Source organism: Momordica charantia (assembly GCF_013281855.1).
Source record: "Momordica charantia cultivar OHB3-1 chromosome 6 unlocalized genomic scaffold, Mcharantia_2.0 BLBB01000006.1, whole genome shotgun sequence".
NCBI classification, from domain to species: domain Eukaryota; kingdom Viridiplantae; phylum Streptophyta; class Magnoliopsida; order Cucurbitales; family Cucurbitaceae; genus Momordica; species Momordica charantia.
This window is the reverse complement of record NW_028275164.1, coordinates 18,325,212-18,397,300: the sequence shown is the minus strand read 5'-3', so window position 1 is coordinate 18,397,300 and position 72,089 is coordinate 18,325,212. Positions and strand designations below refer to the sequence as shown.

The 72,089-nt window shown below is 38.9% G+C and overlaps 3 protein-coding genes, 1 long non-coding RNA gene and 1 pseudogene across 5 annotated transcripts; 1 reads left to right on the top strand and 4 right to left on the bottom strand.

The window, feature by feature from the left end:
* Positions 1 to 8,672: 8,672 nt before the first annotated feature.
* On the bottom strand, positions 8,673 to 10,636 carry LOC148210845 (uncharacterized). Its single transcript, XM_088125217.1, has 2 exons — positions 9,457 to 10,636; positions 8,673 to 9,367 (listed from the first exon to the last, which is right to left on the bottom strand). Exons 1-2 carry the CDS (start codon positions 10,634 to 10,636, stop codon positions 8,673 to 8,675), a joined length of 1,875 nt encoding a protein of 624 aa, XP_087981343.1.
* Positions 10,637 to 32,505: 21,869 nt separating this feature from the next.
* LOC111025594 (Pseudouridine synthase family protein) lies at positions 32,506 to 54,992 on the top strand. Its single transcript, XM_088124946.1, has 21 exons — positions 32,506 to 32,739; positions 33,318 to 33,396; positions 33,501 to 33,698; positions 34,012 to 34,223; positions 35,652 to 35,724; positions 36,108 to 36,164; positions 43,202 to 43,281; positions 43,367 to 43,429; positions 43,537 to 43,624; positions 45,044 to 45,147; positions 45,276 to 45,378; positions 45,483 to 45,556; positions 49,954 to 50,018; positions 50,137 to 50,318; positions 51,938 to 52,005; positions 52,102 to 52,162; positions 52,801 to 52,838; positions 52,941 to 53,009; positions 53,089 to 53,389; positions 53,544 to 53,621; positions 54,722 to 54,992. The coding sequence occupies exons 1-20, from the start codon at positions 32,534 to 32,536 to the stop codon at positions 53,571 to 53,573; spliced, it is 2,151 nt and encodes a 716-aa protein (XP_087981072.1). The 5' UTR covers positions 32,506 to 32,533; the 3' UTR covers positions 53,574 to 53,621; positions 54,722 to 54,992.
* A 1,337-nt stretch (positions 54,993 to 56,329) lies between these two features.
* On the bottom strand, positions 56,330 to 57,310 carry LOC148210844 (mitochondrial import inner membrane translocase subunit TIM23-2 pseudogene; annotated as a pseudogene).
* A 6,140-nt stretch (positions 57,311 to 63,450) lies between these two features.
* Positions 63,451 to 65,963, bottom strand: LOC148210843 (uncharacterized). Of its 2 annotated transcripts, XR_015791822.1 has the most exons (4): positions 65,345 to 65,963; positions 65,056 to 65,240; positions 64,929 to 64,963; positions 63,451 to 63,730 (listed from the first exon to the last, which is right to left on the bottom strand). It is a non-coding gene; the product is annotated as an uncharacterized LOC148210843 (long non-coding RNA). The 2 variants fall into 2 exon arrangements; XR_015791821.1 differs by having other exon boundaries at positions 63,451 to 64,963.
* A 203-nt stretch (positions 65,964 to 66,166) lies between these two features.
* Positions 66,167 to 69,008, bottom strand: LOC148210842 (uncharacterized). Its single transcript, XM_088125216.1, has 6 exons — positions 68,010 to 69,008; positions 67,373 to 67,855; positions 67,254 to 67,326; positions 66,986 to 67,171; positions 66,394 to 66,868; positions 66,167 to 66,275 (listed from the first exon to the last, which is right to left on the bottom strand). Exons 1-6 carry the CDS (start codon positions 69,006 to 69,008, stop codon positions 66,167 to 66,169), a joined length of 2,325 nt encoding a protein of 774 aa, XP_087981342.1.
* Between the last annotated feature and the right edge of the window lie 3,081 nt (positions 69,009 to 72,089).

Genomic DNA, 72,089 nt, shown 5'->3' with positions numbered 1-72,089 from the left:
TGATGACTTATCAGATTCGGGGACGAATCCTGTTGAAGAGGGGGAAGATGATAAGAATCATGGTGTTCTGCATGTCTCCACTGGACCTATTACACGAGCCAAGGCTAAGAAGCTTCAACAAGCATTCCTTATTCACGTACAAAATTGGATAGGCTCAATTCAACCTTTATTTCAGATGCTGCAAAATAATCCAAGAGAGGACGATGTTGTGAAGGTCAACGTTTGCAAGATTGACGTTGTGCCAACATTTTAAATATTCAATTGTTGTTTCTAAGTCATCAAATTTTGCTTGTAACTTTTGAGTTTTTGGTCTTCCAAATTATGGTTTCAACTTTAAAGTTCAATTCTGAGAGGTTATTAAGTAGACCAATTGTGGTCATTACTACTTATGGGTTTTATTTTGGGAAGTGAAGGGTTGGGGGTTTCAATCATATAATGGCTATAAAAAGCCCCATCCAAGCTATGTAAAAGGCAGATTTTAGCTGAATGAAATTTGATCTCTCAAGAGACATTTTCTTTAGAAATCCCATTGTCATTTCTAAGGTTTCTTGCAATTCTTGTGATAGATTGCATTTTGAGCCATTCAATCCAGCCTTGATCAAGTTTGATTGTGGAATGACTCATTCTAGAACAAGATCTCAATTCTTGCTTCTAGATCTTTGATCATAGAGGTAATCAATTTCTAGCATTTCTCTTGGTTGATTCTAACTTGTTTAAGGAGGTGTTAATTTCTTTGATTCAAGGGTTCTTGCTCAACAAAAGCTTGGATCATTGGGCTGAGAATTAGGATTGTCTTATCATATGACGAGCGGGGACCATAGGCTGCGTAGTTACTTTTGCTTAGCTTAAGTTTTAGATGGTTAAAACCTTATGTTTTGGTCAATAAACTATTTGTTCTTATTTGAATAATTGGGAGGTTCCCACTTGTTGTTTATTTTATTTCGGGATAGCTGTTTATTTTAGTTTTCTTCCATTCATTGAGTTTTGCCTAGTTGGAATAATAAAGTTGCCTCATGAGGTTGTCCACGAATGATGTTGATTGATATTCTATAGAGTTGATTCATTGTTAAATTGATGAGAGGTGAAGCTTGAGTTTATATAAATTTTTTTCACAGGGAGTTGACATCTCGTGTTTGGGGTTAAGTTTAGACATTTGGGTAGTTAACGTGACCTAGAAATGTGTGGGAAGTTCTGGGGCGTTACAGAAAACACATGCTAGTCGTTGGGTTACACAAGGCCTTGTAGTGGATGATTTGGGGGTTATGTGGTAAAGTTTTAGCGAATGACGATGTTTCGAATGCATGTTTTATCTTGTAATGAAAGTGGATGTACCGGTGTTGTGGCCTGATGGGCAATGGATGAGGCGGTTAAGTCCCTACTGGATGTCGAGGCTCCGGGGGTAGAAGGCCTTGGGGATAAATGACAAGGTCGGACACCAAGTTTTCTATAAAGGAGTATTGGGGTCATGGGGATAAATGTCAAGGACCAATATGCTGGTAGCCATCGGTACCTTGGGGATAAACAACAAGGCCGAACATCAAGTTTCTGTAGATGAGTATTGGGGTCTTGGGGATAAATGTCAAAAACCAATATGTCGAGTAGTCATCGGTACCTTGGGGATAAATGTCAAAGACTGGTGCGTAGTTCAAGGCCTTGGGGATAAATGGCAAGGTCAAACGCCAAGCTTTTGTAGAGGGAGGTCGGTATCTTAGGGATAAATGTCAAGAGCCGATACGCCTCGAAGAGTTAGACTTGGAGTACTAAGGTAAAAGGTAGAGCGAATTTTAGCTCGAGTGGGTCACAGGTTAGTGGGTCGTGTAGTCGAAATCCTGGGAGTCCTAGTGTTTGGATGCTTATATGGTAATGTTAATCTACTGTTATCATCTCTTGTTGCCTAGTTGTTTGTTTTGCTATTGTGTTTGATGTCGCTGTGATTACGAGCATGCTGTTGTGATTAGTTAGGGAGGGCTACTTACGGAGTATTTTATATACTCACCCCCCCTCTACCTTAATTGTTTCAGGTGCGAACAGGGCCCCCGACCGTGGTGATGACGTTGAGGAGGCTTGACCGAGGAGGGATCACTAGTTGTGTTGGTTAGGATGGCGGAAACTGTTGTTCATTGCGAGTAGCGTTAGAAACTTATAGTTAGAGGTGTACTAGACATTGGGTTGACTCACGGTACGTTTTCTTTTTCCTTATTCATTCTTAGTAGGCGAACTAATGTCTTCCGGTTATTGTTATTATTCGAGTCACTGATGCACTCTGGATTACTGGACTAAATGATTGTTTTTTTTATTTGGATTGCTAGCCACTGAGGCGGGCACGAACTTTTAGGAATTGATTGTGTTGTGAGTCTCTGATTATCTTTAAGGTAACTGTTTCACGTCTTTGTATTGAAGGGGGAAAGGATAGGGGAATGATCGCATTATTTCAATATTTCAAGATGTATTTTCGAGGGCATTACACTTTATGTTGCCTTTAATGGGAGGGGGGTGAATAGGTAATATAGTGACTTCATCTCGTTACGAAGTGAAATTTGGGGGCGTCACATTATTCTTCGATCCTCAAGAAAATAGAGTATTTGTATCGACAAACGCCACTTTCTTGGAAGAAAACCACGTTCGAGATCATAAACCATGGAGTAAGGTAGTGATTAATGAGATTTCCGAAGAGACTACAAATACGTCAACAAGAGTTGTTGATCAAACTGGAACTACAACAAGAGTTGTTGATGAAACCAATACATCACGTTAGTCACATCCACCTCAAGAATTGAGGGTGACCACTATGTGGGTTTAACTGAAACCCAAGTTATCATACCTAATGATGGAGTCGATGATCCATTGACCTACAAACAAGCAATGGAAGATGCTGACAAAGACAAATGGGTCAAAGTCATGAACTTGGAAATAAAGTCTATGTACTTCAATTCCGTTTGGTAACTTGTAGATCAACCTCATAGGGTAAAACTCATAGGGTGCTAATGGATCTATAAGCAAAAACGAGACACCGAAGGAAAGGTACAAACCTATAAAGCAAGACTTGTGGCGAAAGGCTACACACAAAGGGAAATGGTGGACTATGAAGAAACCTTTTCCCCTGTAGCTATGCTTAAGTCCATAAGAATACTTTTGTCCATTGCCACATATTATGACTATGAAATGTGGCAAATGGACATTAAGACTGTCTTTCTTAATGCAATCTTGAAGCAAGTATTTATATGTCTCAACCCGAAGGGTTCATAGCACAAGGTCAAGAGCAAAAGGTTTGCAAGCTTAAACGATCCATATATGGATTGAAACTGTAAAGACCCGAATTTCTGATACGTTTAACGAAGTAACGGCCCTATAACGCTTACTGAACCCTCCTATTTAAGGTAACGAAAATGTAATGTTCTCTTAAAGCAACATACAAAATGGAGGTACAAAACAATGGAATATCTAGAAAATAATACCCGCCTCAGTGGTCAGGAATCCAATCAAAAGGAACTAATCGTTGGTCTCGTAATCCAAAATACATCAGTAAATCGAATAGTAAAAATCCCCATAAAGCTATAAGAGAAGGTATCCTTTGAGTTAACCCAATGTTTAATTCCCCTTTTATTTCATAGCAATGAGATTTTAACGATGTCTGCAATGCACGACATTATTCCTTAGCCTAACCAACACCGCTAGTGATCCCTCCTCAGTCGGACCTCCTCCACGTCATCACCACGGTCGGCCATGTTCACACCTGAAACAATTAAGGTAAAAGGGGGGTGAGTACATAAAATAATCCGTAAGTAGCCCACCCTAACTAACACCACACATGCTCGTAATCACAACCACATCAAATGAAAACAATAGTAGAACAAACAGATAGGCAGCACGGAATAATAATAATAGATTAAGATTTCCATACAAGCAACCCAACGCCTAGACTCCCGGGACTCCAACCACACGACCCACTAGCTTGTGTCCCTACTTGAACTAACACTCACTCCCACCCTACGTTGGTACTCCAAGTCTAACTTTTCGAGGCGTAACGGCTCTTGACATTTATTCCCAAGATACCGACCTCCCTCTACGACGCTTGGTGTTCGACCTTACCATTTATTCCCAAGGTCTTGAACTGTTACTCATAAGCACCACTCCACGTTAGCCTTCGAGTCTAACTCTTCGAGTCGTATTGGCCCTTGACATTTATTCCCAAGGCCCCAATACTTCTCTACCGAAGCTTGATGTTCGACCTTTCCATTTATCCACAAGGCCTTGAACTGTGCACCAGTCCTTGACATTTATCCCCAAGGTACCGATGACTACCCGTCGTATTGGTTCTTGACATTTATTCCCAAGACCCCAATACTTCTCCATATAAACCTGATGTTCGGCCTTGCCATTTATTCCCAAGGCATCCACTCAAAGCTTTGAATACCCAAGCGACTAGTATGCATTTTCAATTCAGACAACCCACAGGTTAACGATCCACTAATCCGACCCATCACTCTTGACAATTCCCACTAATCCTCCAAAGACAACCTATAAGTAAGTCTTCCACATTTCAATTCACAGCACAATTTTACCAGCATGCTTTTCTTCGTACCGTACAATACACTAACCTAGCAGTTTTCAACAAAACAATATAAAACTGTATAACAGGCTATCAACACATGCATTTCGTCTCCGACATGTTTACAAACGTCATGGGTTAACTACCTCCCACCACAATAATCAGAACTGACCAATCACATCCAACAATAAGAAATCATGCATTCTCATAATGTCTAACAATGAAAACAGTAACACGTAACACAACGACAATCATTAAGAGTTCACAAAACCAAGACTAACAATTTTTCTAATGCATGAAATAAATTATTCTAACTAAAAATCAGCACCAAAACCATTCCGTTAACACCAAATAACGCACGCACTCGCCCCTGGTGCTACTTACACACTGCTATGCTCATATATCTTGCGTCAATTCACCACCTATCCAACAATAGACAAACGAAATAATTAATACAAATTTCCAGCCGTCTAAATTCATTCAAGAGATCTCGCAATGTCCATTACCGCAAAAATCGACTTCGTCTAGGTGCGGGTAACTCAGGCCTAACTCGAATAAATGTGGGTTGCGTATATCAAGCCTCTAATGGTTATGGGTAGGCACCGAAATCGGAAACTGCTGCTGTCCGGACTATTTTAGCAGTAAAAACCCTCCAAAAACGATACCCACGACGCTGTGTGCAGCAAGGACCCGCGCCACGACCCGCCGCTACTGGAATCCGCGCACCACCGTTGCTGCCCGATGCCCACGCACCACCGCTGCTGCCCGTCACCCGCGCGCCGTTGCTGCCCGACGCCCTCGCTCCGCTGCTGCCCGACACCCGCGCACACCCGCTGTTGCCGGAAAACAGTGCACCCGTTGCTGCCCGACGCCGCGCACCGCCGCTGCCCGGAGTCGCCCGCCGCCGCTGCCTGCCGCGCCGCCTGCTGCTGTCAACCGGAGAAGGTAAGCCGCTACGTCGGAGGTCGCCGTCCATCGAGTGCTTCGGGGTGGGTTGAGGCGCCTGTAGAAGAGAGAAAAAAGAAAACGAAAACTAAAACGGTGGGGGAAGAGGTTCACGAATGGGAGGGGTTTTGGGGACTAGGGTTTCTCCTTACCTTTCCTTTGTTTTTTTACAAGGAGGGACCCACTTGGACTAGGGTTTTTCTCTCTCCCTCTTGTTTTAAAACAAGGAAGGCCCACTTACCTAGATACTTAATTTGGGCCCAATGAATCAGAACAATTGTAGAGAAACAATTTCCTCGTTACACAATAATTAGATACGTAAGTACACGTCAACACTCATAACAATCACCACAGCAGCTCGAAATAAAATGAAATGAAACAATTAAATTGAATAAAAAGAAATTTCTAAGAAAGGAGGCCCGGAGGCTCGAGGGTAAACTAACCTGAGTAACGCGGGGCGTTACAGACTTCCCCCCTTTAGAAACTTTCGTCCTCGAAAGTTCGTCGTTCGAATAATTCAGGGTACCTGGCTCTAATCTCGTCTTTCCTTTCCCAGGTGGCTTCCTCCACTTGGTGATTCCTCCACAAGACCTTCACCAAGTCAATTGCCCGATTCCGTAGCACCTCGGTCTCTTTTGCTACGATTTCAACGGGTACCTCCTTATAACACAAGGTTTCATCTACCTGCAGCGGTTCATAATCCAAGACGTGTGAAGGGTCATGGACATACTTCCTCAGCATGGACACGTGGAACACGTTATGCACTACACTCAACGACGGTGGCAAGGCCAACCGGTAAGCGACTGGGCCAATGCGCTCCAAGATCTCAAAAGGACCAATAAATCTTGGACTGAGTTTTCCCTTCTTACCAAAACGTAGGACTCCCTTCACCGGTGCCACACGAAGGAAAACGTGGTCGCCGACGTCAAACTCCAATGCCCTTCGTCTAACATCAGCGTAACTCTTCTGTCTGCTCTGAGTCGTCTGCATTCTTGCCCTAATCCTTTGGATGGCACCATTAGTCTCCTGCACCAACTCTGGTCCCAACAGAGCCCTCTCACCGACCTCGTCCCAATGCACCGGCGACCTACACTTCCTCCCATACAAAGCTTCATGTAGGGTCATGGCAATGGTCGACTGATAACTGTTGTTGTAGGCAAACTCTGTTAAGAACAGGTATTTGTCCCAAGAACCACCGAAGTCCAGTATGCAAGCCCTCAACATATCCTCCAAAATCTGATTCAGACGCTCAGCCTGGCCATCGGTCTGGGGATGGAACGCCGTACTAAAATTGAGCTGCGTCCCAAGTGCTTTATGCAAACTTTGCCTAAAAGTTGACGTGAAGCGGGGGTCTCGATCTGACACGATGGACGCTGGTATGCCATGGAGTCTAACTATCTCTTGCATATACAATTTCGCCCACCTTTCTACTGAAAAAGTGGTCTTGCCTGGTATGAAATCGTAGACTTTGTTAAGCGATCCACAATCACCCAGATCACTGTGAAACCTTTAGCCGTCCTCGGCAGCCCTGTAATGAAGTCCATGACTACGTCATCCCATTTCCACACAGGTACACTCAGAGGTTGCAGTAACCCGGCAGGTCTCTGTCTTGAGGCTTTCACCTGTTGACACGTCAGACATTTACTAACAAACTGGGCAATTTCGCGCTTCATGTTGTGCCTCCAGTAGTGCTTCTTAAGGTCCCTGTACATTTTGGTGCTCCCAGGATGCACCGAAAACGGGGTACTATGAGCCTCGGTTAATAATTCCTTCCTTAAAGAGAAATCTCTTGGTACACACAGTCTCCCCTGATAAAGCAGGGCCGTATCTCTGGAAAGAGAAAAATCCCCTTGACCCACCGTACGGAAACCCTTGCTCAGGCTGGGATCTCCCTTCTGTGCAGCGATGACCCGCTGTCTTAAAGTGGGTTCAACCGAGAGTCGAGCTAACACTGCCGAGACATCTTCCACCACTAATTCCACCTCAGAACGATCCAACTCGTCTAGTACTGGTCTACGAGGCGCTGTCGGAGGTGCCATGCTTGTTGCCCTCCTACTGAGTGCATCGGCCACCACGTTCGCCTTACCCAGATGGTAGTTGATCTCACAGTCATAGTCCTTTAACAGTTCTAACCACCTCCTCTGCCTTAGGTTAAGTTCTTTCCGAGTGAACAAATATTTTAAACTTTGGTGGTCGGTGAAAATTTGAATCTTTTCCCCATAAAGGTAGTGTCTCCATAGCTTCAGGGCAAACACCACCGCAGCAAGCTCCAAATCATGGGTAGGATAATTAAGCTCATGTACCTTTAACTGCCGCGAGGCATAGGCTATTACTTTCCCATGTTGCATCAGAACGCAACCCAAACCTCTCCGCGAAGCGTCACTCTACACCACTAAACCTCCCGTCCCATCCGGTACCGTTAGTACCGGGGTCGTGACCAAACACTTCTTTAGTTCCTGAAAACTTTTCTCGCACCCATCGCTCCAAGTGAAAGTGGCATTCTTACCGGTCAACTGAGTCAAGGGCGCCGCCAACCGAGAGAAATCTTGGACGAACCTCCTGTAATAGCCAGCTAGCCCGAGGAAACTACGGATTTAGGTCACTGTGCGAGGCCTTGGCCAACCACTGACCGCCTCTACTTTTGCCGGGTCCACGGCAATACCTTCCCTGGTGACTATGTGGCCAAGGAAGGCCACCTTATCCAACCAAAACTCGCATTTTGAGAACTTCGCATACAAGCTATTCCCCCTCAAGGCGGTACGGTAAGGACCTGTCGCAGATGTTCTTTGTGTTGTTCTTCTGTCTTGGAGTAAATTAAAATGTCGTCGATAAATACGATCATAAACAGGTCCAAAAATTCCTTAAAAACTCAATTCATGAGATCCATGAATGCCGCAGGGGCATTAATGAGTCCGAAAGACATTACAGTAAACTCAAAATGCCCATACCTGGTCCTGAAGGCTGTCCTTGGTATGTCAGCATCCTTAATTCTCAATTGGTGGTACCCCGATCGTAGGTCTATCTTAGAGAACACCCTCGCTCCTTTTAGTTGGTCAAAGAGGTCGTCGATACGAGGAATGGGGTATCTATTCTTCGTTGTCACCTTGTTCAACTCTCGGTAATCGACGCAAAGTCGCATAGATCCGTCCTTCTTTTTCACAAAAAGCACTGGAGCACCCTAAGGAGACACGCTCGGGCGAATGAAGCCCTTGTCCAAGAGCTCTTCTAGCTGAGCCTTGAGCTCTTTAAGTTCCACTGGAGCCATACGATACGGTGCCTTAGAGATAGGGGCTGTCTCGGGTAATAAATCGATGCAAAAGTCCAATTCACGGACAGGAGGTAGCCCCGGGAGGTCTTCAGGGAACACATATGGAAACTCCTTAACCACGTGGACGGAGTCGATGCTGGGTGAAGTCACACTAATGTCGACGACACTGGCCAAATATCCCCAGGCACCATTCTGTAAAAGGCGCCTTGCCTTCAACGCTAAGACTGCCCTTGGAACTCCACCCGTAACCCCTTTAAACGTAAAGCTTCGACCCGAAGGTAGTTGGAAAGAGACTTCCCTCCTTGAGCAGTTAATGTTGGCTTGGTTGGTAGCTAGCCAATCCATGCCCAATATGACATCAAAATCCTGCATGTCCAGTTGGATCAATCTTGCCTTTAGGGTCTGGTCGTCAAAAGATGACTCACCTGCTCTCACCATTTGACTAGCAATCAAAACCGACCCTGAAGGTATAGAAACTGACAACAGAAACCCTAACGGCTCTAGTTCGAAGGTTGCCTGACGAACAAACGCAGTAGAGATGAAGGTGTGACTCGATCCCGAGTCAAACAATACATAAGCAGGCACATTATGGACTAAGACTGTACCTTGGAGATAATGCAAAGGTAAAGACATAAACCCCACACGCAACACCCCAAATAAAACAAAAAGAAAACCACAAGCGAGAAAGAAGTACCTGTGACAACGGTTTCGGCATCCGCCGCTTCCTTGCGAGTAAGTGCGAAGACACGAGCCCTCTGATTACCTCCCTGCGTCGAAACTGTTGGGGGAGCCCTCTGGCCTAGCCTCTGGGTATTCGCGGTCGTCATAGAACATTCCCTTGCAAAATGCCCCTCCCTTCCGCACCTGAAACAACCCCTAGTTCCCATCCAACACTGCCCTGCATGTCTTCTCTGGCATGAGGGGCACAGTAGTGGCAGGCCCTGCTGCTGAGCCGGGCGCTGGGGTGCTCTAAATGGCTGTTCGGCATAAGCCGGAGAGACCTTCCTTTTCACACCTGAAGATGGTCCGACTTCCACTAGAGGTTGGACCCTGTTGGAGACATCTTTATCCATAATTAAGGCACCCTTAACTGCTTCAGCGTAGGTGATGGGTCGCTGAAGGTCCACTGGTCCCCTTATTTCCTTGCGCAAGCCCTTAACAAACCTCTTGATCTTCAATGCTTCAGTGGGAATTAATTCCCGAGCAAAACGAGAGAGCTCCGTAAACTTCCTTTCATACTGTGCTACCGTTAAGGTTCCTTGGCTGAGATGGAGGAATTCTGCCTCTTTCATATCTTTCACAGTCTCCGGGTAATAGTAGTCGTACAACAAGTCCTTGAACCTTGCCCACGTAACTGGTACATTAGCATGATCTTCTGCCGCTGCTACTGAGTCCCACCAATTCAGAGCATTGCCCCTCAACATAAAAACCGCGCCCTTAACCTTGAATTGGTCCTCGCAACCTAGGTACACATAAAGGGCTTCCAACTCCCTGACCCACTCTTCTGCTGATGTCGCTTTCTCGCTTCCCCCATCAAAGGTAGGGGGCCCGTAATGCTTGAAATCCTTGATGAATTGATCCTCGCTCTGGGGAGTATGAAAGTGTCGAGGTGGCTGAGTTTGTGCACCGCCAACCCCCGCTGTGTTATTGACCAGTGCCTGCAATGCCTCCACAAGCAACGCCAACTGTGGGTTTCCCTGGGGAACTGTCGGGGGAACTGGGGGATTTACCCGCTCCTGAGCTGCTGCTGGAGGAATTGGAGGAACTACCCCTGCCTGATCACCAGTAGGAGGGGGTGGTGGGTCCGCCACATCCTCACCTCCGGGAGTTGGGTCAATGTCTGCACGCAGCCTCATACTACGACGGGGTGGCATTGTCTGGATGAAAGAGCACAACAATCAAGAACGACGTTAGCACGTTACTCTACCAAAAAACCAGCAGTAGTATGGCAGTCGAAACTCCCACATAAAAGCAAGGTCAACTACATTCTAGCTAGTATACTCAGTGACCGCCCTAGGCCTAATAAAACTGACGAGAAAAGAATTAATGCAAAGACAATTCATGGGGAAAGTATAAGTTCACAAGAGCAAGCATGAGGCGTACCTGGTGATGACAAGGAGGCCGATCGGGATCACTACTCCTAAGTACCCTAGTTACTAGGTCAGTCTACAGGAACGTTTCGGCTCTGATACCAACTGTAAATACCCGGATTTCTGATACGTTTAACGAAGTAACGGTCCTATAACTCTTACTGAACCCTCCTATTTAAGGTAACGAAAATGTAATGTTCTCTTAAAGCAACATACAAAATGGAGGTACACAACAATGGAATATCTAGAAAATAATACCCGCCTCAGTGGTCAGGAATCCAATCAAAAGGAACTAATCGTTGGTCTCGTAATCCAAAATACATCAGTAAATCGAATAGTTAAAATCCCCATAAAGCTATAAGAGAAGGTGTCCTTTGAGTTAACCCAATGTTTAATTCCCCTTTTATTTCATAGCAATGAGATTTTAACGATGTCTGCAATGCACGACATTATTCCCTAGCCTAACCTAACCAACACCGCTAGTGATCCCTCATCAGCCAGACCTCCTCCACGTCATAACCACAGTCGGCCCTGTTCACACCTGAAACAATTAAGGTAAAAGGGGGGGTGAGTACATAAAATACTCCGTAAGTAGCCCACCCTAACTAACACCACAACATGCTCATAATCACAACCACATCAAATGAAAACAATGGCAGAACAAACAGATAGGCAGCACGGAATAATAATAATAGATTAACATTTCCATACAAGCAACCCAACTCCTTGACTCCCGGGCCTCCAACCACACGACCCACTAGCCTGTTGTTAGGGTTGACTTTTTACTGCAGAAACATGTGTCGGTAGCCCTGTTTCACCACGTTTTTTACCCTTTTCCCATTATTATTTGCCAAAAATGACCACATATTCTTAAAGTAGAACATACATAGATTATTTATGCATAAAAGTCAAACTATGGTACTTTAGGAAAAATATGAGATAAATGCGGTCAAAGTTGGAAGAAAATAACAGAATTCTGTCTTTTGCAGAATTGCGCCTGGCGCATTTTTGGAGGGCAATTTGTCAAAACGCAAGTTTTGATTAATGAAGGACAAGGAGGACATTTCCCACATGTTCAAAACCGTGAGTCCAAGTCCAAGTGAGGTGGTTAGGTGAATCTCAATCCTTTTCCACCTAAAATGGAGGGGAGTTTCAACCAACCTATGGTGCTATAAAAGGAAGCCATCCATCCCTCAACAAATCATTCCTTCCAAGCTTCATTTCATCTTCTTTTAGATGCTCTGTAGTTGTAGAACACGCTTTTAGGGTTTATGTTCATGTTCTAGTTGTTCATTTCTTCATTTTTCACGCTTTTACCTTTCGTAGTGCTTTTAATTCGAGTTCTTACTTTCGTTCTTTGTTTATTCTGTTATTTTAAAGTTCTTTAGCGAGTTTCAACTCTCCTCACGCTCGAGAGAGAAGAGGGTCAAGCTAGAACTTCTTGTACAGCTTATTTATTCATTTAAATTCAATGAAAAATACTTTCTTTATGTTTTCATGCATTTACTTCCATTTAATTATGCTCTAAATTAGTTATCAATCTCCTTGTGGAATGCCTTAGTCAAATGATTTGATTTTCAACACGCTCGGAATTTTGGCCAGATTGCGCCAGACACTTTTTTGGGTTGGTTTCTAAAAACTTCTCTTTACATCTTTTTTCCATTTGGCCAGTGGGAACTTGATTTATACACTAAAGCCCAACCTTGGGAAATGTGAGTTAGGTAAAATAATAGGAAACCAATATGGGATGTGACTTAGGAATAAGTGCATAAAACATGGTCCTAGGCATAGGCCCTCTGACCCATAATGCAAATGAGTTGGTAGATATTCTCTAGGATTGTAATCACACATAGGAATATGATTGTAGGTTACCCTAGCCTCTGCAGCAACCAAAAGCGGTAGTGAAAGAGTAGAACTCAAATCCCAAGAAAAGTCAAGAATTGCACCTAGTGCATTTTCCCAACATAGTGTGTTTTCCATGTTTTGCATCAAAACTAAGGTAGGAGACAAGGAGGTTGAGTTTCATTAAATTTCTTGATAGTTAAAACCCCAAACAACAACATTTCACCATTATTTTCTTCCTAAATAACAATTGCATATTTGAACTATTTAACTGCATTACTTGATTTTGAAAAGCAACAAGTCCCTGAGGATTCGACCTTGGATTACTTCCAAGTATTACTTGTGACCATGTGCGCTTGCACGAGTCTCTAATCTTTTTAAAAGTAGAGAAAATCCCAACACCTGTGTCCCTACTTGAACTAACACTCACTCCCACCCTACGTTGGTACTCCAAGTCTAACTTTTCGAGGAGTAACGGCTCTTGACATTTATTCCCAAGATACCGACCTCCCTCTACAACGCTTGGTGTTCGACCTTGTCATTTATTCCCAAGGTCTTGAACTGTTACTCATAAGCACCACTCCACGTTAGCCTTCGAGTCTATCTCTTCGAGTCGTATTGGCCCTTGACATTTATTCTCAAGGCCCCAATACTTCTCTACCGAAGCTTGATGTTCGACCCTGCCATTTATCCCCAAGGCCTTGAACTGTGCACCAGTCCTTGACATTTATCCCCAAGGTAACGATGACTACCCGTCGTATTGGTTCTTGACATTTATTCCCAAGACCCCAATACTTCTCCATATAAACCTGATGTTCGGCCTTGCCATTTATTCCCAAGGCATCCACTCAAAGCTTTGAATACCAAAGCGACTAGTATGCATTTTCAATTCAGACAACCCACAGGTTAACGATCCACTAATCTGACTCATCACTCTTGACAATTCCCACTAATCCTCCAAAGACAACCTATAAGTAAGTCTTCCACATTTCAATTCACAGCACAATTTTACCAGCATGCTTTTCTTCGTACCGTACAATACACTAACCTAGCAGTTTTCAACAAAACAATATAAAACTGTATAACAGGCTATCAACACATGCATTTCGTCTCCGACATGTTTACAAATGCCATGGGTTAACTACCTCCCACCACAATAATCAGAACTGACCAATCACATCCAACAATAAGAAATCATGCATTTTCATAATGTCTAACAATGAGAACAATAACACGTAACACAACGACAATCATTAAGAGTTCACAAAACCAAGACTAACAATTTTTCTAATGCATGAAATGAATTATTCTAACTAAAAAACAGCACCAAAACCATTCCGTTAACACCAAATAACGCACGCACTCGCCCCCTGGTCCTACTTACACACTTCTATGCTCCTATATCTTGCGTCAATTCACCACCTATCCAACAATAGACAAACGAAATAATTAATACAAATTTCCAGCCGTCTAAATTCATTCAAGAGATCTCGCAATGTCCATTACCGCAAAAATCGACTTCGTCTAGGTGCGGGTAACTCAGGCCTAACTCGAATAAATGTGGTTTACGTATATCGAGCCTCTAATGGTTTTGGGTAGGTGCCGAGATCGGAAACTGCTGCTGTCCGGACTATTTTAGCAGTAAAAACCCTCCAAAAACGATACCCACGACGCTGTGTGCAGCAAGGACCCGCGCCACGACCCGCTGCTACCGGAATCCGAGCACCACCGTTGCTGCCCGACGCCCACGCACCACCGCTGCTGCCCGTCACCCGCGCGCTGCTGCTGCCCAACGCCCGCGCTCCGCTGCTGCCCAACACCCGTGCACACCCGCTGCTGCCGGAAAACAGTGCACCCGTTGCTTCCCGACGCCGCGCACCGCCGCTGCCCGGAGTCGCCCGCCGCCGCTGCCTATCGCGCCGCCTGCTGCTGTCAACCGGAAGAGGCAAGCCGCTACATCGGAGGTCGCCGTCCGTCGAGTGCTTCGGGGTGGGTTGACGCGCCGGTAGAAGAGAGAAAAAAGAAAACGAAAACTAAAACGGTGGGGTAAGAGGTTCACGAATGGGAGGGGTTTTGGGGGCTAGGGTTTCTCCTTACCTTTCCTTTGTTTTTTTACAAGAATGGACCCACTTGGACTAGGGTTTTTCTCTCTCCCTCTTGTTTTAAAACAAGGAAGGCCCACTTACCTAGATACTTAATTTGGGCCCAATGAATCAGAACAATTGTAGAGAAACAATTTCCTCGTTACACAATAATTAGATACGTAAGTACACGTCAACACTCATAACAATCACCACAGCAGCTCGAAATAAAATGAAATGAAACAATTAAATTGAATAAAAAGAAATTTCTAAGAAAGGAGGCCCGGAGGCTCGAGGGTAAACTAACCTGAGTAACGCGGTGCGTTACAGAAACAAACATCTCGATCTTGGAACATAAGGCTTGATACTGCGATCAAATCTTATGGTTTTGACCAAAACGTTGATGAGCTTTGTGTATACAAGAAGATCGTCAACAACAAAGTAGCCTTCTTCGTGTTTATGTGGATGATATCCTACTCATTGGGAATGATGTAGGATACCTCACTAACATAAATAAATGGTGAGCTACTGAGTTCCAAATGAAGGATTTAGGAGAAACTCGGTATGTTCTTGGCATCCAAATTCTAAGGGATCGCAATAACAAACGCTAGCCCTGACTCAAGCAACTTATATCGACAAGATGCTTGTTCGATATTCGATGCAGATGATTACGCTTGTTTACATGCGTAAAAAGAAGATTTTAGATGCTGTTTTTACTATGTTTCAGCTTTGTTTCAGATTTTTCTCGATCGTTTGAGTTCCAATTCATGCAAAATTCATATATTATGGTTTGTGGATGGCTTATGTTGTATTTATGACATTTTAGGACCATTTGGGAGTGCAAATTAATCAAAAGAAGCGAAAAGACGAAAAAACACCTCAGGAGGCGCCAGGCGCCTGGGAAGCCTGCAGAAAACAGTTTTTCTTCCAACTTTGCCCTTAATGAAACGCGTCTTCCAATGCGTTTTGGTGGTTCCAACCGATGCATACGTGTAGAAGAAGTGTTCCACTATCAGTTTGAGCACGATTTGGTCAGTCAAAAGAGTTGGAAATGGGTGATTCACCATCGTTTTAGGACCTACCTAACCAATTCTGCACAGCTATAAATTCCAGCAACTTCTCCACCAAAATCATCAAGCCTTGCTTCCTTCTCTTGATCATTTTTAGTGTTTCTTTGTTGCTTTCTAAGTACTTTTGAGTTGCTTTCATTAGTTACTTTTGGTTTTTAAATCCCGAGTACTTTACATTCTTTTATTGAGCTTTGTTTTGTTTCCATTTGTACTTAGTTATTTTCTACTTATTCAAGTATATAAAAATCTAAGCACTTTGCTTATCTTCTCTTTGCCTTTACTTTATTTTTAGTCAAGAGAGTTGTGTTTTTGGAGGAAAGAGCACGTGACACTCTCCCTTGCTTGAAAGAGAAGGGCGAAGCTCTCAATCCCGATAAAAACTCTCCATTAGTTAACTTTTGTTTTTTCACACATGCATTCCACATTCAACCATTTTACTTGCTGTATTTTCTTCAATATGTCTTTCTAAATTCCCGTCTCTAGCCCGGTTATGGATAGTTAGCCTTTTATGTCTAAAAAGGGTTGCTAAGAAGTAGTGTTTTTACTTTCCATTCATTGCTCAACATGTTTTCCCAAAAAGTTAGGATTTAGAGAAGGCCACTGTAAGTCTTAACAAGTCAATACTGAAAAGGTTGCTTATTTGCATTGTTGAGTGATTAAACCGAGGAGAGGAGCGCCTTAGACATAAGGGTTCCGCTTAAGTAGCCTAGACATAGGACCTTAACCCGAGGTTGCGACTATTTCCATCCTAAAACTAAGATATATCTCATAATAGACATATTAGGGAATGTCTTAGGACTTTGAACTTGCTTAGACATAAGTAAAGTGAAAAGCGTAGTCGTTAGTTTCTAAAGTAAAATGCATATTATCCTTAGCATGTCCTTGATTCTTTGTTGGCTAACTTGAAGTAATTCGGGCTAGGTTTTATTATTATAAGTCCAAATCCCAAATCCAAACCCATTATTTGTGACCACTTCCCATTTACAAGAATCACTCATTTCAACATTCACTATTCTTTAAAACTTCAGAGTTTGGAAATTGTTTAGAAGTCCTTGAGGATCGATACTTAGATACTCCATCCATTTTATATTACTCTGACAGGTGTGCGCTTGCATCTATATAATTGTTACCACGCTTAGTGCGTGCGTTCAGCATAACATCCCAGTCAGCAGAATTCCAAGAAAGGCTTATTGCCCTTCAGGCATGGAATTTATCTGTCTAAGGACCAATGTCCTAAGACACCTCAAGAAGTTGAGGATATGTGACGTATACTCTATGCTTCAGCAGTAGGCAGCCTGATGTACGCTATGCTGTACACTAAGGCTGACATTTGCTATTCAATAGGGATGGTCAGTAGGTATCAATCCAACCCAAGATATGATCACTGGACTGCTGTTAAGGGAATCCTCAATTATCTCAGGAGAACGAGGGACTACATGCTCGTGTATGGCTCTAAGGATTTGATCCTTACATGATACATTGACTCTGACTTCCAAACAGATAAGGATTCAAGGAAATCCATGTCGGGTCAATATTCACTCTTAACGGAGGAGCGGTAGTTTGGTGAAGCATCAAACAAGGATGCATCGCAGACTCCACCATGGAGGATGAGTATGTTGCAGCTTGTGAAGCAGCAAAAGAGGCGGTTTGGCTTAGAAAGTTCTTAACAGATTTGGAAGTCGTTCCAAACATGAACTTGCCCATTACACTTTATTGTGATAACAGTTGTGATGTGGCAAATTCTAAAGAACCTCAAAGCCACAAGAGAGACAAACACATCGAAAGAAAGTACCACCTCATACGGGAGATAGTGCAACGAGGAGGTGTGATCATCACAAAAATCGCTTCAGAGCACAATATTGCTTATCCTTTTACGAAGGGACTCACGGCTAAAGTGTTTGATGGTCATCTAGAAAGTCTAGGTATACGAGCATTGTACGATTACTCTAGGGCAAGTGGGAGAAATGTAATGGGTATAGTGTATACCCTAATTTATTGTATTTTCCTTTCGCTTTATGATAATGTACACCCCACTCGAGTTTAGTTCAAGTGGGAGTTTGTTAGGTGTGTTGCCCTAAACTCGTGGTTTGTATATATATAAAAACAAATGTATATTCAATAAAGTTTTATTCAATCAATTTGTTGTTAAATTCATAGCATTGTATTGTCCAAAATCTAATAAACTAAACATCCAAGGTTATTATCATATAACTGGGATAGTATATCTATTGGGTATATTTGATATACTTGGTATATATTTGATATACCCCCGATATACAAGTGGATAATGTTCCGTGAATAACCTAAAGGGTCTATAGTATATGGATAAGGCTGGGTACCTTATCCTGGCAACACTATAGATACGGCCCACTCTGTAAATGTTACAAACTACTCGATCTAGGTCGTTCGTGTGGAGACATGCGAGTGGGGGTATCCTATATAATGAGTTTTTATAAGACTAGACCGCGAAATAGTCAATCTTTAGATGTAACGTCGTTGACTGACAGATTGTTATTTCATAGCATGACCAAACAACTCATTCTCAATCCTAAGTGAGTTATAGACTCCTGCCCGTGAGGGCTCGTCCTTTGATCTGTATAGGTGAGAATGGCACGAGTCGCCGACTCGATATTCCTACCATTTTGAGGACAAGACCGACTGGGGAGCTGGGAGCATAACTTCACAAGATGGAATTCACTCCTCCCCGACTTTAGGGAGTAGATGAGTGTTCCCTTAAATGCTGACTCCGGGACTTGAACAAGTGGCTCCACCCTCTCACTGGCCCGAGAGGGACTTCCAGTTATTGGTCGGACCAGAACCGGGTTGTTCATTAAAGGAGCAGTGGTATTTAAGGAATAAGATGTAACTCAGGGGTAAAACGGTAGTTTGATCCAGCTTGAGTTACGAGCACTTGTGAAGAATTGACTTGTCATTAATGGTCGTATATTAATGGACACGAAAACATTTTGCAGTCACAAGAGAGCAGCTGCGCGTCTTTAGTGGTGTGACCCGTAGTTAACGAATGTTGATTAACTCGGTCAATGAGTTTGACCGATTAATCTCGTATTGTTGGAGCTTCTGATCTGTAGGTCCATTAGGTCCCCTTGCTAGCTCATAACGGGTAAAACGAAGATCAGGTTTTTTGAAAATTTTGAAATGTTCAAATTGCTCAAGGGAATATATGTATATTGATACATTATAATATCTAACTAATTCTCAATTAAAACTATATATTATGAGAGATATTATTTGAATAAGATTCAAATAAAATTAATATGAATAAGGTTCATATTAAAACTATAGGTTAAAAATAATGTGCATAACACGTACATTACGACTAATTAATTAATTAATAATATTAATATATATTAATTAATATTTAGTATTTAACTCCTCTGCATTTTAGCAGAGGAGTGGGAAGTTTTATGACGTGAGTTTTATGACGTGGGGTAACTCCCCACGTCATAAGGTTGTTTTTTTTCTGCAGAATTGTTCTGCTGTGAAAAGAGGAACACAACAAAAAAAAAAGTAGAACTCCCAGCATAATTCTCTCAAGCTCTCTCTTCTCCATTCCCTTTAGTTCCATATTGAACGCTCTAACAAGCGTATTCTCGGTACCCAGATGATAGCACGAAAGACCATTTGGTGGTGTTAGTTGGTGTCTTACTTGAAGAAGTGTTCTTCAAATGTAATAAATGTTCTTTTCCCCTGTATTTCAAGTATTGTTTTATGGGTTTTTGTTTCTCAAAATTCATGAACAAAGATCATCCCTTCCGCTGCGGGATTCACATCCCATCATTTGCTGCATTCTCCTATGCATTAATTAAGGAAGTATCAACCATTGTGACCCTTCACTATGTGTTCTCTTATCTCCCATGTATTAATGTGTCTCCCTTCACATCCACCTCCCTTCATCCTATATATATATGTGTTATGTAGATAATACATATATGTGTTATGTAGATATAACTCACTAAGTAACTCACATTGTTTTCTTCTCTTTAACAAATCACAATCACATGATGTCATTTAATTAGCCAACATGTTGTTATTCAACAAACGCATCAGTAAATAGAAGCATTAAAAAGAGATTAAGGGGGACCGAGAGAACACAAGATTTACTCGAAACAATGCTCAATCAAGAGCGCAACATGAGACTCTGTCTCGCAGACAGAGTGGTCGAGTTAGACTCCGGTGGTATTTGATCCATCACAGGGTGTTTGCTGCCATCGACATCACTTCCTACTTCATTATAATAATTTTTAGAACTTCTCATCCTAAGCTATTATCTATTGATCTCATTTGAAGTTTATTTAAATTTACGAAACAAAAAAATATTGTAATGTTGACTCATCGTGTTCTGCATGCTCTATCTCGCTCTCGCTCATCTCACTTCTCTCACTCACTCTGTCTGTTTGCCTTCCCCATATATATACGCTCATGGGTGTATTTACAAACTCATATCCAATAAATGTAACATTTAATGTTCATCTAACAACATTCAATGAATAAGATTTTCATGTCTCTTCCAACTCTATATAATGTACAAGTCTATCAACTCTCTTTTGTTCTCCACCAAAGATCCTTTTTCTACATTACACCATATAAATAAACAAAATGTCTTATGAGATTACTAGTCCAAATAGAATGCAAGATTCACATGGGGAAAGTCCGTACGAAGATATTAATACTCCAAATAGCCAGCTGTTGTACTCAGCACAATCTCATTTGCAAAAAAAAGAATCTTGAATTAAGTATCTGGAACATCTTGTAAAGGAAGAAAGTGAATGGGCAGATTTGTCCAAGGAGGAGAAGTAGGTGTTGGGTGTGTTGCCCTAAACTCGTAGTTTGTATTTTGTGTAAAAACAAATCTATATTCAATAAATTTGTTGTTGAATTCATAGCATTGCCCAAAATCCAATAAATTAAACATCCGAGGTTATTTTAGTGTAACCGGGACAGTATATGTACTGGGTATATATTTGATATACCCCTGAAATACGAGGTATATATTTGATATACCCTGATATACAAGTGGATAATGTCCTGTGAATAACCTAAAGGGTCTATAGTATATGGATAAGGCTGGGTACCTTATTCTGTCAACACTATGGATACGACCCACTCTGTAAAAGTTACAGACGACTCGATCCAGGACGTTCGTGTGGAGACATGCGAGTGGAGGTATCCTATACAACGAGTTTGTATAAGACCGGACCACGAAATAGCCAATCTTTAGATGTAACACCGTTAACTAATAGATTGCTATTTCTTAGGATGACCAGACAACTCATTCTCAATCCTGAGTGAGTTATGGACTCCTGCCCGTGAGGGCTCGTCCTTTGATCTGTATGGGTGAGAGTGGCCCGAGTTGCCGACTCAATATTCCTACCATTTTGGGGACGAGACCGAGTGGGGAGCTGGGAACATAACTTCACAAGATGGAATTCATTCCTCCCCGACTTTAGGGGAATAGATGAGTGTTCCCTTAAATGCTGACTCCGGGACTTGAACAAGGGGCCCCACCCTCTCATTGGTCCGAGAGGGACTTCCGGTTATTGGTCGGACCATAACCGGATTGTTCATTAAAGGAGTAGTGGTATTTAAGGAGTAAGAAGTAACTCAAGGGTAAAACGGTAATTTGACCCAAGTTGAGTTACGAGCACTCGTGAAGGATTGACTCGTCATTAATGGTCGTATATCCATGGACACGAAAACATTTTGTAGTGAGAAGAGTGCAACTGCGAGTCTTTAGTGGAATGACCTGTAGTTAACGAATGTTGATTAACTCGTTCAATGAGTTTGATCGATTAATCTCGTATCGTTGGAGCTTCGGATCTGTAGGTCCATTAGGTCCCCTTGCTAGCTCATAACGGGTAAAACGAGGATTAAGTTTTTGGAAAAATTTGAATTGTTCAAATTTCTTAAGGGATTATATGTATATTGATACGTTATAATATAGTTAATTCTAAATTAAAACTATATATTATGAGCGAAATTATTTGAATGAGATTCAAATAAAATTAATATGAATATGATTCATATTAAAACTATAGGTTAAAAATAATGTGCATAAGATGTACATTACAACTATAGGTTATGCGAGAGAAATGTTTTAGAATATGATTCTAATTTTATAATAAATAATTAAGTGTTAATTATTTATTTGATTTATATATATATATTTATTAATTAATTATTAATTGGATTAATAATTAATTATATTTATTAATTAATATGATTAATTAATAAATTGTATATATATATATTAATTATTATTATTTATTAATAATATTAATATATATATTAATAATTAACTCCCCTGCAATTTTGCAGGGGAGTGGGCAGTTAAGTGACGTGGGGTAACTCCCCACGTCACTGCCTTTGATGTTCTTCTTTTTGCAGTTCTACAAAAATACAGAAGAACAGAACAAAAGATAGCTCTCCCATTTTCTCTCTCGATGAAGCGCTCTCACTCAACACTCCCTTTCATTCCAAACGAGGTGCTCCCACAAGCATGATCTTGAAACCCAAGAGGATAGCAAGGAAGATCGTTTGGTGGTGTTCATTGGGAAAAAGTTGAAGAAACGTTCCTCAAAGGTATAATTTTCCCTCTGTATTTTTATCTTTAACGGTTTTGATTTTGTTTCCCAAATGTCACGAACAACGGTCCGCTTCCGCTCCGGGATTCACATCCCTTCAGTAGGAACTACGGATAGAGTTTCAGTGTTGGAGTCACGTTCGAGGGCATTGGGGGCATTGTGGCCGTAGGTTTGTTGGGTTTCATTACCTTTATATATGTTTTTCTTATGCTGCTAAGTAATATTTTTTGGGTCATGTCTACACATGTTGACTAATGGATTTCAAACCATAAAATATTATTATTATCTACTCAAAAAACTTAAAACATAAAATGCCAACGATTACATATGATTCGAACATGGTTGTAGAAATATAATCAAACAAATAAGTAATTTAAACAACCAAAATGAATAACAACAATGAAAGTCATGGCTCAGTAAAATTTCTCGCTCTCGCTCTCACTCTAGCTCTCACTTGCTCTCTTGTCTCTTCCATGCTTCTTGCTCTCGCTCCCTCTCTGTTTCACGCATTCCATCTATCTTGCTATAGCATTTTTTATCCGTCAACTTCTCCTTCGATCTATTAACAGTTCAAACAAACCTGTTAACAACCCACGCATAATAAACAAATAAACATCAGAAGAAACCCAACGCAGACCTAGTGTTAGAGACTAGATTTCTAACGACGAACCCGAATATCATATGGAATACTGAAAATCCAGGCATGGGCAAGTCAGATAGAAACAATATAGAGAAGAAATAGAGAGATGAAATAATGGTGGAGAGAAGAAAGGGACAGAGGGAAGACCGTGATCGAGAAAATGGGGAAAAAATAAAAGAGAAGCAAAAAGATAAGACAGAGACAATATAAAAGAGAGAATATAAAAGTGTAGGATTTAATAAAATCTAAAATTCAAATCAATTTGAATTTGAAAATGGGGGAGCAGTTATGTAATTGCTCCTAACCCCTAAAATCTCTCCACTGTCTCTCACCGGGTGTGTGTCATACGAAGGGGTGAGGGTTACTCCTTGAAATAGAGAGAGATTCCTGGAAAACACAGAGAAATAATATAGAGTTCTGTTGCCTCAAAATTCTTCACCACTTGAAGAATTCAGGTGGTGAATCGTGAGATTTTTCCATTCATGATTGATCTCCAATCGCGACTTGGTCTTCGTGGATTTCTCTGTGACGCTACAAAAGGTTAGTATCCTATCCCACGAAAAATCCAACATTGGTATCAAAGCCAGGTTTTTTATAAAACTTGGACTTTCGTGGCTGGGTTGGGTTGGTTCAACTCAATCGGTTCAGTCGTGCCGGTTCGGGTTGGTCTGGTCCAACTTATCTGGTTCACTGTAGTTCGACGGTCTGATCTGGTTCAATTAGGTTTGTTCAAAAAAATTTGCTTTATATGGGAATTGAACCCTAACCTCTTAGGTAAAAAGTGTATCTTCTAACCACCTTTGTAAATCACCTTATTATTACATGTTTTTCTATTTTAATGTTTTAACACAATTTGTTTTATTTTTATTTTCTTGGTGATTTTTTCCTTTTGTTTTTTGGTGTGTCATAATCACCTTCGTGATTTACTTTTCTTTATTTGGTACAGAAAATGTGGCAAGGATGATAAAGACACCAAAGGTCCCTACAACAAAAGTTACAAGGACTGTAGTGAATAAGATGATAAAAGACTTATCCCTTATAAATTTTGAATCGAGTCACGAATTGGATTTAATATACTTAGTCCAGTATATAATCCAAGTTAATAATCAGCTTCAAATGATTATTTGGGAAGGAGGTTTACTGCTAGATGATCAAAGACTTAGTGTCTTAAGATCACTCTTACCTCTTGAGTGCCTTAAGACCTTCTTAAATAATGTCTGGAGTCAACACAATGGAGATGACCTTTACGAAATAGGGACCGAAGCTTTTGTATATGAGCTCAGTATACGAGCTGCTTTGGAAAGGCAAAAGTCCTCAGTCTATGAAGAAAGAATCCGTCTCAACCAAAACAAATGTGGAGTGGTTGTTTGCAACCACAAAACTCCAACAGTTCTTTATGAAATTTTTAAAAATTCATTTCATGTTTGTCGAATGAAATTGTAAATGTTTTCATGTACATGTTTATGTATGTATTGTTGCTGATATATATACTAAATGAAAAATTGTTCCCATTTTCGGGGTTTTACTATAGGCATTTGAATGATAATTATGTCTCATTATTCTCATATACTTTTTTGGGTAAAATATTTGTTTATTTTACAATGTGATAATTTTGTCTATAATTATTTGGTTTAAACATTGACGATGATTTGGAAACTTAGTGAAATTTCGACTCAATGTTGAACAAAATAATTATGATAAAACTTATTTGAAAATTGTAAAATAACAAGGGGTGGTGTGTTATGCATGTAAATTGATAAATGTGCTAATATGACCTGTAGACTCTAAAAATATGACATCTTCTTCAAAAAATATAATTGCTGAATTGAACAAAGGGGAGAAGCTGTTGGGTGTGTTGCCCTAAACTCGTAGTTTGTATTTTGTGTAAAAACAAATGTATATACAATAAAGTTTTATTCAATAAATTTATTGTTGAATTCATAGCATTGCATTGTCAAAAATCCAATAAACTAAACATCCAAGGTTATTTTAATGTAATCGGTACAGTATATATACCGGGTATATATTTGATATACCCCTGATATACGAGGTATATATTTGATATACCCCTGATATACGAGTGGATAATGTCCCGTGAATAACCTAAAGGGTCTACAGTATATGGATAAGGTTGGGTACCTTATCCTGACAACACTATGGATACGACCCACTTTGTAAATGTTACAGACGACTCGATCCAGGTCGTTCGTGTGGAGACATGCGAGTGGGGGTATCCTGTACAATGAGTTTGTATAAGACCGGATTGCGAAATAGACAATCTTTAGATGTAACGCCGTTGACAAACAGACTGTTATTTCATAGGATGACCAAACAACTCATTCTCAATCCTGAGTGAGTTATGGACTCCTGCCCGTGAGGGCTCGTCCTTTGATCTGTATGGGTGAGAGCGGCCCAAGTTGCCGACTCAATATTCCACCATTTTGGGGACGAGACCGAGTAGGGAGCTGGGAACATAACTTCACAAGATGGAATTCACTCATCCCCGACTTTAGGAGAGTAGATGAGTGTTCTTTTAAATGCTGACTCCGGGACTTGAACAAGGGGCCCCACCCTCTCATTGGCCCGAGAGGGACTTCTAGTTATTGGTCGGACCATAACCGGGTTGTTCATTAGAGGAGCAGTGGTATTTAAGGAGTAAGATGTAACTCAAGGATAAAACTGTAATTTGACCCAAGTTGAGTTACGAGCACTCGTGAAGAATTGAATTGTCATTAATGGTCATATATCCGTGGACACGAAAACATTCTACAGTGAGAAGAGTGCAACTGCGGGTCTTTAGTGGAGTGACCCGTAGTTAACGAATGTTGATTAATTCGGTCAATGAGTTTGACCGATTAATCTCGTATCGTTGGAGCTTCTGGTATGTAGGTCCATTAGGTCCCCTTGCTAGTTCATAACAGGTAAAATGATGAGCAAGTTTTTGGAAGAATTTGAACTGTTCAAATTACTTAAGGGATTATATGTATATTGATACATTATAATATATAGTTAATTCTAAATTAAAACTATATATTATGAGAGAAATTATTTGAATGAGATTCATATTAAAACTATAGGTTAAAAATAATGTGCATAAGATGTACATTAGAACTATAGGTTATACGAGAGAAATGCTATAGAATTTGATTCTATTTATGTGATAAATAATTAAGTGTTAATTATTTGATATATATATATATGTTAATTAATTATTAATTAGATTAATAATTAATTAATATTTATTAATTAATATGATTAATTAATTATTTATATATATATATATATTAATTATTAATATTAATATTATTATTAATATTAAACTCCCCTACAAAATTACAGGGGAGTGGGAAGTTAATATGACGTGGGGAGTTACCTCACGTCATTTTGCTTTTTCAAGTTTTGTTGCAGAACTGTTCTGTAACATATAAAAAGAAAGAAAACTCTCATTACTCTCTCAACAAGGCTCTCTCTATTCTCCCTCTCATCCAAACTTGTGCTCCAACAAGCGTGTTCTCGAAACCCAAGAGGATAGCACGGAAGATTCGGTGGTGGTGTTCGGGAAATTGTTGAAGAAAAGTTCTTCAAATGTAAAGACTTTCCCCTGTATTTTTTCTTAGAACGTTTTGATTTTGTTTCCCAAAAATCATGAACGATGGTTTGTTTCCGCTCCGGGATTCACATCTCTTCAGAAGCTTAATGTGGATAACTATGAATTTTGAGCAATGAAAATCCAGTATGTACTGGAAGAGTAAGAGGCACTGGAAATGTTAAGCAATGTGTTGATTGAGCCAGAGGAGGGCAGTAGTGCGCAACATAGGAGGGACAAAGAGACTTACGAAGTCTGGAAGAAAAAAAAACTCACTTGCTCGCATAATGTTGCTGAGCAGCATGGACAACGATGTCATGCGTGAGTTTCGCTCTTATGACCTTGCCCACGACACATGGGAAGCGTTAAAAGTTGAAATTTTGTGGAACCTCTGTCATCAAAGTTATGAAACTTACTATTAAGTTTGATACTTATAAAAAACGCTCTAATCATAATATGAGACAACACATGAGGGAGATGTCTAATATGATTAGTGAGCTGAAAGAAACTGGTCATGTCCTGACTGATGAACAAGAAGTTCAAGCTACTATTCGATCTCTTCCCCAAAATTGGGGACACATGAAGGTGCATCTTACCCATAATTAGAGAATTAAAACTCTTACTGATGTTTCATGTCATCTTGAATTGGAAGAAGACCGTATAGAGGCAACAAGGCCTGACAACCCTGAAACCTATGTGGTTGGCCCTAGTTCACATGGGAACAAAGGGCACAAGCGTAAACATCATAGAGGTTTTAAAGGGAAAAGAGATCACAAGAATAAAAAACACAAGCAAGGTCAAAATGACAAGGGTAAGGGGAAACGTCTCATGGTTCGTCCTAAAAACAAGAAAGCAAATATCAAGTGCTACAATTGTCATCGAAATGGTCACTATGCTTGTGAGTGTACTGAACCTAAGAAGGTACAAACTTTCAAGACATTCAAGATTTGTTTTTTCACTTCTAAAAGTTGTGTTTCTAGCTTTGTCTTATTGACTGACTCTTATCCTTTGTGGACTATAGACCTAGGAGCAACCAACCACGTAGCTAAAGATCATGGGGTGTGTGGAATTTTGTCGAATTCCATCAGGAGCTAGGTGGCTGTATGTAGGAAACAATGCCCTAGTGCCTGTAAAGGGCATTGGTTCCTGCAAGTTGAACATGCGTAATGGACGCACTCTACTTCTGCATAATGTGTTGTATGCACTTGATATTTGGTGAAATTTGGTTTCTGTTACTGTCCTTCTCAAACTTGGTTACACTTTTACTTTGACTGGAAACTCATTAACTCTATCTTTGAACAATATACATTATGGTTATGGTTTTATTTTTTAATTGTTTTATTGTATTGGATGTTGTTGCGACGATATCTTACAATTATGTAAGTTTTTCCTTTATAACATCATCTGTTGATGCCAATATTGACATGATTATGTGACATACTAGATTAAGTCATATAGGTCAACATAGAATGACTAGATTGGCTAAGAAATGTTTATTAGGTCAATTTGATAAAATAAAATTACCTTTATGTGAAAGCTGTCTAGCGGAAAAAGGCAAGAAAACTATTTGGTAAGGGAACTAGGGTTGAAACTCCATTGCAATTAATTCATTCTGATATTTGTGGACCCATGAGTACAAAGGCTAGACATGGAAGTGAATATTTTATCACTTTCATTGATGATTTCACACGTTATGGTCATGTTTATTTGATTTCCCACAAGTCTGAAGCATTAGAATGTTTTAGAAAATTTGTAAACTTGGTGGAAAATCAATTAGATAAAAATGTTAAGGCCTTAAGAACTAATCGAGGGCGTGAATTTCTGTCTAATCAGTTTAGGCAACTATGTGACGAAAAAAGGTATAGTAAGGCAGATAGCTACTCCCCAAACACTACAACAACATGAAGTAGTTGAAAGAAGAAATAGAACTGTTCTTAAAATGGTCAGGTCAATGATGGCTCAAGTGAACTTGCCAATCATCTTTTGGTGTGATGCTCTATTGACACCTACTTATATCATTAATCATGTGCCTTACAAATTTGTTGCTTCCATACCCTATGAGTTATGGACTAGTAGAAAACCCGACCTTAGTGGTCTAAGGTCATGGGGTTGTGCTGCTTATATACATGAGTCATCACATTCACATGGAAAATTAGGTCCAAGAGGTAAAAAGAATATATTTATAAGATACTCGGAACACTCAAAAGGGTATGTGTTCATTGGTGAACAAGAAAGTGTGAGTGTAACTGAATTTGAATCACGAGATGCTACTTTCTTGGAGAATGATTTTCCAAGGAGAGGTGAAATTAGTGATGAGATATCCCTATTTGAAAATTATAATCAGAATGATTTGCTTTCATCAAATCCATTGTGGGATAGTCTCAGTACTGTACCAACAGTATCTCATCCAAGTGGGAGATATCTAACCACTACGTGTGAGTTTGACGAATCACAAACCACTCGTGACTCAATTGATCAGTTGTCATGTGATTCAATGGAATCAACACTTGAACAATCAATAGAACCACAAATAAAACGCAGTAATCGTGGTAGAATTTCGAAACGTCGTTTTGACGATGAAATTTATATGATTACACCCGATGATGATAAAGAGCCGAGAAGTGTTCAGGAAGCTCTTCGATGTCCCAATAGAGAAAAATGGATGAAATCAATGGAAGAATAAATGGAGTTAACGAAAGTTAATAATGTTTGGGAGTTAGTCGATCTCCCAAAAGAACGCAAAGCAATTGGTAACCAGTAGATTCTTAAGATTAAGCGCAAGGCTGACAACTCTATTGAAAGATATAAAGCTAGACTTGTAGCAAAAGAATTCACACAACAAGAATGAATATACTATGATGAGACTTTCTTGCCTGTTGTGAGGTTTGCCTCTATAAGACTCATTCTAGCCATAGTCGCCGGTTTAGACTTGGATTTACATCAAATGGATGTAAAAACAACATTTCTAAATGGTGAATTAGAAGAAGAAATTTAAATAAAGCAACCCATGGTTTTGTTACTGAAGGACAATAAGATAAAGTATGTAAATTAATAAGATCAATTTATGGCCTTAAACAATCTTCGAAACAGTGGTACATCAGATTTCACAAAGTAATCATCTCATATTATTTTCATATGATCGATGAGGATCACTGTGTGTATGTCAAAACAAACAAAGATAAGTTTCTAATTCTTTCACTATATGTGGATGACATATGTTCGCTGGAAATGATAAGGAGTATGTGTTAGCCATTAAGGAATTGTTGTCCTCAAACTTTCAAATGAAAGATAAGGGTGAGGCAACTTATATACTTGGAGTTAAGATTAAAAGAGATCGCTCCAAAAAGATGTTAGCCGTGTCACAAGGCCAATGCATCTAGAAAATTCTTGAAAGGTTTAATATGCAAGACTGCAAACTCATTGATACTCCAATCGTAAAAGGCGAAAATTTGAGTCAAAGAATGTGTCCTACGACTCCTGAGAAAATAGAGCTCATGTGAAAAGTTCCTTATCAGAGTGCTATTGGAAGCCTCATGTATGCTATGATGTGTACGAGTCTAGATATGCCATTGACATGGTAAGTAGATACCGGTCAAACCCTGGCCAACCCCATTGGAAGGCTATTAAGAGAATACTTTGGTATCTCAAAGGTACTATGAATTATTCGCTGTGCTACCAAGGAAACAATTTAGAATTAGAAGGCTACTCGGACGCTGATTGAGGAGGAGATATGGATGAAAGAAAATCCACCTCGGGATATATCTTCTTACTCAATAATGGTGCAATATATTGGAGTAGCAAGAAACAAACTTGTATAACCTTGTTTACAATGGAAGCTGAATTTGTGGCACTTTCAACGACGGTACAAGAAGCAGTATGACTTAAGATATTCTTAAGTCATTTGGGATTTAAAGAAAGTGTGCCTGACTCAGTAATGGTAAACTGTGATAGTCATGGTGCTATAGCTTTCACGAAGAATAAAAAATCACTCTAAGACAAAGCACATAGATATCAAAAATAAATTTGTTAGAGATATGATTGCACAAAAGGAAGTAAATGTGCAATATATATTAACGAGCAACATTGTTGCGGACCCCTTTACTAAGTCTATTCCTAAAGATGTATTTAATAGCCACATTAAATCTTTACAATTGCGAAGACTTTAAGTTTGTATTTTTGAACAAATTGTATTGTGTTTTTTAAAACTATGGAATAAAGTTTTGTACTTCATTATGCATGCACACAAAAATGTTTAGTACATTTAATGAGAAGTATGTTGAATAGTAGATTGGCTCTCACACACGAGCAATCGCTTCTATGACTTGCGTGTCAGTTAGAAACGAGATAATTTAAAGCAATTTTATTGTTGTAGTAGTACAATAAAATATGAGAGCAAGTGCTAGCTTAAAATGAGATATTGCCTTGATATGTGATCAAGATGAGATCATATTATGATCGAATGTGACAAATTCCATTATTCACCTTAAACTGTCTTTGAATGCCATATGGAAGTCTTGTTATCATTAATTGATAAATTATTAAGGTAGAGTTATGGGCTCAAGTTAGATATTGAGTATATCTAATCTATCATCTGTACAGTATTTAGTTGAGACATACACTCTAACGAGATAGAGTAAAATACTGTAACACGTGTTTCATACCACGTGTGCACAATTTGACCACCAAGGGTAGCAGAAGTTAATTAATCTCTACTTCTTGTTGTGTGAGACCTGTGAGATTAAGAAATCTCCACAAATACCCTTATGACCTTTTTAGCTAAAATTTGGAAGTTCTATTGCAATATTAGCTTTCTAAGGGAGGTTGCTAATGGTCATGAATGATTCTATCTAATGGGACACACCTAGAAAGCAATTGTTTGGGAATGGAAATCTTTTAGGAAAGGAAAAATCATTTCAAGTGTCACATTATAGTGTATTCACACGTCAACCAATTATATTTTTGTAATATAATTGTGAATACACACATATATGAAATTAATATTTCAAAAGAGATCATTAGTTGTAATAAATGTGACTAAATGACTCTAGGGCACTTCATACTGACTCTACTCACTTATTCAAGTTACTTTACATACTTAATAGTTGTAAAGTGACTCGTTCTCGAAATTAAAGTATAATGGTCACACGACCTGTTAATTTTTGATGTGGAATGTGTTTCCTGCTTTTGGAGCCCCATATGAAGATGGGACATAGTTTTTTTTTGTATAGTCCGCCCATAATGAAAGTACATTATGTGCGAGTGGGAGATGTAGAATTTAATAAAATCCAAAATTCAAATAAATTTGAATTTGAAAATGAAGGAGCAGTTATGTAACTGCTCCTCCCCCTAAAATCTCTCCACTGTCTCTCATTGGGTGTGTGTCATACGAGGGGTGAGAGTTACTCCTAGAAATCGAGAGAGATTCTTAGAAAACATATAGAAAGAACCTAGAGTCTTGTTGTCTCAAAATTCTTTACCACTTGAAGAATTCAGGTGGTGAATCGTGAGATTTTTCCGTTCGTTATTGATCTTCGACCGCGATTTGGTTTTCGTGGATTCCACTGCGATGCTACAAAAGGTTAGTTTAGTATCATATCCCACGAAAAACTCAACAAAAAGAGAGATAATATACAAGAAAGTTAGAGGAGGAGTAGAGATGATCATTTGGTATTCAAGGTGATGTCAACGGAAAAAAATAGAAAATATCACTTCAAAAGTGGTACGAATCAATCGTGCTATGAGAAAAGGACTATTTGGCCCAAAAACAAAAAAAGAAAAAAAAAACAGAAAAAAAAGTACACTACAATCTACAGTAAACCAAGAAAAGAGAAAAAAAAAAACCCCCCGAAAAACCCTTGAGATGTTGTGGCACCGGCCGGGGGCAGCGTACTTCTGTGCCTTAAAACCCTACTTTCTTTGTAACTATTTCACTTTCGCCACTACCAAATGCACCAATAAATCTTCTTCGATTACAGTCATGGCGACGAAAACCATAGGCGAATCGGATGTTGGGATAGTCAGTTACATTTCTGCGCTCCCTGGCTTTCGCGGCATTCTTAAGCAAAGGTCTCAGCTTATCTTTCAGGGGGTCCTGTGTCTGCTCTTGCTACAAATTTTCTACTATCTGCTTGATTGTAAAGAAATTGAAGTTAATTTACGGAAAATTGAAATACTTCTTCTGAACCGGTTACACAATCCGAATATATGAGCGGAGGGGTTACTTCACTTACTAATCACTGTTATGAATTAGTCAAGATAACTGGCACCATGGAAATATTCTTTGCTCTAGTTGGAAGAGTTTTTTGTGAGTGTTTTTGGTCCTGGTTCTCCCCCTTGAAGGAAATTAATGTTTCCTCTCCAAAAAAAAGAATAAAAAAAAATACTAAGAACAATAGAAATGTTTCCTATTGTATAGCACCAGGTATTTGTTCTCTTTCTATTCTTTGAGTGAGAAGATGAAGCAATGAGCTGTTAGTTTGCTGTAGGAACGTTAATATCTAATACTAAGAGTATCATTTAAGCCATAATCTCACAAGGTCTGAAGGGAGGGAAGATTTTTCTTTATTACTTTATTATTACTATTATTATTTTTTGACTTTTAGAATCCCATCATTGTAAAATTTTCCACCTTGGTTTTGATATAGGTATTCTGACTTCATTGTGAATGAAGTTGATAGAGATGGAAATGTTGTTCATTTGACGTCATTGGATGCTCCTCCAGAGGTGGTGAAGTTAAATTCTCAGTGTTTCCATTACAGGCCTTGAATATTGATTTTTTCCTCTTTTGCGTGCGTGTGTGATCATTTTAATTATTTTGAGGCATTCAGATTGTTGATGAGAGCAGACCAACGACAGTCCAGAATACAAGTGACAGTTATGCTTCTGAAATTGAATTGTTTAGATCTCTTGCTGGTGACTCTGATGCGGAGATTTTAGAAGCTTTTCTCAAGCAAATCAATTCTGGTGCCGATGACAGTATTGCACCTATTATTTTTTCCCCAGATACGGATAAAACCCACCGGACGGTTCGCTCTAAGACTTTGTTAATGTATTTGTACATTTATTTTCTGAGTCCATCTTGAGCTTCTTCATTCCAAGTAACAATCAGTGCGGGCAAATCTTCTTTCTTTGTTCTTTTAGCTGATTTCCTAGTATATTGGTTTAGTTTGGCTAAAACTAATCATTGTAGGATAGATATATTTTTTAAAATTTGTAAGTTTTTTTTGCTCAAATGGGTAATTTATCTCATCATTTAGTCAAATTCAATGAATAAAAAGAAACCCTTTCCTTTCCTTTCTCATCACCATATAATTTACTCTTTAAATTCGAGGTTTTCAGGCTATCCACAATTTCTTTAAGAAATTTAAGTTCCTTGTCACCGATACTATTGATGGACCAGATTCTTCATCAAAATGTGTTCGGGTGAGGGTAGATTCAGGAGTGCAGAATAACCGAGGTCGATCCTCAAATAAACGGAAAGAAAGAGGCGATAAGCCCTTTGACAGTAGAGGTTCAGACAACTGGCCTGAACATGTTGGCAAGTTTCTCAAGTAAGGGGTTTTTTACTTTCTAGTGATTATGCTTCTTTTGTGGATGCCTAAAGCTTCTTGCCTGCTTTTTCATTGTTTTATCATCCCTTTCTATAAGTCCCTTCGGGGCATTTGATAAAATCGTCCATTCTATAAGAAAAGTTTTATATTTTTTGCTTAGGTCTTTAACTTCTAAATTGATTGCTGGTAGAGTGGTACCATACATGAATGGACTTAAATACGGAAAATTTATATCTTTCATGATAAAGATTATGGAGCAAAATATGCTTTTGGTCCTTGAAGTTTGAGTTTGGTGTCTATGTGGTCTCTAAAGTTTCCAAATCTAGTGTCTAGACTTGGATCACTTCATTTTATACCTTTTGTTCCTGATTTGGTCTGGCTGGTTTGGAACGGAGAAGACCAGATCTAGTCTTTTAGATGGCGGCTAGTTCGTTTTGGACGCCAGTGACAATAGTAGCAAATAATGGTAGCAACTCCCAAAAATGAGAGGAGAAGGGAAGAAAGATAGGAAGGTGGAGAGATAATGCCACATCAGTTTTTTTTTTTTTTTTGACTCATTTGAAAGTGTGTAAAGTCATTCACCTATTAATTGCCATGTCATTTTTTTGTTAGGTCAACTAACAGTAAATAAGCTCAGGACCATTTTCTAAACTTCAGGACTAAATTGTTTTTTTGAAACTATAGGAATTGAATAGACACCGAACTCAATTCTCACAGATTATTATGGGTGAGAAAATGGATCCGAAAAATCGAGCCAACTTACTGAAACTGACCAAACCAAGGTTGGTCCGTTGGTTTCACATAGTGTTCGATTGGTGGTCGGTTCTGAAATTTTAGAACGTTGATCGGTAGCAATAAACTCCTCAAAACCGACTGACCGATCGAGGTGAAAAAAAGAAAAAAAAGAAAATACAAAGTCATTTTTCTAAAAAGGTTTGTTTTCGACGACGGTTTTGGCAAAAAACCGACCTCGACCAATCAACAATTGATGCTCAGCCCTACAGATTCTAGTGTATTTCCCAAGATTTTGTCGCCAACATAACATTTATGCCAAAATTTTTTTAAACTCTTGGCAACTTTGTACCTTTGCTTTATCTTGGTGTAAATGCTTATCAGTTTTCTGATCTTTTTTCTAATTGGAAGGTTGTTCTTTTTTTTTAACTGATTGAAATATTGTTATATTGTTTCCTACAAAAACAAAAATTTGTACCATTACATTGCATCAATCTAGTGAGTCAACCTTCAATTTGTTTTTAACAAGATATGAGAGTCAACTTTGGATTTGAAATCCGTTAGGCTTACTTTTTTTGTTTTTTTTTTTTGTTTTCTAGAACTTGTTTTGTTCTTTTTCGTTCCATGTTATGCACATAGTTGAATAAATTTCCTAATTTATGGTTCTATCTATCTGGATATCAATAAATATTCTAGGTTTCATCTTTACAAGGAGAACAAGGACACGCAAGAGGCATTGGGACTTATAGGAAAGATGCTTGGCATCCAGGTATGCATACTCTTAGTCTTATCTTATTTCTCAATCTAATATACGCCATTTCACCAACCTTCTTCAGAGATCTTTTTATTATTTTTATTTTTCCTTCCTGTTATTTACAACATGGATAAACTTTTTGTGAACTCCTAGTTCATCACCTTTTGGGTGGATTGGGATCACTAGGAGAGGATGAAGTTCCCTTGTGGACAGCTCGATTCACTATCTCCAACTCTTTGAGCATATGTATATTTTTTCATGATTATGTAATTGTGCATGTGTAAAAAGAAAATTTTGTTTGTGATATTACACTCGCTTCATTTTGAGTTCGGAATATAGTTTAGGCTAGTCTTGGTTGCAGTAATTATTGTTCTTCCTCATTCTAGTTTTCTTTGCAGACAAGGTCTTTTGGTTTTTCTGGCACAAAGGATAAGCGCTCCATCTCAACTCAAAGGGTAATTATTTCTTACCATTTTTTTTGCTTGCTTTTGTGTTTTTCTAATGATTCTTCCCCACCATTGCTGGAGAGACAAGGTCTTTTGGTTTGGGCTCTCTTTTAGTTAGTGATTTCGAGGCGCACTCGGGCGCTACCCTCATGCGAGAGACGAGATGATTTCGCCCAGGTGCGCCTTGCAAGGTGCCAAGGTGAGCTCCTTCAACCGGACGCTTGCCTTCGTGCGAGGTGCGCCTTTCGCCTGAGGCAAGGTGATCGTCTCGTTGAAGTGAGGCGATTTGCCTTATTTATTTATTTATATCTTTTTTTTTTTTAAATACGTTTAGAAAGTCCTCTCCTCCCTCGTCAATTACCTCCAAGTCCAAGAATCATCTCAGATGTCACCATTGATTTCTTCTCGGCCATAACTTTAGTATGGATTGCACTGAGCTAAACAAAAGGCCGAATCTAGAAGGAAACAAACAGAATTAGGTTGAAACAAGATGAGTGAGACAAAGCCGAACCGAAGCCAAACCAGAGCAAACCGGACCAATACGAACCGAACTGAACCTGAACTAGATGAAATAGACCGAACCGGAATGAAATAGACCAAACAAAACCTGAATTGGATGAACCAAGCCGAATTGAACCAGACTAGATGAATCGAACCAAATGAACCAAACCGGTTGAGCCGAACCAAGCAAATGTCTTGATTTGAGAAACCCTAGCAACTGCGTCTTGAACTCACTCATGACATAGGAACAGTTATAAGACGAGATGAGAAAGAACTGAAAATTAGAACATCGTCGGCATATTGAAGGTGAGTGACTTCAATGGCATTGCTCCATATTGTGAAGCCTCTTATAATGTTCCCTTATAGCAGAAATGGATAAGCCGAACATCATCACAGATCTTACAAAATTGGTGGGGACTGATCACCTTTTTCTGTTGGTGTCGGGGCTTTCTTTAAATGTGACCAAGACGGCTTTGATAGGCTTAAATTGTAGCCTTGATGAGACCAAACTTTGGGCTTCTACCTTGGGGTGCAAGTTAGAATCCTTTCCCTTCACTTATTTGTGCTTTCCCCTAGGAGGTAATCATAAGTCTGCTGGCTTTTGGGATCCGATGGTGGATAAGATGCACAAGTATCTTAAAAAATGGAGCTATATGATGCTCTCGAAAGAGGTCGTGATGCAGTCTTGCACACAAAGTTTGATAATATTTCAATGAATCCTTTATTAATGAAGCTGAAGCCTATTTATAGAACACTTGATAACAGCAGTAAACTGAAAAGCTAACTAAACATAAGCTAAAACTAAGGGTAATTACATGGTAAAAGCTATTTAACAGCTACTGACTACATCAATTTCCCCGACCCAAAAGATAAAACTCATCCTCGAGTTTAAAAGCAGTAGAGTTAGAAGGTTGTGAACAATCCTCAAAATAGAAACTCACTTCTTCTTGTGGTTCAAGAATACTCTGATCGAAAATGCCCTTTTTAACTCATCAAAAGAATGATAAAGTGACCAAACTGAATTAAATCCCAATAAATTTTGATGCAGTAGTTTGTTGAGACAAAAGTCTTCCAAATTTTCAACATTCTTTTTCACGGTATCCTTCTCAAAACTACCCACTTTCTTCTTCATTCCAATACTTCTTAAAATTTTCTTGGAATAACTAGAAATTGAATTGGCCGAATGAGTTTGGTTCTCAACTTTCCCACACATTGAATCTTTCTCCTTCTTGGATCTACATTCTTGAAGTCTACTTGGAAGGAAGAGCTTTCTTGCCTTTTCTTGTAGCCTATGTCTTAAAGTTCAATTGGAGAATCTTCATCTCCTTCATCAAAATAATCAGCAAAACTCAAAAGAAATTCATCTTCTATGTTATTTGAACTTATCGAAGGGAGTTTTCTTTGGAAAAAATCAGAAGCCGGTAAAAGATTCTCCCTTTTCATTGGCTCATCTCGACAATTCTTGTGAAATTCTTTATAAACCTCTTCTTCCCCATCAAAATAATTGTCAAAATTAAGAAAAAACTCATCCTTTTGTTCAATTGCCTCAATCTGAGAAGAGTTTTGGATTCCACAATTTTTGAAATCATCATCGAAGGCATCAACTTGAGGCAAAATTGAGTTACCTCTTGCATCCTCTGAAATTTTCATTGGTCTTATGAAATCATTTGAAGTGTCTTCACTCTTTTGGTGGCAAAATCTTCCCATCTTGGTTAAGGTATCACTTGGGTTTTTTTCTCTAGTTGGGAGTTTTGTAAAATAAGAAAGAAAGAAAAATTTCATGGCTGTTGTTTGGAGTTTGGTGGCAAAATACCTCAGTCTTGAATGAAACTAATTTGTTAAAATTCGTACAAACTCCAACATTGTTGCTTGAACCTTCTTGGTACCTTCTTGGCATACAAACTCCAAGATTTTGGTTGAAGTCTTGCCGGACAGCTCGTGGTTCTTGGAGCATTCTTGGTTCAAGAACATAATCTTGGTACCTTCTAGGCTGCACAAGGTGCTGTTCTTGGAGGTTTCTTGGTCTCCGATTGACTTCTTGGACTCTTCTTGGTGGTGTATGGTACCTCTCTTGCAGGTAATTAGTCCTTTGATCCTCCATCCACATTTCTTGATCCAATCTTGCAGAATTTTGAGGAGTTCTAATCGTAGATTGCTGTACGCTCATTTCTTCGAGCTTGTCATGGATGATCTCCCAAATTGGTTTAATCTCGCCGACATCTTGCTGGATAGTTTCACCTCTCCTTCATCCGACAGCAAGCGTGCGGTTGATGATCGTGGCGAGAGAATGGAGGCTTGCTCCACTTCTTTATTGACGAGAGAAGAGTCATCAATGTTGATCGACTTCTTTCCCGCCATACAACCTAGAAAATCGGGATGCTCTGATACCAATTTGATGCAGTCTTGCACACGAAGTTTGATAATATTTCAATGAATCCTTTATTAATGAAGTTGAAACCTATTTAGAGAACACTTGACAACAGTAACTACTGTTACTGTGCAGTAAACTGAAAAGCTAACTAAACATAAGCTAAAACTAAGGGTAATTACATGGTAAAAGCTATTCAACAGCTACTGACTACATCAGGTTGCCTTACATTGGCTCAATCCGTTCTTAACAGCATCCCCATCTATTATCTTTCAATCCTCAAGCCTTCTAAGGTAGTGATATCTTGATATCATATTGACTTTCAGGGGAGGAGAGAAAATAGGAAGAATAACAAATATGATTTCCTTGAAAAAATTAATTACTTGATACAAACCTAATAACCTATTTATAATTCAATAATTCCTAAACATATAGGAATTGGAATCTTAATATAATTAATAATAATATAAAATATACTAGCCGTTGAAGTGGGAAGGGAGAAGGTCTGTCTTTCTCATCTTCAGTTTGCAGACGACACTATTTTCTTTTGTTCTGGGAAGGATAGCTCGTTTTCGAATCTGAACGGTCTTCTGGGCTTCTTCGAATCCATTTCAGGCCTTAAGATTAACAGAGGTAAGAGCTCCATCTTGGGGGTTAACTGTGATCCTGGTAAGCTTAGCGCTTGGGTGTCTCAGGTGGGGTGCGAAGTGAGTGGTTTGCCATCCTCTTACCTTGGTCTCCCCTTGGGCCATAATCCTAAGAGTGCTAGTTTTTGGTCGCCGGTACTTGAAAAGTGTCATAAACGTCTTTCCTTGTAGAAGAAAGCCTTTTTTTTCTAAAGGGAGGAGACTCACTCTGATTCAGTCCGTTCTTAGGGGCATTCCGACCTATATTTTGTCCCTTTTCAGGATCGCTGTGGCTGTTAGTGAGAGCATAGAAAAGATTATGAGGGATTTTCTCAGAGAAGGGGTGGAGGAGGGAGGTGGGTCTCATCTTGTTAGTTGGCATTCTGTGGTGAAGCATTTGGATATGGGGGGTTTGGGCATCAGAAAGTTGAGGCTTAGAAATGAGGCGTTCTTGGCTAAATGGTTGTGGCGTTTCTTCCATTAACCTAGCACCTTGTGGCGAAGGATTATAGTGAGCAAGTATGGGCCGCATCCTTTTGAGTAGGTCTCGGCAGGTGGTGCTAAGGTAAACAATAACAATCCTTGGAAGGCTATTGCTTTGTGTCTTCCCTCCTTCTCTCAGTTCCTATGTTCTTCTTTGGGGGAGGGCCATAATACCTATTTCTGGGAGGATACTTGGGTGGGAGATAAACCTTTTAGTCTTTTGTTTCACAGGCTCTACCATCTTTCTGATAAGAGGTTGCATTCAGTGGACTCTCTTCTATCAGGGTACAAACACGACGGAGAAAATTCAGAAGAATCTCCCCTATTGGACATTGTCCCCTGATTTTTGTAGTTTATGTTGGCAGAATTCAGAAAATTTTAGATCATCTTTTCATGCATTGCACCTTTGCATCTCAAGCTTGGGTTTATGTGGCTTCTCTCCTGGATTTCTCTTTATGTCTCCCTCGGTATATTGATGATTTCATTGCTGAAGGTTTCGGTGGAAATGCCCTCAAAGGCAAAGCCTTTGTCCTTTGAAATTGTGCAACAAGGGCAATCCTTTGGCTTCTATAGTGGGAAAGAAATAGCATAATTTTTTATGATAAATTTGTTTTTTTTAGATTCTTTTTTTGAGAATATCAAGCATACGACTTCTTGGTGGGCTTCTATCACAAGAAGGTTTTTTGTAATTACAGTCTTCTTTTGATTATGCGAAATTGGAAAGCCATGATTGTATAGTCCTTTGGGGAGGGTTTGGGTTTTCTCAGCCTCCGCCATTAGGTTGTCTTTTTCATTTTTTGGGCTTCGGTTAATATATCCCTTATATGTTTCTTATCAAAAAAAAAAAAAAACACTTGTTTACATAAACTAATACTAATTTATGAGGGGGGGAATTAATAAATTGATGTCCAAAATAATTAGAGAATGGATAGGACAAGTTTAATCAAATGATAGAAAGTGGCTGGAATTGTTTTCTTTCATAAAGAAAATAAAAGAATATACAAAAAGACATCCAACAAAAGAGCCAAAATATAAGACTAGAGTCCAAATAAAAAGTGCTCCAATCCAAAAAGGCCAAAAAAATAACTCTTGATTGTTAATTGTAAAAAATCTTTGAGGCATTAAATCTAGCGAGAAACAAAATCTCCTCCCAAGACCTCTTAATCCCTCTAAAAATTATATTATTTCTCTCTTGCCAAATGCCCTACATAATACTATAGCAAGAAAACGAGTGCCAAAGTACTTTTCCCTTATCATGAAAGAGGGGACAAATTCCCAAAATTTGTGAATCTGCCCTGATACCACCGTATAGATAGTCCGGTAGGTAAAAATGATTTTATATGCAATTTTTCAAATGTAAAGCCAAGAGCACCGAGACAATAAACACTGAGAAGATTGACTCAAGAACAAATTTTATTAAGGGCTCCATAGCGTGCTAACATTCTGAATTGGTTTCAGTTTCAGAACATCTTTCTCTGGCAAAACCCAGATTAAAAGGTCTATTAAAAGCCCATTTTCTATGATTACGAGGTCATTCTTATGATCATCACGCTTAACCAAGAGAGGGGAGGGAGGTGGTGGTTGATCTTGTATTGATTGAAGTTATTTCCACTAACTTGTGACCTTTATAGTACTGAAAATCTTAGTTTCTTATTGATGGTGGCCAGTCACAATTAAGGGCAAGTGTTGAGCTCACTTGAATAAACTAGAAAGGCAAAGCTGAATACAACTTAGATATTCATTCCAAATTCAGGTTCATCTAAATTTCATCCTAAACAGTGTTTTCGAGGCGCACCCAGGCGAGCGCCTCAGGCGAAAGGCGAGGCGATTTCACCTAGGTGTGCCTTGAAAGGTACCAAGGCGAGAGCCTTCAATCGGGCGCTCACCTTGGCGCGCTTCCTAGCGCCTGGGCGCGTCCTTGCCTTATGGCAAGGCGAGCGCCTCGTTGAACTTAAGGAGAACCCACTTCAAAATTAAAAAAATAAAAAAACGAAAGGAGAAGGAAGAGTAAGAAAAAGAAGAAGAGAGAGAGGAGAAAAGTAGGAGATGAGGAGGGAGAGATGGTAGGTAATGTTGAAGCGTTGAAGAAAGAAGAGAAAAAGATCCAGAACATGAAGAAGAAGCATAGTTGAAGAAGAAAACCCTTTTTTTCTTTTCGGTGCAAGAAGATGAAACGTTTGAAGGGCCTCATTTCCTAGAAGCAATAAAGAGGCTTCATTTTTCTAGAAACAAATGATCTGTATGTTAAACTGTCATATGGCAGTTTCGTTTTCCCATAAATACAGCTGTTTCCATTTAATTATTTGGCTTTTACTGTTTATTTTAAATACAATTGAACTATTTTTTAATTATTTATTTTAAATACAATTTATCTCTACTTTTTCTTCTTTATGCCTACTTTTCTGAATTATTTATGTTCATTTTTATTTGAATATTATTTTCTTTTCAAAATTTTCACATTTTTTAAAATTGAATATTGATTTATTTTACTTATAAAAATTATTTATTTATTATTTTATTTGGTGCACCTTGCTTCACTCAGGCCTCGCCTTTTATCGCCTCTCGCCTTAAGGCGATCTAAAGGCTTGTCGCCTTGAGGTGCGCCTTGCGCCTTGAAAATGCTGATCCTAAGATATTTAGTTTGTATTAGGAGGATGAAAAACACACTTCAAAATATTCGTATTTCCAAAACTGGAAAGTAAAAATATGCCTTAAAAAAGAAAAGAAGAAAAACCAAGAGAATATCCAAGTAGCTACAAGCTAGAATATGTTTAGATAGGATGAATTGGTTTCATTGAAGGTCTTATTTTTATTTTATTTCAATGTGAAACAAGACTCTGAAATAAAAAGATAGGGAATTCTTCTTTTGTCTATAAGCAAAGCCAGCGTACTGGTGCAAGTAAAAAATTCTGACCTTGTCAAATCTGTTCTGTTTGCTTGGGCATTTTATTTTAATGTCATTTGTTCCATTTTTTTGGCATCCTTAATTTTTCGGAGAAGACTTTCTCACTTGTTTATGAGCAATTGGGTCTTATACATTGAAAGGAAAATACTTCTTTCCTTTCCAGGTTACTGTATTTAAACAACACGCAAGTAGATTAGCTGCTCTTAATGATCGGTTGATTGGTATCAAGTTGGGTAACTTTAGGTAAGACTAAACGATTGATTTTCATGCTTTCAAAACATCTCAAAATTTTTATGCATGCTTGTTTTCTCAATACTTTGTTTTCCAGCTATATCCAGGAAGGGCTTCTTCTTGGGCAGCTTCTAGGTAACAGGTTTACCATTACCTTGCGGTGAGTTTGTCACTGAAATCCATTTAGTAGGTTTTAAACATTGTAGTATGTTATTTGATGTTTAAAGTTTAATGATTCAATTACGTACCCACCGTGCATCTTCTCAGAGGAGTTGTAGCAGATAGTGAAGACGCCATCAAAGCATCTGCTGAAGCTCTAGGAAGGCATGGCTTTATTAATTACTTTGGCTTACAGGTACTTCTTTTTAATTTAATATCTCAGCTCATAGATAACCTGCTCCATTCTTATTGATCTTAGGTTATAGATGGGGTGTGTGGTTTGATTCTGACCTTCTTGTCCAAACCCATCATAGCTTGTTCAAATATTAATGGCTTTTGCATAGAGGGACTGTCTTGGATTCATAGGTATTCTCATGGTAAATGGCCTTCAGCGTGCCATAGGTCGCCTCTGGGAGGGAATCCCCTTTTCGTGTATTTTTTGAAGCTGGTGGAAGTGGAAGAACAAATTTTCAATAAACTGTATAATTGGAGAAATATGGTGCTTCCTAACGGCTGAAGACTTGCGCTTGCTAATGTTGTTCTCTTTAGTATCCCCCACTTTTGATCTCTCCATTTTCCAAATCCTTCTAAGGTGGATAGTCTATTGGGGAAAAAATATTAGATATTTCTTGTGGAAGAGAGTTAGAAACACGGGAGCATGTAATCTTGTCAATTGGAAGGTCTCTTTATCGTTGAGAAGATCTCAGCATTGGAAGCCTCAAAAGGAAGAGTTTTGCGCATGTGGATAAATTAAGGTGACACTATTTTAATCAACAGAGGCTCTTCGGAGATATATCATTTATACTAAGGATTTTGGTCCTGGAAGCTGGTTGGCGAGTCGTACTAGTGCCTCTTGTCTTATAAGTCCTTGCCCCTGGAGCATTCTTTCCAAATGTTGTAGTGCTAAATTTCATACATCAATGAAATAATTGAAATGATTTATTGTAAAGAAAATGTTAGTGCTAACAGATAGCATGCGCTAGAAATTTGAGACACTCCCCATCTGTCAGATTCTGATGAAATTTTGGAAAAACTTGTGTAATGCTGTTTGGATAGTTCATGTCTGGAAAAAGTGATAAGTATTTGACTGGTTAGCCTTGTTAGAAAACCTAAACACGGTGGACAAAATGCAACTAAGGTGCCTGTTGCTAGTTCCATGTAGGTTGCAGTGCGTTTTGTGCCTTAATAGGAGTGAAGGCATGTGAGTGTTTGTGTTAAATTTGATTCCCTTTCCTAACATAATTAATAGTAATCTTCACCACTATAGTTCCAATTTTGAATACCTTAAGTAATAAAAACAGGTTCTCCCTAATTACCATTTCTGCTAGGCAAGTGGATCCCTAATTTTTCTCTTAATTTCACTTGATTTTTTCCTGTGCATATGAATTAGCACCGGACAGATTAAATTCCTGGATTTTACGCATCTACTAGGGCTGTCTACAGACGATACCAAAACACTAGATAGGTTTAGATAACAGCACGGATAATAAGCCAAGTGAGACATAAGATAAAAAAAATACACTGCACGTGAATATCTTTTGCTAATTGATGCAATTCAACGTACAAGCATTCTGGATATTTTGCTAACTGATGCAATGTGTGCCATTGAATCAAGCGTTTCGGAAGTGGTTCTGTACCAACTCACCTTGTTGGAGCTTCACTTCTTAGAGGAGAGTGGAAGGGTGCTGTCAGTATGATTCTTGATCCAAGAGAAGGGGATATCCTTTTATTTTCTGTATGCAAGGATAGATTCTCACCCTACTCGTCTACTTCCTCCCAATGTTTTCTCCTTGCAGGTTTAGTTGAATTATTAGTTAATTGTTTTCTTAACATACTCTTTAATTACAAACTAATGTAATTGCAAAGGCAAGAGACTACTACAAAGAAAGTAATGATATTGACGGGACGCTGAAGCAATTACCACGATATTTAGTTGCTGAAAGGGCAATTGTAAGTTTATAAAATACGCTCAATCATTGATTCCTACATACAATGTTCAAAAGTTTTGCATTTTATGTAATAATGTTATAATTATTCCCTTTTAAATGATACAGCTTCAATGTTTGAAGAAATGTCCTGGGAACTATTTGCAGGCACTTAAAGCTATACCTAGAACTTTGAGAATGATGTAAGTAATTATGTCTGAATAATTTTAGTTTTCTTGATGTGGACTATGCTGGTTTTGATGTGGACTATGCTGGTTTTGTGACAAATGAAATGTGGAGATGCATACTATTAGTGAACTGATTGACGCAGTTTACATTGCTTTCTATTTTCATCTGCTAGGTAACTTGACCTTACTAATAGAAACAAAGCTGGCTATTGATTTGTTGCTACAGGGGCAACAAAATCAAATATGTTTAGTATTGCATATCTGAATGGAAAAGGAAAATGGTGAAAGGGAAAAATCTAGAAAAATCTAGCAGATTAACACCATTGAAGCGGGGATATTCTTTCTCAATTCTCATGGAGGTTGGACTAAAATTAGAAATCTACCTTGGATCTGTGGAACCTTGAAACGTTGGTTTTTATTAGGGGCCAATATGAGAATTTCTGGAATAAGCACATATATCTCAATGGATGATGGATTATATGGAGGCTTGTAATGTAATTATGAGAATGACAACTATTCTGGTTTCATTCTTGGAGGAGTTCATATCCCTACCTGGAAAGTGTCTCTTTGGTAGGCCCCATTACTTTATCCTCAGTTACCATCCAAGTTCGTAGTAGTATTCTTTAATGCTCAGTTCCTCATTGGAAAGTGGTCGTAGAGCAAGAAAGTGAGTTGTTTGAAATTCTTGAGAGGAATTGTCATCCGTTTCTAAGAATACCATTTTGTGAAAAGGTGGCTTGTAATGTATTTAGATGTGCCCAGTCTTCTCCCACTAGATCCCGACCCTCTTATTTTCACTAATATTGTACAAGACTATCCAGAGATGGCAAAAGCTTGATGGAAGATGTTGATATTGAGCAAGAATTTTTATATTTTTTTGAAGGCCTCTGCTCCAAGTAGGAAGATTCCAGGTTTTTCCTCACCCTTTGAACTGGGACCCTATCTCCCCCATCAATGTGATCTTTTCGAATCTCCCTTCTCGGAATTTGAAGTTTGGCAAGCTTTGAAATATTTGGGTACCAACAAATCACCAGGTCCAGACGGTTTTACAGCTGAATTCTATAAAAAAATCCTGGAACATTCTCAAAGATGATATCACGAGAGTATTCCAAGATATTTTCAAGAACGGTATTGTGAACGCCAAGCTCAATGAGACTTACATTTGTTTAATCCCGTAGAATGTTGATGCATGTTTGGTTGGTGACTTTCATCCCATTAGTTTGATATCTTGCATGTACAAGATTATTGCTAGAGTCCTTTTGAAGAGACTAAAGAAGGTTCTTCCAATCAAAATCGTAGCCCAGCAGTTTGCCTTTGTGGCTGATAGGCAAATACTAGATGCCTCCTTAATAGCAAACAAACATATTGATGAATGGAAGTGGACAAAAGAAAAAGGTGTGCTCATAAAGTTACTTTGAAAAGGCCTTTTGACAAAGTTGATTGGGATTTCCTTGATGGAATTTTGGAAGCTAAGGGCTTTGGCAAAGATGGAGGAGATGGATTAGAGGTTGCATATTATCTACTTCTCTATCATTATCAACGAGAGACCTAGAGGAAAGATGAGTGCTTTAGGGGCCTAAGGTAAGGTGACTCCCTCTCACCTTTCCTTTTAGTTCTAATTGTTGACTGTTTCAGTAGGATTCTAACACATGCAGTGGTTTCTAATATGATCAAAGGCTTTACGGTGGGTAATAACCTTTTGAGATTCATCATCTACAATTTGAAGACTACAGTATCCAATTTTCTACCAGGACGATAGTCATCTAACAAATCTGTTCAGCTTCATTAGACTCTTTGAAGAAGCATCAGGTTTGAACTCAATCTTCAAAAGACAGAATTGATGGGAATTAATTTGGAGGACTCCGATGTAGACTTATTGCCTGCAAGGTTTGACTGTACAAAAGGCATGGCCAAATACTTACCTGAGTCTCCCCTTGAATTGTAAACATTATACTAGCTCTTTATGGGATCCAGTTCTGGAAAAGGTGAGGAAAAAGCTTAGTTATTGGGGAACTCCCTTATCTCCAAAGGTGAAAGGCTCACCCTCTTACAAGCGAGTTTATCCAACCTCCTATTTACTTTCGATCTTTTTTATCTCATCTAAGGTGGCTAAAGTTCTAGAAAAGATCATGCGCAATTTCCTATGGAAAGGTAACAACATCAAGGCAGGTCTAAGCTTGGTGAGTTGGGATGAAGTTCTCAAACCCATGGAGGATGGAGGGCTTGGATTATATAGCATTAAAGATAAAAATAGGGCTCTCATTGCAAAATGGATATGGAGATATCATGTTGAAGAATCTGCCCTATGGAGAAGAAAGTGATTGATGCCAAATATGGTCCTATCAATTGTCACAAACACACTAATTCCCACTCTTTAGCATCTGCTCGTGGACCATTTGGAGTCTGGAACCTTCTGACCTCTTCTCTACCAGCTCTCTCCTTTGTGACTTGCAAAAGGGCACCAAGAATTCTGAAGCTCAAACGCTGTATAGCTCAATTTGGAAAGATCATTATACAAAGAAGGTAAATTTTTTTCTATGGGGACATGCCTCAATGCCTTAAACACTCACGACAAGCTACAAAGGAGGATGTCACATATGAACTTCTCCCCTCAATGGTGCGTCCTTTGCAAGTACAGGAGTGAATCCCTTGGTCACATCTTTGTCACTTGAAACTTCTTTAGAAGGTTATGGAATAAAATTCTCACTTTTTGGATGGTCTGCCGTTCTTCCCATGGATATGTGCCTCCTCTTAGCTTATTCTCTCTCGGGACATCCTTTTGCCAAGGAGGAAAAAATCATCTGGATGTATTTTGTTTGAGGTTTGCTACGGTATATATGGATGGAAAAGAATAACAGGATCTTTCAAGACAAAGAACAAACTACTGGCCATAGTGCTTGCTTTGTGATGTAAATGGTTTTTGGTCTTTCACCACCGTAGTATCGCTTCTTTGTTATCCAATTAGAGAGCTTTTTTTAACTCCCTTGGATTGGGATGTATCCCTTAATTTCATAATACATAGGAATATGGAAGGTAAGTATGCTCTCTCCTCTTTCCTCCTTCCCGAAGGTCGCAGATGAAATTTGTTCATAGATTTCTTTGAAGATTCTACTGCTCTATTCGGTTTGAATTTCGTTTTCGTCTTTTCAATTTCTTTTATCCAGTGTTTTCGAGGCGTGCCCAGGCGAGCGCCTCAGGCGGGAGGCGAGGCGATTTCACCTAGGTGCGCCTTGAAAGGTACCAAGGCGAGCACCTTGGCGCGCCTCCTCACGCCTGGGCGCGCCTCGTTGAACTTAAGAAAAACCCATTTCAAAACGGAAAAAATAAAATAAAAGGAGAAGGAAAAGTAAGGAAAAGAAGAAGAGAAAGAGAGGAGAAAAGTAGGAGATAAGGAGGGAGAGATGGTAGGTAGAGTTGAACTGTTGAAGAAAGAAGAAAAAAATAACCAGAACACGAAGAAGAAGCATTTGAGGAAGAAAAGCCTTTTTGGAAGAAGAAACTTTTGAAAGGGAAGTTTGAGGGCCTCATTTTCTAGAAGCAATAAAGAGGCTTCATTTTTCTATAAACAAATGTCTGCATGTTAAATCAACATGGCAGTTTCATTTTCCCATAAATACTGCTGTTTCCATTTAATTATCTGACGGAGAACTATTTTTTTACCATTTATTTTAAATACAATTTATCTCTACATTTTCTTCTTTATGCCTACTTTTCTGAATTGTTTAAGTTAATTTTTATTTCAATATTATTTTCTTTTTAAAATTTCACATTTTTAGAATTGAATATTGATTTATTTTACTTATAAAGATTATTTATTAATTATATTATTTAGTGCATCTCGCAACTCAGGCCTCGTCTTTTTATCGTTTCTTGCCTTAAGACAATGAAAGGGCTTGCCACCTTGAGGTGCGCCTTGCGCCTTGAAAACACTGCTTTTAATGTACTAGTACAACAGAGCTAGCAGTTGTTGTATTGATAACATGTTCTTTTTCATTTGAGAGGAGCATGGTATTTTTATGTTAGAAGACGTGATACGTAAAATGCTAATGCCTCTTCACTCATCCCAGTTTTTATTGTTTGAGGATCATCTGGTCAAGGACATAGGCCTCATCCTTATGGATTTGAGAATGATAATTTGGAAATTTGTTGAGTCGTGCCGGCCCTGTTTTTTTTTTTTTTTTTCATTTTCTTCCTCCTGCCTCATTGTTGTTATTTGGTTCTTCTCAAAGTAAATTATTTTTCAGTTGAATAACGAGGTGACGTTATATTACAAGTTGTATGTTCAAAACATATTGATCTTTCTGGAGAACAATGTTTGATCGTTATTTAGATCATAGATGATTAAGGGGTGAATGATGGTGTCTTTGGAAAACATTTATAATTACACCTTCTAAACTTTCCCAACTTTTCAGGTATGTGCATAGTTACCAAAGCTATTTATGGAATCATGCAGCAAGTATGAGAGTGCAAAAATACGGTCTGCTTCCTTAATTATTTTCTTGTGATAATCTTCATAATCAACATCGTTGTAAAAGGTATCTTAGGTAGTTAACTATTTATGCCATAGTTTCTGTGACTACACTACCATGTAACAGGGATTGACAAAGTAGTTGTTGGAGACTTGGTATACTGTAAAGAAAACCACACTGAAACTCCTGCAGTTCAAATTTCTGAATATGAAGATGAGGACTGTGGCGATACTAATTCATATGATTCATGTCATTTAGAGGAAATGTGCAAGCTAGATCTTCCAACAGAAAGAAATAAGCTAGTGAAGGTTGGCTTCTGTCCCAACACACACAAAATCTGCTCCTAAAGTTTTTTTTTACTATTTCTTATTGCTGCCAGGGCCTGGTATTTGAGTTCGTCCCGACCTGGTCCATTTTAGGTGGTTTTGAATCTTTTTATACCGTTAGTTTTATATTGATGAACACCAAATGCCCTTGCGATTTATACAATTTGCAAAAAAAAAAAAAAAAAAAAGAGATTTTCTAGGATCTTTTATTTATCAACTTTTTCTAAGACCTGAGAGATTTTGTTTGAAAATACTACTGTCTAGTATCTAAAAATACATATTTGTATGCACGTGGTTTGAAAAATTAATACAATATACAACTTTCAATTCATTAACATGGACATTGTGCTGGTCTGAGGAATTAGTAAGATGCACCTTTCAACTAATTAACACTGCAATCTATCTGAATATCCCTATTCCCTCATACGAGTGCATTGTAAGATTCATTTTTTTCTCTAGCGGTGGCAAGTGCAGGTATTTGTCATGTTAAATCAGCATCACGTATTTTCTACATTTATTCCTCTTTTAGTAAAATTAAAAGCCCACTTTTCTGGTTTCTTTTTCTGGTATGTATTGAAATAGGTATGTGACTGCCTTTTGTGCACTAATATTTTTTAAAGTGCTAGGTGGGCATCTACCCACTATTGATTTAATCCCTGAACTTTATAAAGTTTTAATTATGTTTCTATATTTTTAATTTTAGTTCTAATAATCTTTGTGGTTATTATCGTTACTTAAATTTTAATGTAGCATGCTGATTAGACTAAATAGTGATAATTTTAGTATGACATGGTAACGTTAGACTCCAAGGGAGTAGACCGGCCAGATAAAATAAGGGGTAGATAGACAAGTTGGATTTAGAATGTATTCAACCTGCTCACCCTATTTAATTTTTCTAGCTTGCTAGTGCTTATTTTATTAAGTTGGCATACTCCCTTGTGCCATCTGATGCCTCATTGTGTCAAATTATAATTTCACATTTTTTCATCAATATTTTTCTAAAAATGGGCTTCTGCCACGATTCTACGAGAGGAATGTGGTAGCCTTTAGCATTTTAAAACACTGCATATGCCTTATGGTTCAATTTGTTCGGAGATATTTTATCTTGTATATATTTATCGTTCAATTTGTTTGGAGATATTTTATATATATATGAGAAATAATTCTATGAATAAATTTAAAATAAGTTACGCATACCTTAAAGTTAAGTTTTTTCTCCTTTATCCTTGCCTGCTTCTTGCCTCTGTTTATTAGCATCAATAGTCACGTTCAAATTAGTCACTGTGCTTTGTAATCAAGGCTAATATTTTATGGTTTGGTTCTATGCTTCCAATCCTTTGATTTTGTACTTTCTTCATGCATGGATGATGTCAGAAGTCAAAATAATTATATGAAATTACTTGCATTTCGTTAGAATCAGGATCCCATATGCCATTCCCAGTTTCCAGATTAAGTTTCTGTTAGTACACAAAACTGTAATATCATCACATGGACTGTATGTTTGTGGTTCTATGCGTTTTGACCAACTGATAGATTGTTAGAACTGATTATTCTTCTCCACCTATGTGATTGACATTAACATTGTTTTTAACATCTGACAGGCTGTAACTGCCGAGGATATCCTCAGTGGAATTTTCACAATTGATGATGTTATTCTTCCCTTGCCTGGGTGAGGGTAGAAATGATTTATGGCCTGTTGAAAATCTATTTTGGTCTTATGGTTGTTTACGTGCGTGATTTAATTATTTACTATTTATTTGAACAGGTCAAGAGTAATCTATCCCACAAATGATATTGCTAAAGTTTATCATGATTTGGCGACTAAGGTTCTTTATCAATCTCGACTTGTATTCAATATCTTCCTTTTTATCAGAATATCTTAGTTTTTTTAGCTATGTTGCTTTTTATAATTGTTCTTCTCGTGGATTTAAGTACTTGACATAATAATATGTAGAATTCGGTCTATTTCTTGCCTAACTTATCTCAGAGAGTGATTTCTATTTGGTAAATAGGCCTAAATTAGCATTAGCAACTAGGATGAAATTACCTTATCACTGAAAATTGAAAGAAAAGTCAAAATAATCATGTTACCTGTGTCCATACTTGCTCATTTTCATCAAATTCAATATATCTTAGGAGAGTTTATAGCTTCCAATAGCAATCTTCAGTACAACAATAGTGACCCAAAAAATAAAAAATTGTTAATCTGTAACTATTTTACTTGTTGAATTGTGGTTATCTTTTTGGGGAATGAGGGTGAAGTAAAATTTCAAGCATAACAAGACTTTTGATAAATGCATGCCCTGGGACTCACCATCTTAATTACATAAGCTATTCAATTTTGGACACAAGGATAGTGGAGTGTGGGACCTTGTTTTGTATCCTTCTTCCTTGTAGCAGCATTTTAATTGTTACTTCTGACTTCATTTTCTGCCCTTTTAACTGATTTTGATGTCTATTTTAGGATTCAATTAGCTTGACGGAGACTGTTCATAATGTTAAGTATGTTTCAAACTCTCATGAGACCAATCCATCTTCTAGAAAGCAGTATTTGGATAATCTTTTTTTTCTACAGTTATACTTTATGATATATGTCCTCCACAGGGAATTCTCGATAACCAGTATGACTGGAAGCTACCGGAGAGTTTTTCAGAGGCCAATGGACTATGAGTGGTACTTTCTTTTAGTTTAAATCATTAATTCCTAGCACATATCTACTCTTTTTTGACTACTAAATCTGTTGTTTGGGCAGGGAATTGATCTCATATCTTGATCGTAATTTGCCTCTGGCACAGAGTGATTTAGATAACCTTGTGACGTCTCAACGTGTCGAAATCGCAAAGGAAGAAGAAAATGTGACGGATAAATCCAAGGATGAATCAAATTGCGCAGAAGCAGAAGAATCAGAGTGCTGTAAAAAGAATATCGCAGACGAGAATGAGAATGGAGAAGGTAGTGAGGATCCTCAGATGGCTCTCAAGTTGAGCTTTACTCTCTCTGCATCGTCTTATGCTACGATGGCAATTAGAGAATTGCTGAAGACATCAACTTCTGTGAGATCTCTTCTGTTTCCTTTCACTTCTACCTCCCTTTTGTTTTGTTCAGATATGAATTTCGGTTCAAGAAGAAGTTTTCCTTTTGCAGACTTGCGGCAAATCCTTAAACGAGTGGTACTTGAATTTATTTGTTCTTCATTTGATATTTCAGGTTGCTTTCCACAAATCTTTAAACGAGTGATCACATGGAGACTGATGGAATCCGGTGCAGTTCAATTGGAACCCGAAGGTGAAACTTCTAATTGACTAGAAAAATAATCAACAATATAAGTCTCTTTTGTAGTTGACTGTTGGCTGAACATATATATAATTTTAGTCCCAATTTCGTCCGCACTTGTTTTTTAACATTTTTCGATTATATCAAGAAATTTCAACTTTTCCTCTCTTAGGTGGTCGAATTCCTTGTCTTTCTACCAACTCCATGTCATGTAAGCTTTATTATCAACCAATTTTAATATTCATTCATGGAAAAGCCATCATGGTGTGGTCTAGTGGTCAATAAGGACCAATGTAAATAGCAAAGGGCTTAGAAGGAATGGGTTCAAACTACCACCTACTTAGGATTTAATATCCTACAAGTTACCTAGGCAACCAAATGTAGTGGGGTCAGGCGGTTGTTCCGTGAGATTAGTTGAGGTGTGTGCAAGCTCGCGCTTCCAAGCTGGCCCGGTCACGAGGAAGAAAGAGATCTTTGTCGGTGCTGGATATTAAAAAAAAAATCATCCATGAAAATGGTATAATTGAAAAACTTTGAAATACAAGGGACTAAATTGAAATATTTTATACAATAAGGACTAAATTGAAATATTTTATACAATAAGGACTAAATTGAAATATTTTATACAATAAGGACTAAATTGTAAAGATACTAGGCACCTAGACCCAAACATATATTTAGTTTGATTGTTTTATTTTTACTTTTTTTATTTGAGTACAACACGTGAGATGAGTGTTCTAACTCACGACTCTTTGGTCAGAGATAGATATGCATTAACATGTTACTCAGGTTGGCTAGTCTTGATTGTTTAAAGGACGATGGTTTCTACTTTTTGCTACAAACACACTTGACCTCAATTCATGAAAAATGTTTATTAAGTACAGAAATCTCGGACACACCAATAAATCTGCACGCCTAAAATTTGGTGCTTTGTGATATGATCTGACCAAGTGCATTGAATTTGAAGATACAAAGATAAAATGAACCAAGAATTGTATATGCAAGTATTTTGCCCACAATGTACACTTTATTACTACCATTTCTGGTGGTTGTTTTCTTGGACAATTTTGCCTTTGCTAAATCCAGTAACTTGCTCGTTTTGCTGTTTTCAGAGGGCCGATCTGGGGCTCAGGAGCAGTTTGAGGAAGCAACACAGAAATATTTATACTTTGTCAATCTGCAGTTTCGGTTTCGGTTTTGGTGTCAGTTTCGACTTGTTCTTGTTTGAGGTAGTGCTGTATCTAAGACTAGTTAATTTTCTACGTTCACTTGTATGAAAGTTCCAGAAATGAGATTTTATTTCTGCATGCTAACATTAATTAAATGTGGTAAGGATTTGAATTAGAATGAGCATACATTGAAGATGATACTCTAGTTTTTTTAGACCTTGGTAGTGTAATCAAATTTAGGCAATTTTCAAGGTTCCCTTTATGCGTATTCCATGTCATACTTAGAAATGTTTGACTACAACAGTATGAGTAAGAGCCAAATAACAGTATAATAATAAACTCACGTATTCTAAGGCTGATATTGGTAGATATACCAAAACTTTATAAAAGTAATAATTGTAGTGTAGTTGGCTTCAAATGATGCAATTGTGACTGAACAGACATGAACAAATAAAAAATTTGATCGCTCTTTCATGTATATGAAAAACAGAAAATAACTTTATTTATACATTTCTCCTACTCTGGCCAAACGTTTTAATGGTAACCAACAAGAGACGAGTATTAACCAATTAGTAGCATAAATTTAGTTTGAGATTGACATAGGCCAGTATAATTTAAGATAGACTCAGATGATAATTCGAGCTTGTAGCGCTTGTCAAGAGAATGGTTTAAAAAATTGGTGTAATTTTGTTGATTCAGAAGTACAAATTTAGACAAACTCAAATGTTCTAATGGCAGATTCAAGAATGCCTTGCAAAGGAATTAGGTGTAGTTCAAATGAATTAAGACTTGTTTAAGTGACCAACATGAGTATAGCTCAACAATTTAATCCTCCATCTCTACATTTGTTGTACTGAAAGAAGAAAGAAAGAAAGAAAAAAAAATAAAAAATTTCAAGTCAAATTAACCCTCTAGAATTATACACATAAATGCATCAAGACCCTACACATCCTGTCAAAAAACAAAGTCAAAACAGGGCAGCCGTGACGTACATATTGAAATTACAGCATTAACATTGAAACACATCAAACATTTTATTCAACCCATACATATATTTCTTCATGACTTGAAAGTCTGCTAAAGAAAGGAAAGTAAAGCTTACCCAAATGGAAAATTGACAAGATGCCTTTCACATAGTGCATGCAACAGTCCCACCTATAATTTCTAGCTCTGAAAATTACTCCAACCATCAGATTACACGAGACTTCCAAGTCTTGCAGATGTAAAGAAAATTGATGATTTGAAAGACGACTTGAGTTTTGGCATTTCAACTTCTATGCAGTTGTTTCCAATAACTAGAAGACTTGCTGCATTTTCAGCAGATAACACAGATATTAACTAATGACAGCTACCACAGATCATTACCATTATTGATTGATTCAGTTGAAATATCCCAGAAATATGTCATCATAAACTTTCCGTCCTCTAAGCAGCATTTTCTCCAATTCTGTGGCTACAACAGCATATCTACCTCCTTTCCAAATACATATAATGAAAAATGGAAACCAAAGTGCAACTCAAGCACTTTGTTTATAGTAAAGGCTTCAGAAATCAAACACAAATTGGAAATTTCCATTGATCCGGAGCATCAATAAGTGGCAAGTCAACAGATTGTATAACAATTAAAATAACACGACCATTAGTGACCTAATAATGCTATATTCACCAATTCATGAATAAACTAACTCTGTAACAATATGAAGAAACAAGAATTCTAGAAATTCAATTTTGTTTACCATCCAAACCCTCACCAACCAAAGTCCCCTTTGAGTTAGAAACAGATTTGTGTAACTTGCTATGCTCTATATTGGCACATATCTCTTCACTGCCTGCTTGCCCGCAACTGCAGCGGCAGCCGCAATCCCTCCAATGGCACCGGCGATCGCTGCTGATCTTGGCCCCGAAGCCGCCTTATAAAGCGCACCAGTCCCCAATCCGGCGACGATACTATTCAATACATCATCGGTGCCTCTCATATGAACAACGCCGCTCTCCAAACCTGCGAAAATCAAGCCAACGATCCCAAGTGAGTTTCCGACCCTCCGGCCGACCTGGCCCCCGGAGTTGAGGACTCGATTGAGTCGGAGCTTCATCGTGTCGCCGGGCTCCGCCGCCCTGAGGCCCTGGACGGAACCCTTGGCACCGCCGAGAAGCGCGCCGGACAAGTACCCAATTCCGGTGTAGTACTGGAGATTTTCGCCCCAAGAACGGTGGGGTCTGGCCGCGTCTTCCAAGAACAGATGCTCCGGGGAGATCGGGAGCTCGTAGAGCTTGCTGATCGGAACGTGTAGGTCTTGGTAGGGGTGGTAGAATCGGGTCTTTTGATCACCTGATTTGGAGGAATCTTCCATTGGAGGAGGAGAAACGATCTTTGGAGGAACAAAAATTAGGGTTTAAGATTCGTTGGTGATGGCTGGGCAGAAGGTTTTAGAGAAGTGGGGATTTGACGGTTCAAACTTCAAAGTTCAAACGGAGGGTTTATGCCGGAGGAAACTTCGTGCGTTGTGTAGGGTTTAACAAAAGAGGAGAGGGGATTTTTGTTTCCTTTTATTTTTTTAATAATAAAAAAAATAATGATTAAATTTTATTATTGTTTCTTTTTTTGGGTTAAATTGTGCGAAATTTTAAGCTTTGTGTTTATCTGGCCTTCAAACTGTCTAAAAGATTTCAGGTTTTCAATTTTTATGATAAAAAGGTTGCTAAATTTTAAAATTTTAATTTTGTGTCTCGTAGAGATTTGTTTTATTCTACATATTTTAACATTTACGAATCTATTAAATACAAAATTAAATGTTAATAAAATATTAAATTAAAATTCAAGCTTGAAATTGGAACTGAATTAATTGAAAGTAGTTTTTAGTTATATGGAAGAGAGAATCATGGGAAATAGATGAGAGATGACAAATTTAGTGGAAGAGTTGGTAAATAGATGAGTTTCGAGAGAATCATGGCAACATAATTTGAAAAAAAAAATTGACACCATTATTTTATTCCCAGTAGAAAATCTAATCTCCCACCTCTGTATTTACAGTACAACGAAATTCTAAAGCTAAATCACTCTTTTAACATTCATAATTTTATTTGTGTTTGATTTAATTTTAAATATAAGGAAAAAAATATTTTTACCCTTATTTGAAAAATTGAATTCTCACCTCTAATGGCAAAATTGAAATGGAATACGAATTCAAAGAATTTGTAAAGATGGAAGATAAGAAATTTAAAATCCCAATGTTATTTATGAAGATAGGTCACATGGCATAAAGTTCTAACTTGGTGGATTAAAGCAGTCACGCAGTCACCATTTTCTCTTCTTCCATTAACAATCGAACATAACATTCAAATCTAAATCTATGGAGTTTCTTCCAATTTCCTTTCAGTTTCCCATCTTCGTTCTTCTTTCCACTTCGTCTTCTTCCTTCATCACACTCTCCGTTACCGCCTTCCCTTCAACTGCCATGGAAGCATTTCAATTACCTTGCCTCTATCACCAGGGTTCATCACCTCAAGAACCGAAACAAATGAAGCGATTGAGTCGAGAAATCCAAATCTGGACTCACTCTTCACAGCTATGGTGGTTACTCAGTTTATCTTGGCTTTAGAATTCCTCTGCAGGATTTATCTCTTTCATCTTCGATACTGGAGGTCAACGTTTACTTGCGAAATTTCGTCGTATCCTCGACAAGGGGGAAAAACTATTTTCTCCCTCATTGATATGTTGATTAGGTCGACACGTTGACATTTTAAACCATGTAGGCAAGTAACTTCTAACTAGTATTTAGAAGGCTTAAAAAAGAAAAAAAAAAACTAGTATATTAAGAAGTTTTTATTTATAAAAGTATGTTTGGACAATTTTATTCTTTTATCAGAATTTACTTACAATTTTTTAAGAAGCTGTCACTTACGAGTTACAATCAATCACAAATAATTAATAAACTATATATTTAACTAAATCATAAAGTGTAATTTAAAAGGTTAGAAAATGAATGGCATTCTTTTTATTCACATGAATTAATATGATAATTATTACCTTTAATTTTATGTAATATTTTATCATAAACTGTTGGGAATTTTAAAAGTTTTGTAGTTGCTTTATTCCTAATAGCTAAAAAGTGACTCTTTTCTCAATTCATTTTTTTACAGCAATTTGAGCTCTATCTTTCTCTGGGATGAAATGAAAACTATATTAAATTTGGATTTGGAACTATTTGGGTATGAAAATCCTTAGATTGTTGGAAAAATAAAGAAATCTTAATTCATAATTGTTCTATAATAAGGGTAATACAATTCAAGAACAATCAAAGACAAATGATCTAAACATGGATAATTCGATGAGGAGCAAGAGACTCATGTATTATAGTGTATTGAGGATCATATATAGTTATCTACCAATCTTAGTATTTTAAATAATCCCCTAAGACTAATGAACTGATTTATATTCAGCAAGTTAGATCATTAAATAGGAAGTTATAGACCCATAATCAAAATCACTCAAATATGCCCATTAAATAGAAAAATATAATTGCTCTTTAATTTATTACCCACCTATGAATTAAATTGATTTTTAAGCTATCATTAAGGTGGTGATTTTGGAAAATCACTTATACTTAAATCTTTTTTTTCAAAATCACTTATTCTACCGTCACTCCCAAACACACCCTTAAACATGTCTACTCTCAACTGATCCATCTTTATTATTTTAGAGAGATAAATATTTATGTTTTCTAGCTTTATGCAAACTAAAATTAAAATTAGAAAGAAAAGCTTTATGCTAAACTAAAATTAAAATTAGAAAGAAAATTAAAAAGAGTAACAAACAAATACATCTTCTTTATCATGCAGATAACAAAATCACGTGTATAATTTAAGAAAACACAAACTCTCACGCAATCGACGTATCTTGTAAAACTTTTTGTAAAAGTTCTTAATGAGCGGATCCGTAATGTTGAAGTTTCAGTTCTTTTAGACATGAAAATACTCTGAATTTTCTTTATCAAATGCAACTTAAAATATTCATACAAAAGCTTACGTTGATGTAATATGGAAAATAAAATCCTTGTGAAAACAACCTAATGATAAGGTTTTACAACCATAATGCTCCAAAAAAATAATTTTTTTTGATGAAAAGTAGGGTGCAAAATCAAGTTCTTAAGGAGAAATTCTCATCTCATGTTGTGTCATGTGGCAAAATTGATTATAAGTTTGATATTTGTTTGCCAAAAAGAAATACTAAAAAATATTGGAACAAATTTGAAATGGGTTCCAAAATGTATGCTCATTGAAGGACCCAAGGAATAGGTACCAAGATTTTTTTGTGGAGCTTTTATTTGTAGGCATGTTTCAAGAAGCAAATGGTTGTTTGGACTTCAAAATGAGAAATTAATTCAAATGGAGTAAATATTATGGTTTGCTTGAATACATCAAAAGAAAATGACTTTTTCTCAGTAACTTTGTATTTTTGTTATGAGATCTTTTTCTATTGCTATATTTTGCGGAAACCATATCTTCTGGTTGGGTTAGAGAATTTGAAATTGGTTTCTTGAGTTTATTGTTGATTAGATTAAGTGCCTATGAGATACTTGTAAACTTTTTTTTTTTTTTGTGAATTTATGTTCTATTACTTGATTGCTTTAATGTTTTGAATTTTTGTCAATTAGATGCTTGTTACATGCTTGTGCTTTCTTGAAAATATATCGAGAATATTTTTGACATTAATATTTTGCTTAATTATTTATTAGTGGATTAATACTTTTGAAAATATGTGGTAGAATTTTTTTGAGATTTATTCATGATCTTTATTGCTTATTTGCACATCATCGAAAGACATTCTATTTCCAAGCTCAACTCATTCAAACTTACCGTGAGGTTTTCGGTCTTCTCACCTTGGTTGGGGACCTCACATTTTCCTCTTGGATCTTGGTAGTCTCGTTGACTGTGGCCTCTTTCCTTCTTTCCTCCAACTTTATTTGATCAATTTTAACTTCTTTTGGAGATAGTGGAATCAAAGTGGTTTTCTTCCCATTATTATAAAAAGAATATTTATTGAGGAAACCATCATACTTCACCTTCCTATCATATTGCCACGGTCTTCCAAACAAAAGGTCACAAGCATCACAAATAATTTCATCTTTATGCCTACCCATTGCAAAAGAAACTCTAACTTGACTTTGGACTTTATTTCACCACTATTAGTTAAACCTTGCAAATTATATGGACATGGATGTGATGTGGAAGCTAAGTTCAATCTATCCACTATATAGGTGCTAACTACATTAGTGCAACTACCACTATCAATACGAACACTACAAGGTGTGGTATTTGTTATGTATCTAGTGTAAAAAAAATTATCCCTATGATCCTCCAAGGAATCTTCCCTAGATTTTAACATTGAGAGATCTCATAGCATCTAATGAATACTTACAATGTGGACTTACTCCTTCTCCTTGGGAGTTGGTGGTGGCTTCTTGGGAAATCTACATTCTTGATTTCATGCTAAACAAGCAAAGGTTAGTAATAACAAATAAATTTCTCACTCACTCCCTCATTTGATCTCTCGACTTACTCTTGTTTTTGTGGGGGTAATGTTGGTGTGGTGTGAATACGACATTAGAAATAGCAAGCAATGGTATAAAATGTAACAACTCAAAGATGCTCTTTTCTTTTTCTTTTTCTTTTTCTTTTTTTTTTTGTGAGTGGGGGGGGGGGGGGGGGGGGGTCAATAATGTGAATGACACCAAATGACGAATAAGAAATCAGATATGGAAGATACTAAATGATATATATAAAAAAATTGATTTCTTGATTCAAGAACTTAGTCTACTTACTCGGAAACAGCCGTGGTAAGTTTTAATTCTCCTAATTTAATTAATTTAGACCAAGCATCAAAATTAAATCTTATTAATTAATCAACTGGGCACGATAGCGTTCCATATTAATCAAAGAATAGCATTAAGGATGATGGGAATGATGAGAATGAGTAAACCAAAATCAATTAATTTGAGATAGCTGCAAGTTAATTAATTTTGTCCCTTTGTTTCCCGAGAGTCTATTATGCGAGCTATGTAAACATGGAAAAGCCATAAATACACACACATAAGCCAACCCCTTACTACTTATTTCAATCATTCATGATAATTACGCATCACAAACTCATGGATAGCAGTAAAACAATTGATATGAATTAAGGCGTCAATTTAATTAATAGAAACTGTTCATAAATAATAAGAACAAGAAACAAAGAATACTTGAAAAAGAAGAAATCTCTATCTAACTTGGGCCTCCCAAGCTTACAATCGGACTTGAATCACCCTTGAGTTGGAAGAATTAAAGCCTAGCCACTCATGGTGGTGGGAGAGAACTTGAATTTTGGAGAAGAGAGCCTTTAGTTGGAACTTGGATGATCGATCTCCCAATTCTCTATTTATAGAGATTAACTTTATCCTCTTTTAAACAAGAATCATCTCTAATAAGGAATTCCTAACTAATTCGGAAATATCCTTTTTAAAAGAAAACAAATTAAATAAAAGAGTTCCTAATCAATTGAGGATTATGTTTCCTACTTTGATTATATCTCTTTATTTACAAAATATCCTAAAAATTCGTAATTCTCAAATTGAAGCTTCCCGCCATAATAATTGTGTCTGTATTTTTGGGTATTCTGTCCTAAAACTCGTAGTTTGTAAACAGTGAACATTAATGTGAGGTTATTCAGACAAGTGTTGTTAAATGAAAGTGAATTTGTTTTTTTAATAAATCCAATAAACTACGAACCCTTGGCTATTATAATGAGTACTTGGACTTTATGTGGAGACATAAATTGGATCAAGTTCAAGTAAATAGCCTAAACAGTCTATAGTACATGGATCAAGTTGAGTACCTTTTCCTGGAGACACTATTAAATACGGCCCGCTTTATGATTGTTACAAATGTTGTAATGTGTCATAAACGAAGTGATCCTGATTCGTTCGTGTAGAAACATGTGAGCGGGGGTGTTCTACACAATGAGATTGTGTAAGACTGACCCTGAAATAATTACTGTTACGTATTAACACCGTTTACGGATAACACTGATTAATTTCGTTTATCGATGACCTAAACAACTTGATCTAAATCCTAAGCCATCTATGAACTCCTATTTATTCAGGATTCTCCCTTGATCTACATAGGTGAGAGTAAGCTCATCAGCGCTACTCAATATGCCTCCCATTTCAGGGATAAGACTGGGTAGATAGCTGGAGACATAGGATTAGCAAGACGGAATTCACTTCTACTCGATTTAGGGATAGTAGAGAGGTTGTTCTCTTAAAGGCTGATCTAGGGTCTTGAACAAGGGGCCCCATCCTCTCACTAGCCCGAGAGGAATTGGATTTAGTGATTTGATCCTAAATCAATTATTCATTAGAGGGATAGTGGTACTTAAGGAGAAAAGATGTAACTCAGGGGTAAAACGATTTTTTGACCTAGCTGAGGTTACGAACGGACTGTGAAGGATCAACTTACCGATGATGGTTATATCAAATGGACACAAATATATCTACAGTGAGGGGAGTGCATCTACAGGCTATAGTGGACAGTCCTGTTAGTTAACGAATGTTGATTAACTGAGTTAAAGAGTTTGACCGGTTAGTCTCGAATCGTTGGAGCCCATGATCCGTAGGCAATTTAAAAACAGAAACATCTCATATCCGCCTTAGTGGCAAAAATTCATAAATAAATAAAACAACTGTACACCTAAACTCCAACGACGACAGTGACGCGTTTACCAGCAACATCCATAACAAATAAAGTAGTTCTAAAGAATACAAAATTTCGTCCGCGGTTCACACCTAGCAATAACATAAATCTCAATACTACTCGTACCCAACGACCCTTCCCTCTATCCTCACTAACTAAGCTAGTGATCCTTCCTCGGTCAAGCCCTCTCCATGTCATCACCGCGGTCGACCCTGTTCGCACCTGAAAACATATAAGGGTAAAAAAGTGGGTGAGTACATAAGGTACTCCGTAAGTAGCACTTCCTAACTAACACAAAAAAACATGCTCACAGTCACGACATAAAGAATAAAACGATAGCAAGGCAATCAAATAAGCAGTAAGAGATAGCAAACAATAACTAGACATTTACATACAACAACCATGTGTCGGAACTACCAAGACCACAACCCATGATTCACTAGCCCTTGTCTCATGGTACTAAACCTTCCTCTACACCCCCCTGTGTTACTCCCCGCTTAACTTCTCGAGGCATGACGGCTCTTGACATTTATTCCCAAGTCACCGTACCCCCTCTTTTTACAGTACTTGATGTTCGACCTTGCCATTTATTCCCAAGGCCTAGCACCACTACTTCTCAAGCACCACTCTACTTTAATCCCTCAAGCCTAACTCCTCGAGTCGCATTGACCCTTGACATTTATCCCCAAGGCCTCAATACTCCTCTACAGAAACTTGATGTTCGGCCTTGCCATTTATTCCCAAGGCCTAAACTGTGCACCGGTCCTTGCCGTTTATCCCCAAGGTACTGATGACTTCCCAGCGTATTGGTCCTTGACATTTATCCCCAAGACCCCAATACTCATTTACAGAAATTTGACGTTCGGCCTTGTCATTTATTCCCAAGGCCACTACTCAAGGCTTTGAACCTCCAAGCGATTTCTATGCATTTTCAGGTCAGAACACCCATAGTTAATGGACTACCAACCCGTCCCTTCACCCTTCACCACTTCACTAACCCTCCCATGACCACCTACAGGTAAATTTCCCACATTCTAATTCACTGCACAGTTTACAAGCATGCTTTTCCTCGTAATAAACAAAATACACCCAACAGCTCACAACCAAAACAATAAAACTAAATTATCAGTTTAATAATGCGAGCATTTCATTTACATCATATTTGCGAAACGTCATGAGCCAGTTACTTCTAACTACAACAATTTAGAACCTACTAGTCACCTACAACAATAATAACAGGAAGCATGTTTCCTCAAAAGTGTTCAATAATAGAAAGACGGCAACAAGATCACTAGAAATTCACAAATCAAAACTAACAATCCCTACATGCTCAATTAAATTATTTTAGGAAGAAAAACAGCATCAAAACCATTCCGTTAGCGCTAAATAACGCACGCACTCGCCCCCTGGTGCTACTTACAACACCACGTCTTTAAGTTTGCGTCGATCTCACACCTAAGCACCAAAAACAGAAAAATACAGCAATTTAAATGTACTGTTCAGCCTTCGAAAAAAACGACTCTACGAGGGTTCAAAGGGCTCATTACCGCAAAACGACTTCGTGTAGGTGTGGGTAAATTAGATCTAGCTTGCAAAGGTGTGGGTAGTGTAAATCGGGCTTCGAACTGATGAAGATAATTGCCGAACACCACCAAAACACTGCTGTCCACGTTTTTGCAGCAGCGAAAAGTGCCCAAAACGACCTCAAACGGCTCCGTTTTGATGTCCGTTACTACAAAACAACTTCGCTTAGGTGTGGGTATTCCAAATCGATTTCGTTTGGATGTGGGTAATCCAAATCTAACTTCGAACAAATGTGGGTCAAAGAAAAGTTACCGGGTTTCATGGATCTAAGCTATTCGAGGTTGTTAGGCTCGTTGGATCGGAGAAGGGACGCCGCGAAAACAGCCTCACGTGTATCGATGCCGCTTGCAGCAGCCCGAACGTCACGCGCCGCCGTTGCCCATCGCACGCCGCCGCCGCTGCCGCTGCCCAACTCCACGCGTCGCCGCTGCCCGTCACACGCCGTTTCTGCCCGTCGCGCGCTGCGCTGCCCGACGCCGCACCTGCTGCTGCCGACGCCCGCGCCTGCTGCTGTCCCGTCGTCGGTGCTGCTTCGTCGGAGAAAGAAATCCAGATGGGGGGGGGCTGGCGGCTTCAAACGAAAGGGAAGGGTGGAAGAAGATGAGGAAGGAGAACAAGATGGGCTAGGGTTGTTTTGTTTTAAATTCCTCTTTTTATTTTGTTTTGCAACATAAACTCACTTGGGCTAGTTTCTTTTGTTTAAGGCCCATTTACCGAATCACTCCTTGTTAACAAAACCAATAATATAATTTCGTAGTTGGTCCAATGGCCCAGAGCAAGTGTCACATAGCGGAATCCGTACTAAACCATAACTTAATAAATACTACACGCTACTAACTCACCACTAACTCTGTAACAATACACACTAGCCGAGATGCCACACTTAAATTAAATAAAGATCACTGATGAGTCAAATAAAATAAAAAAAATAATAATAATAAAAAATGAAATAAATAAATAAATCAATAAACAAAATCTATTTTGTTATAAAATTTTCCAGAACTCGGGGCAAGCTAACTTGAGTAACGCGGGGCGTTACATAACCATTCAGAGAAATGGAGAACATCGGAGACGTCACACAAGCTCGGATCCAATTAACAAAGTGAGCCGGGGTCCCAATGGCCAGTAACAGACCAAACAGGAAATCCCAATGCACCGAATCATACGCCTTCTGAAGATCCACCTTAAGCACACAACGAGGGATACCCTTATTAAGATGATACCCCCCAACAAGCTCCTGGCAAATATTGTCCACAATACGACATCCGGGCACAAAAGCAGACTGATTCTGACTAATAAACCTGGGGAGCCAGACTTTCAACCGGTTAGCTAAAAGCTTCGTGATGCACTTATACAACACATTACAGCATGAAATAGGGCGAAAATCCCCTAACCCCGAAGGATTGGGAATCTTTGGGATCAAAGTAAGCGACGTAGCATTCACCCCATAAGGCAAAAAGGAAGTATCAAAGAAATGCAACGCCGCCTTACGAAAGTCATCGCCCACAACACTCCAAGCCACTTTAAAGAAGTCCACGGAGAACCCATCCGGACCAGGAGCCTTACCACTAGCCATCGAAAACAACACCTCCCGCACCTCCAGAGAAGTAACAGGACGACACAACTCCACCCTACACTCAGGAGGCCACACAAAATCCACAATAGCAGCCAGACGAGCAGTAAGATCACGATAACCTACACATTCTGAGCCCAACAACCGACGATAAAAACTAACCGTCAATCGAGCAATCTCAGCACGATCAGTAACAACCCGACCTGCATCATTCGTCAAGGAGGAAAGATCATTACGAACAATCCGGCCTCGAACACTACGGTGGAAAAAAGCAGAGTTCTGGTCTCCCAAAGAAAGCCACCGGACCCGGGACTACTGACGCAACGAAGCCTCCTCCATCACAGCCCAATCCCAGAAATCACGAGAGGCGACCTGCTCCTCCTCCTGAGCACCTATCGAAGAAGGGTCACGCAAAAGTAAAGCCTGAGCAGCAAGCATACGAGCACGCGCCTCCTGCACACCCTTCTGAATAGTACCAATATGATGGCCGAACGACGCAACACAGGCTTCAAAGCACGAAGATTCATACCAAAACTCACAACAGGAGAAACCTGAGAATGAACCTTCCACGTGTCCCGAACAACTGACAAGAATAGGGGATCCGCAGCCCAATGGTCAAAGAACCGAAAAGACGGGCGACACCTAGGCACCTCAGCACCAACTAGAAAAACAAAAGGGCAATGATCAGAGACACCCCACTCACGAACCTGAACCTCAAAAACAGGCATGAAACCAAACCAAGCGGAATTGAACAAAACACGGTCAAGGCGCTTGAGAATAAGACCAGCCCCCAAATGCTTATTTATCCAAGTAAACCAAGACCCAGACACACGAGGCTCCACCAAATCGGCCCGTAACAAAACATCATCAAAACACTCCATATCTGACAAAACAAGACTACCACCCAGCACCTCAGACGAATGCCGAATAGCATTAAAATCACCCATCACCACACCAAGACCAGACCAAGTCGAACATATGGACACAAGAGAGTCCCACAACAGAGCCTGCTCAGAGGTGAAATTAGAAGCATAAACACAAAGAACCTGCACCGAAAGCTGAGAAACTCGATCAAAAACAACACCATACACAAACTGATCAGAAATAGTAATCGGGGAAAAATCATAACGTCCCGGGCGCCACAACACCCAAATCCTACCAACACCAGAAGAAGAATAACTGCTGACGCACTGCCAATGCACGAACACTGCCAAGACAACAAAACTCAGCACGAACACTACTCAGAAACGAGCGACCTCGCGGCCCCTTGCGGCGACATTCAAACCCCGCACATTCCACGAGCACCAACTAGTCATGGGCTACAGAAGGGGAAGAAGAACTTGCCCTGGAAACAGGGGACAAGCGACGACGACGAGAGACAACCGTAGTGAAACCCTCCTGATCATCACCAGAGAAAAAACCATCCCCAAAAAGCGGCGAAAACACCCCCTCACCACTATCCCGACACAAAGGGCCAGGAAAAAGAACAGCCTTACCACTATCCCGACCTGAAGGACCAGAGTCATGACCAATCGTAGCAGTCTCAGTAGGTAACGACAAAGCCTCAAAACGATTACCAGAAACAGCCCGCTCCACTGGACGAGCAGGAGCCACAGCAGCAAGGGCCCGACCAGGCCCGAACACCACAACTGGGGAAACAGAAGCTGGAGGGGCTGACACCGGCGGGACCGGACCCCGAGGCGCCTTAGGAACCCAGACCTGCTCAACGGAACAAGTTGAATCAGAATGGCCAAAGATACAGCATTTCGAACACCGCCGTGGCTTCCAGGCATACGCAACAGCAACGGTAAACAAGACATCACGAACCTTCACCTTAACTGACGAAGGAAAAGATGAAGCAGCCCGCATCTCAACACAAATACGGGCAAAAGACAGACGGCTACGATCCTCAGTAGCCTTATCAAGACAGAGAGGCACACCCAACACACTAGCAATAACACTAAGCCCCCGGGGAGTCCACAACTCAAGCGGAATATTAGACAATTTAACCCAGACTGGAACAGAAGCAAAAGAAAAAGACTGAGGAACAATACCAGGAATCCAAGGACGGAGGAAGAGCAGCTTCCCCCCAATGTGCCACAGCCCATGGGACAGAACCCAATCACAGGAAGAAGCATGCAGGAAATGGAACACAATGAGCCCGTCATCCAGATAAGTAATAATCGGCTCTTCCACACTTGCCCAAATCCGAGCCACCAGACGGGAAACCACAGCATAAGGAGGTCGAGAGTCAAGAAACTGACCCACCAAAGAATTAGCCCACAACTTCTCCCCCTCCCCAACAATATCATCAGAGGGAACCGCAACGAGCTCCCCATCCATCACCACTAGAGGAAAACACTCAAGCCGAGTCGCCACCCCAGAAGATGAGCCAAAAAGGCCACGCCAAGAATCTGGGCCGCAAGGAGGCAAACCACTCGAAGAACCAGCCCCAATAGCCCTGAACATGTCCCAACCGACTCCGAAACAGGCCCCAAGTCATGAACCTGAGAGGAAACCGAATGAAACAAAGAAGGACCGGGGGGAACCGGCGCCAAAACAGCCGGAACCGGCCCCGAAGAGACCGAACCAGCCTGAACTGGCAAGGAACCATGCTGAACCGGTGCCAAACATGCAGAACCAGCCAGAACCGAGGGGGAACCGGGCAAAACCTGCGCTGAACCGGCCAAAGCCGCCGCAATCGGCACCAAACCCGCAGAACCAGCCAGAACCGGCGGAGTGCCGGGCAAAACTGGAGCAGAATCGGCCAAACCAGTCAGAACTGGCTCTGGATCGAGGAAAATCGGCGCTGACCCAGTCGAACCATCCGGAACCGGCACGGACCCAGTCAAACCAACCTGAACCGGTGATAAGCGCCAAGGTTGCTCGGGTTTACAAAGCTAGAGGTCCTTCTAGGATCCTTGCAAACATTCACAAAAACGACTAACTTACCGAATGATTCCAACCAAGAGTAAGGTTAGAAGATGAATCACTCTTAGATCGGACTTAGAATCTACGATGGTCACTCCTAGATCCTAAGACGACTCACTCCAGAATTAGCTTGATCGAGACTAATCCAATGAATCGGTTTAACATCAAACCTAAAGCAAGATTTGAAAGAAGCAACACCAAAAGTGTTAAGGAACAAAAGTTCTTGAATTTCAATATGTTTTTTTAATCTTCCAAAACAAGGTGATTACAAGCCTTTAAATAGGCCAAAGGGTCGTTCAACATGAGGAACACCAAAAGTCTTTCAAATCCTATTTAATGCAAATTGTAGAAAATAAGACATGCAAATTAAAACATGATTGCACATCAAACTAGACAACTAAATGTGAGTCCAAAAATGTAAAATTGCTTTAAATTGTCTTGGAAATCACATGTAGGAGGCGCTTTACGTTTGGATGAGATTTGACAAGCTTTGACATCACAAACTCCCAAGAGGTGCAATCTGCAAAGGCACCTGTTCACCAATCTGCACACTTTTTTTGTCCTCCGTGCCATCTCTCAAAATAGACAACTTTTCCCGTGCCATCTTTGCTCCATTCTCTTCTTGACTCATTAAATTAACATTGTAAAGAATTTTTGCCTCAGAAATCTTTGTCTCCTCGTGTGCATTAGCTAGCCTTTGAATATGTATTATGAAAACCTCTTGAATCTTCTTTGCTTTGCTTCTTGTAATTGGTCCCTCGGGTACAGTCAATGGATCCGTGGTTGGATTTGCATCATCCCCCCTTTCTTTAAAAGGATTTGTCCCCAAATCAAGGTCTTCATTTCCTACATCAAAAGGAGTCAAATCATCCACATTAAAAGTAGAACTTACATTATACTCACCTCGAAGATCCAATTTGTACGCATTGTCATTGATCCGTTCAAGCACTTGAAAAGGACCATCTCCTCTTGGTTGAAGTTTTGACTTCCTCTGATCTGGAAACCGTTCCTTTCGTAGATGAACCCAAACCCAATCACCTGGGTTAAAAATAACTTTCTTTCTCCCTTGGTTCTTGCGACTTACTAGCTTTCGATTCTTGTTCTCAATCCGTTCCTTGATCTCTTTGTGTAATGTTTTGATGTATTCGGCTTTAGACAAAGCTGCATCACTTGTAAAGATATTAGGTGGCAAAGGTGTTAAATCTAAAGGAGTTAGAGGATTAAAGCCATAAACAACCTCAAATGGTGAACAATGGGTGGTGCTATGTACAGCTCTATTATATGCAAACTCCACAAAAGGTAGAGTCTCTTCCCAAGACTTAAGATTTTTAGAAATGAGTGACCTAAGCAAGGCCCCTAATGTTCTATTAACCACCTCAGTTTGACCATCGGTTTGTGGGTGACAAGTTGTAGAAAACAAAAGCTTGGTACCCAATTTGCCCCATAAAACTTTCCAAAAATGACTTAAAAACTTAGCATCTCGATCACTAACAATGGTTTTAGGAACGCCATGTAGTCTAACCACTTCCCTAAAGAAAAGATTAGCTATATTAGTAGCATCATCTGTTTTGTTACATGGAATGAAATGTGCCATTTTACTAAACCTATCAACCACCACAAAAATGCTATCATGATGTCTTCTAGTTTTTGGTAACCCCAAAACGAAATCCATGCTAATGTCAACCCACGGTTCACTAGAAACTTCTAAAGGTGTGTAAAGACCATGTGGTTCAGTCTTAGACTTAGCCTCCTTACATTTGAAACATTGCTTGCACACTTTGTTCACATCTTTCCTCATTTGTAACCAATAAAAGTGTTCACACAACATGCTATATGTTTTAAATTCTCCAAAATGTCCCATAAGTCCTCCCCCATGAGCCTCCTTTACAAGCAACTCCCGAATGGAACACTTAGGAATACAAAGCTTACCTTTCCTAAAAAGCATACCGTCAAACACAAGATAATCATGTATATTTTTCCCTTCCAAACATTGCTCATACACATCATAAAATTCCGATTTCTCAACTTTGTACAACTCAATCATATGCTTAAAACCAAGAATTTTTGCACTAAGTGAAGAAAATAGAGCATACCTCCTTGATAATGCATCGGCCACTACATTGTCCTTACCTTTTTTGTAATGAATGACATAAGGAAATGTCTCGATGAACTCCACCCATTTAGCATGCCTCCAATTTAACTTTGTTTGGCTTTTGAGGTGCTTCAAACTTTCATGATCGGTATGGATAACAAACTCTTTTGGCCATAAGTAGTGTTGCCAAACTTGTAAAGCCCTCACAAGTGCATGGAGTTCCTTGTCATAAGTTGGGTAGTTAAGCTGTGCTCTATTTAGCTTTTCACTAAAGAACATGATCGGCTTTTTTTCTTGCATCAAAACAGCTCCTATACCTATCCCACTTGCATCACATTCAATCTCAAAAGATTTGTCAAAGTCAGGCAAAACAAGACAAGGTGCATTGCTCAATTTATCTT

Coding starts and splice junctions, on each gene's coding strand:
- LOC148210845 (XM_088125217.1), bottom strand. CDS start 10,636: ATGCCACCCCGTCGTAGTATGAGGCTGCGTGCAGACATTGACCCAACT. Junction 9,368..9,456: donor TGCCGAAACCGTTGTCACAG/GTACTTCTTTCT, acceptor ATTATCTCCAAG/GTACAGTCTTAGTCCATAAT.
- LOC111025594 (XM_088124946.1), top strand. CDS start 32,534: ATGTTGTGGCACCGGCCGGGGGCAGCGTACTTCTGTGCCTTAAAACCC. Junction 52,006..52,101: donor GTTATTCTTCCCTTGCCTGG/GTGAGGGTAGAA, acceptor TTATTTGAACAG/GTCAAGAGTAATCTATCCCA. Junction 52,839..52,940: donor GAGACTGTTCATAATGTTAA/GTATGTTTCAAA, acceptor TGTCCTCCACAG/GGAATTCTCGATAACCAGTA.
- LOC148210842 (XM_088125216.1), bottom strand. CDS start 69,008: ATGGATGGGGAGCTCGTTGCGGTTCCCTCTGATGATATTGTTGGGGAG. Junction 67,327..67,372: donor TGCCTGTTTTTGAGGTTCAG/GTTCGTGAGTGG, acceptor TTGTTTTTCTAG/TTGGTGCTGAGGTGCCTAGG. Junction 66,869..66,985: donor GATGGAGGAGGCTTCGTTGC/GTCAGTAGTCCC, acceptor CGAATGATGCAG/GTCGGGTTGTTACTGATCGT.